This window comes from Helianthus annuus, chromosome 17, assembly GCF_002127325.2.
Source record: "Helianthus annuus cultivar XRQ/B chromosome 17, HanXRQr2.0-SUNRISE, whole genome shotgun sequence".
In the NCBI taxonomy this organism is placed as follows: Eukaryota; Viridiplantae; Streptophyta; class Magnoliopsida; order Asterales; family Asteraceae; genus Helianthus; species Helianthus annuus.
In genome coordinates this window covers 162,323,746-162,395,834 of record NC_035449.2, presented here as the reverse complement: position 1 = coordinate 162,395,834, position 72,089 = coordinate 162,323,746, and the positions used below count along the sequence as shown (strand labels likewise).

Genomic DNA, 72,089 nt, shown 5'->3' with positions numbered 1-72,089 from the left:
CTGGTAAGTCTGCTTTGTCTAAAATGACATGGGAGGAATTTATTGCTCTCATAAAAGAAAACTACTGCCCTCAGCACGAGGTTGAGAAGATTGAGGCAGATTTTGTCTCACTAGTGATGACAAACCTGGATTGTCAAGCATATCTGACAAGTTTTAACACTATGTCACGCCTGGTGCCATATCTTGTGACACCAGAACCGCGAAGGATTGCCCGTTTCATTGGGGGCTTAGAGCCGGCGATCAAGGCCAGTGTAAAGGCCTCTAGGCCGACGACCTTCAGGTCAGTTACTGACCTCTCCTTGTCTCTTACACTTGATGCTGTCCGTCTGAGGGCACAAAGGAGCAAGGAGGCTGAAAAGCGAAAACGTGAGGATGATACCTCACGTAAGTCTGGGAAAAAGCACCGTGGAAACGGTGAGGGCAAGAGAGGGTCGGAGGCAAAGAAGGAGGGGCAAGCTGATGGAAGACCTCACTGCAAGGTCTGCAAGAAACCACACTCCGGGAAGTGTAGGTTTGCGTCTGGTTCACAGTCGCAACAAAAGACTCCATCCTGTGGGCTATGCAAGTCCAAGGATCACAAGACCGTGGAGTGCAAAAAGATAAAGGATGCAACCTGCTATGGTTGTAACGAAAAGGGGCACATAAAGAGTAATTGCCCGAAGTATGCCAAGAAGGCGGAGGAGACTAAGAAATCAAATGCGAGAGTTTTTCGCATGGATGCAAAGGAAGCGGTTAAGGACGACACTGTGCTTACAGGTACTTTTCTCGTAAATAATATATTTGCAAGAGTACTATTCGATTCTGGCGCTGATAAATCCTTTGTAGACCAGAAATTTTGCCAACTACTAAATATGCCAATCAAAACCCTTGACGTGAAATACGAAGTAGAGTTAGCAGACGGCACGATCGAAACCGTCTCTACTGTTCTAGAAGGATGTGAAATGTCCATTAGGAACCATTCTTTTCCTTTATCTCTACTTCCTTTCAAATTAGCGGGTTTTGACATTGTGCTAGGCATGGACTGGTTATCCCGTAATCAGGCCCAAATCATTTGCGGCAAAAGGCAAATAGTTTTAAAGACTCCGAGTGGTGAACCTCTTACCATTCGAGGGGATACGCATTACGGATTGCCCGAAGACGTATCTATGCTAAAAGCTTCAAGATGTTTAAACAGAGGCTGTGTAATTTACATGGCTCAGGTGATAATTGAAGAACCGAAGCCGAAGATCGAGGATCTTCCTATCATTTCTGAATACCCCGAGGTTTTTCCTGAAGAACTACCTGGTTTGCCACCAGATAGACAAGTGGAGTTCAGAATTGACATCATTCCTGGAGCAGCTCCGATAGCCAGAGCACCTTACAGATTAGCGCCAACGGAAATGAAGGAACTGAGGACCCAGTTGGATGAACTGCTGGCGAAAGGTTTTATCAGACCTAGTTCATCTCCCTGGGGAGCTCCTGTCCTATTTGTAAAGAAGAAGGACGGATCAATGCGGTTGTGCATCGACTTTAGAGAACTAAATAAAGTTACCATAAAGAATAGATATCCTTTACCAAGGATCGACGATCTATTCGATCAGCTGCAAGGAGCAAGCTACTTTTCCAAGATCGACTTAAGGTCGGGTTATCATCAACTAAGGGTCAGAGATGAAGATGTACACAAGACTGCATTTAGGACTCGCTATGGTCATTACGAGTTCCTAGTGATGCCTTTTGGGCTCACAAATGCACCGGCTGCGTTCATGGATCTCATGAACCGCGTTTGCAAGCCATACTTGGACAAATTCGTCATAGTCTTCATAGACGATATCCTGATCTATTCTAAAAGCCAAGATGACCACGAGAAGCACCTCCGTTGCATTCTCGAATTACTACAGCGTGAGAAACTCTACGCCAAATTCTCGAAATGTGAATTCTGGCTACGAGAGGTCCAGTTTTTAGGACACGTTGTGAGCGAGCGTGGTATCCAAGTGGATCCCGCTAAGGTAGAGGCAGTCATGAACTGGCAAGAGCCAAAGACGCCTACCGAAATCCGTAGTTTCCTGGGGTTAGCAGGATACTACCGGAGATTTATTGAAAATTTTTCAAGGATTGCTGCGCCCTTGACTTCCTTGACCAAGAAGAAAGAAAAGTACATTTGGGGCCCGAAGCAGCAAGAGTCCTTTGAAATACTGAAGCAGAAGCTAAGCAACGCACCTGTGTTGACACTACCTGAGGGTACTGATGAATTCGTGGTTTACTGCGATGCATCACACACAGGCATGGGATGTGTTCTTATGCAGAAGGGCAAGGTGATTGCCTATGCTTCAAGGCAATTAAAGGTGCATGAAAAGAATTACACCGCCCACGACTTGGAGTTGGGTGCCGTTGTATTTGCACTGAAGTTGTGGAGGCACTACCTTTATGGTATTAAATTTGTGATTTATTCTGATCACAAAAGCCTCCAGCACCTGTTCAACCAGAAGGAGTTGAACATGAGGCAACGCCGTTGGATGGAAACCCTGAATGACTATGACTGTGAAATCAGGTACCATCCCGGCAAGGCGAATGTGGTCGCCGATGCCTTGAGCAGAAAGGAAAGGGTAAAACCTATCCGAATCAATGCCAAGAGCATTGAGGTTAAGAATAATTTGATGGAAAGGATATTAGCTGCGCAGCGTGAGGCTGTGTTGGAAGCGAATTATCCTAATGAAAAGCTGGGAGTAACTGAGGAGCAGTTGACTCTTAGCAAGGATGGAATTCTTAGACTGAACGGACGTATATGGGTTCCGATATATGGAGGGTTACGGGATGTTGTTCTCCAGGAAGCCCATAGTTCCAAATACTCAGTCCATCCTGGTGCTGATAAAATGTACCAAGACTTAAAGGCAAATTATTGGTGGATAGGCTTGAAAAAGTCTGTAGCCGCCCATGTAGCAAAGTGCTTGACTTGTGCTCAAGTCAAAGCCGAGCACCAAAAGCCGTCTGGCTTGCTACAACAGCCTGAGCTTCCCGAGTGGAAGTGGGAATGCGTAACTATGGACTTCATAACCAAGTTACCCAAAACCAGGAAAGGAAACGATACAATATGGGTCATAGTCGATAGGCTGACTAAATCAGCTCATTTTCTACCCATCAAGGAGACGTATAGCTCCGATATGTTAGCCCAACTTTATGTTGATAAGATTGTAGCCTTACACGGCATACCTGTGTCTATTATCTCCGACAGGGATACTAGATACACATCTCACTTTTGGAAAAGTTTCCAGCAATCTTTGGGCACGCGTTTAAACTTTAGTACGGCTTACCATCCACAGACGGACGGTCAAAGTGAGCGTACTATCCAAACGCTAGAAGACATGCTTCGTGCATGTGCGATCGATTTAGGTGGTAACTGGGATAAAAACCTACCCCTGATAGAATTCTCCTACAATAATAGCTACCACACCAGCATAAAGGTTGCGCCTTTTGAGGCATTATATGGTAGGAAATGCAGATCGCCTGTTTGTTGGGCGGAAGTAGGAGAGGTCCAATTATCGGGACCAGAGATTGTTTTCCAGACGACGGACAAGATTGTCCAGATCCGGGAACGTCTCAAGGCTGCCCGCGATAGGCAGAAAAGCTACGCTGATCCAAAGCGTAAAGACTTTCACTTCGAAGTGGGTGAAAAAGTATTACTTAAGGTATCACCCTGGAAGGGGGTGATGCGTTTCGGCAAGAAAGGCAAACTGAGTCCGAGATACATAGGACCTTTTGAGGTCATTGAACGGGTCGGATCAGTCGCCTGTAAGTTGAACTTGCCTGAAGAGCTCAATGGAATTCACAATGTGTTCCACATCTGCAATCTCAAAAAGTGCTTCGCCGACGAATCGTTGGTGATTCCACACACAGATGTGCATATAGATGAGAGCTTAAAGTTCATAGAAAAACCTTTGTCGATTGAAGATCGACAGGTGAAGAAGCTTCGCAGAAAGCACGTACCAATTGTAAAAGTCAAATGGGATGCTCGTAGAGGTCCTGAATATACATGGGAAGTCGAAGCTACAATGAAAGAAAAATACCCCTATTTATTTGAGTAAATCTCGGGTCGAGATTTATTTTAAGGGGGTGAGGATGTAACACCTCGAATTTTTGTGTCCAATGATGTGTTAACACGTGTCATTTGTTTACACGTGGCATCTATAATAAATAAAGGACTAATTTTGACAAACCTTGAAAGTATATAAATTCGAGGGTTATAAATATCAACAAGGGTAAATATACTGTATAGTATCCCTAAATAATGCTTAAACCTTCAAACGAATAAATTATAGATCGTACAAAAACAAAACGCGGAAGAAAGTGAGAGATTACAAACTACAGGGGTTAACTGTGTCAACATGTTTAATAATACCTCTGAGTGACCCTTTAACGTTCCAAAGACTTTTTAACGGTATTATACCCTCACTAAAATAATATATATGAATTTCGCGAAGTTTCGATATGAAACGAGAAAGTTACGATCGAATTCGTAGAAGAAGGGTTAAAAGCGTTAACAGTGAAAGTTAAGGCTTTCCAATATAATTAATAAATAAACCGGGGACTTAATAATGCGGGTAAATAACACGAGGCCCCTATCGGTAAATAACCGAGGGCCAAACCGCAAAGTTACCCCTTCAAAACCGAAAGGTCAGGTAAATCATTACGAAAGATTTCGTTATTAATTACCGGATTCTGATAATCATGACAAAAGATTTTAAAAATCTGAAAAACAGACTTCTCGCGACCCGCGTGAAGGTTAGGCTTAAGTGTAAGCGGGCCGCGAGCCTCCTAAATAACACGCCTAATATTTAAACTTTAGGCGACCCGCGTTAAAGTGCATGGGAACTCCCATGCGGGTCGCGTAAAGTGCCCAGATGCAGAATTGTTGTAACTACTTGGCCTTTGGACCATTTGAACGATCAAACCTCAATCAATGAGGCATGGGCACCCTACAATTGACCCATATCACTCAGGGGACACCTACCCATCATCATGATCAGTAGTAGCATGTTGTGTAATGATTTTAGGCCTTGTTCTTGGCTATAAATAGCACCATTGTGCTCACAACATTCATCACATTCAAAACTCACTCATCTGATCATTCCAAGAGCTCTAAAGCATTCCCCTGTGTTCTTAAGTCTTCTCTTAAGCTTCTGTAAGTAATTCAACCTTTGTGGTTCCACATTTGCTTAGTATTTAGCTAAAAACCAAACCGTCGTAACTACGGTTTGACTTTACAATAAATCAGTAATGGTTCAGTCTTATGACGAATCAAAAGTGGTTATGAGTTGGTATTTACATGGGTAATAAACCTCTAAAATGGTTCCCCCTGATCACCACTCTAACTATGTCAAATGTCGAGTCAAACGTGCGGTTAAAAAGTCAACAGAAAGCTATTTTAGCGATTTATGCATAATCTGTAATGTATATGTTATGGAACCTGTTTTGACAATCATAAAACATGATAATAAGTATATAAACCTGTTTGCGCTCGTTTGAATCGATCATTTACTATATTGAACCGGTTCGGAGCCGAAAGTCGCATAAGTTTGACTTTTGCTTTGACTTCAGTTCTGACCCGTTTTAGTGAGGTATAAATATACCTTAGGACTCTCTTAGGACCAGGTTACATGTTGGTATAAACCTCTGTGGTCGGTTCATGAGTTATCCGAGTCTTTTGCGCAATTCTGTCATTCGCCTAAAAGTTGACCGTAACGGCCTTTTAAAATTAAAACGAGTATTTCGGACTCGTGAACGGACCAAAACCTTGCTTGTTAAATTATAAGCATGTCCTTAAAGTTTCACGTCAATCCGAGGCCTGGAATGAGAGTTATGCTAAAAGGCGCACTTTTAAGAAAGTTTTGTAATTAACGGTGCAATTAGCATAACGCCCATCTAACCCAAGTTTTCGTCACCAAAACTTTTACCCACTGTGGTAAAATAATATTTTGGGAATTTTAAAGATTTTTAATAATTTTTACCTTGCTCATAACCTGCGGTTATGGCTACGGTTCGGTAAATACCGAATATGCCCTTTTTGGCCAAAACGGGAGTTCTACAAGGTCTTTTGACCCGATTCCAGTTGCCACTGATTTTAAATAATAAATAAAGTATTTTAAGCTTTATAAGCTGTTCGGGAAACTCAGATTTCCTGTAGAACTCGAAAAGTCCTTTTAAAGTCTTTAAAATGACCGAAAAGCCCCTACGGGGCATAATATTAACTTAAACTCGTTACGGGCATTACGGAAGGTATCCTACTGATACCAAAATACTTTTAAGGCATATTGACTTAGGAAATAAGCGTATGACACTTATGGTTAACCGTTTCGCCTGTTTGCGCACACGGTACGGCTCATGGAACTAGTTTTCGTGCACTAGCCGATACGGGTCAAATTATATTATTTGAACCCCAAAATCCAGAGTATGAACTATAAACCCATATAAAACGAGTCTCTGAACTTGTTGGGTCCAAATCATACTCCATTCTCGGTTTTCGCCTTTTCGTGCGAATTAACCATATCTATATATCGGAATCAACCGGTTTAAGCTACGGCTAATATAAGGACCGTTAGGATTCTAAGAGGTTAATTAAAACCTTCGTTCCAGATTAGGAGCCCCAGTAAAAGCTATCGGTGACTTGATCTTAATTAAGGATTTATACTTGCAAAGGTAAATACTTTAACTTATTTCCCCTATATGGGCTTGGGTTACGGTATATTAATACCGCTTGATTGAGCATTATATAATTCCATCGCTTAGGTGGTTAATTGATTAAATATGATCGGCTCATTTAAACAGTTTTGTTGCTTATAAGCCTTTGGGGGGTTTAATGACCGTTGTCCCGGATATCCTTGGCATCATTTTACGAAATGACCACGACCATCGACATCCCGGTGTAGGCGTACACCCGGTATAAAGTGTCGACATTAAAATTAAAAGACGTAGCCGTTGGTTTTTGTACTACGGTTTTACGCAAACGTGGTGTGTCTATAAATCTTTAACCCGGCACGACCCGGGCTACTGAACGCATAAAAGAACATGTAAAACGTTCACAAGATCATTATGAATTTTCCCAAGTTATAAAAGAGTTTGTGCCTTGTGCATTCAAATCAATTTTAATAAACATTTTCAAATGTGTCAGTTGAATGTATTTACCAGTGTAAACTGACGTATTTTCCCCAAAAAGATTAAGTGCGGGTACCTAAACGTAATTGGCTGGTATTAGCTCCCTAGCGTCGGGATAAGCCTCGCAAGCTTGATTGCAGTATCTAATGGAACAATACTTTACCTTTATTTACGATCCACTGTGGATATTCAACTTCTGTAATACATTGATATTATCACCAGAGGTTGAAATATATATATTTATCTTATGCTTCCGCTGTGCATTATATAATTGTGTGGTTTGACTATATTGTTGCCAACATCGTCACGGTAATCCCCCACCGGGCCCACCGGTGAGACACGTGGAAATCGGGGTGTGACAGTAAGCGACCTTCTACCCTTCCTTTCCTGGATTATGTTGTCGTTTCTGATACGCTATCTGGTTTAGGCGCAGGGGGTAAGCGTACTGAGCGTGACCCTGAGTACGATGAAACTTTGACAGAGGTTGTGAAGAAGATGAAGGTTCTTGAAGATAAGAAGAAAGAGCTTGACGAACAAGTTGCTGCTGCTCTTGCTGCCAAGAGAGTTAAACTTCAGAAGGAAACTCATCCTGCACCCTCAGAGTCTGAGATTGACATGGGTGTTTTTAGTGCGAAGCGTGGTAATCTCTTGGAGGAGATATATGTTGCTTCTGGTTCTCGAGGTAAAGACTTTTTCACTTGTAAGTCTTGTTAGATGCTTTTCGTTCTTGTTTTGACTGTCGTGGCTGTTTGGCGACATGTGTTAAATCGGGTAAAGCTTCCCGTAAGATTGATATTTCAAAGATTACTCCTCCTGTCTCTCCACCTTCTAGGACTTTCGACTTGTCCCCCCTCGTGATGATCTGGGTGAAAAGAAAAAACAAGATGATGTCGAGGTTGAACAAGTTGGTGAAGGTGGTGCTGCAGGTGGTGATGGTGATGCAGGTGGTGCTGGTGGTGATGGTCGTGGTAAAGGTGTTGAGACCGAGGCAGAGTCGAGTGAGACTACACCTCGCCATCCATCTATACCAGGCGTCCACCAGGTTTTGGAGGTGGTGCTACTTCGGGGGTACCCCGGAGTCCTGAGTTTGAAAATATTCAAGCTGGGTCTTGGGATACTCATAACCCAGCATGTGATGATCTGCCGCATGCTCCTCGGTGGGGATTGACACAGGGCTCTCGGATGAGTGATCATGATAACTGTCGAGAATTTTTCTCCTTGTCCCCCCCCTGCTGAGAGGTTATTTCAAAAAAGGCGCAACCGGTTTGATCTTCTGGACGACCATATTCATGCCGGGGTCAACTTTTTTGCTACCTCCCAGGAGATTGTTCAAGAGTGGTGGCTGATGGGGGAAGATACTCTTGAATTTGAAAATGCGAAGAAAGCATTTGCTGGAGAGAGGGAGAAGTTCAATGCTGAGAGAAAGGGTTTGTTATGGAGGGTGTCTGATGCTGAAGAAAAGCTTGCTAAGGAAAAACAAGTTAACGTTGACAAGAAGAAAGATTGGGAGTTTGCTTGTGAGCGGACAAATAAAGAGTTGCAAGCACAACATGAAGCCATTGTTAGGTTGTCTGGTGAGAAGAACAAAATCAGCGATGAAGCTGAGGAAGAGCGCGCTGCGCATCGAAAAAGAGAACAAGAGTATGTCGCGCGCATAGCCAAGTTGGAGAAGTTCCCTGAGGAAAAAATTGCCGAGAGAAAAGCTTCTGAGGTCTTGGTTGAAGAAGTCACTGCCGATTGTAAATGGCTACTTGTTGGATTATTGTTGCTTCCCATATGCGTGTATTATTTATGCAGATTTCGCAATGCATTGTTGGATCTGAAGAACTAGCCCGGTATATGTATGATCTTGGCGAGGCTGCGCGTGCTCTTGGTTGCAAGGAGGGTTATGCTGAGGGAAGGGCAGCTGCTGAGGCAAAGGAGCCATTGAAGGACTTTGAATTGTATAAGACTGACTGCGCTGCTCGCTATGCTGAGAAGCGACAGGAGTTTGAGTCTCTTGAGTTTGGTGTTGTCAAAGCTGCTGAGAAATTGTCTCGGAAACCTAATGGTGTTGCCCTGTTGAAGAAGGCTCTTGGTGATGAAGATCGTGAAGACGGAGACGCTGGCACTAGCCACCAGGACTGAAGATTTCCGGTCTGCGCCCCGTGTATGGGCTTGATAGCCTTGTAACCATCTGACAATTTCGTAAACAATTCCACTTAATGCTTTGTGAACAATTTGCTCGTGGTTGCCATATATGTTATCATTTTGTTACATTTGACATATTTTATGTTAGCGTTTAGCTTTGCTTCTTGTTTGTTGTGAATTTTGCTATCGTTATAATATGTGCATGTGTAATTACTTTGATTAGGTATCACGAATGAATGATGGCGCTGACAGGTTGTGCTGTGTTAGTTACAACGTTTATTCTGTCGTTTAAGCGCATAGGTTGATTCGTGTATACGAAGTGATCGAGTTACAGGTTATTGTGTTGACCCGGCTGTCTTCAGCTTTGGGGGTCTTTCAATGTTTATTTACCATGTTTTCGATTCTTTCGTCTTTATGTGGGCACGAAGTATTTATTTGGCGTTTTTTAGGCTTTGGTTGTGTTTTTGACCCGGCTGTGCACTTGGTTGTGACAAGCCTTGGAGGTCTACAACGTTTCCTAATTTTGAGCCATTGATGTTTTCGTGTATGCCCAAAGTAATATATGCAGTTGTGACAAAAATTCGCATGAGATAAGACAGCCAAACACTTCTTGTATTAGTGTTAAATGTGTTGGCGCGCAACCATTACAAGTACAGAGAAAAACTTCGATCGTTTACATGCAACATCTTCTTAATTGCTGAGCATTCCAGGTTCTTGGGACTTCTTTGTTTTCAAGTGTGCGTAGCTTATACGCGCCCTTTCTAAGAGCTTCATCTTTGACATAAGGCCCCTCCCACTTGGGAGCTAATTTACCCGGTTTTTCGGCGTTAGACACCTCATTGTCCCTTAGGACGTAGTCACCGGGGTTGAACGTGCAAATTCGGACCTTGCTGTTGTAATACTTTTCCAACTTGGTCTTGTATTTTGCCTCATTGATTGCCGCCATTTCCCTTCTCTCTTCTAGAAGGTCTAGATCCAACCTTTTTTCTTCTTCGTTGTTGACCATATTCATGGAGAGCATTCTTAGGGATGGCAGGCCAATCTCTGCCGGTATCACGGCTTCGGAACCATAGACTAAGCTGAATGGTGTTTCCCCATTACTTGTCTTTGGCATTGTCCTATGGGCCCATAGTATGCTGGGTAGCTCGTCAACCCAGCCTCTTCTTTGCGTTCCCAACCGTGCTTTGATGCCGTCTACAATGTTCTTATTCACGACTGCAACCTGACCATTCCCCTGCGGGTGCGCAACCGAAGAAAAGGTATGCTCTATGTGCAGCTCCTTTAACCAATTTTGGAGATCATCAACAGCGAAATTCATTCCGTTATCGGTGATGATTCTCAGGGGCAGCCTGAACCGACATATTATTTGTTCCCAGATAAACCTTCGCACTACTGTAGATGTGGTTGATGCCAGCGCCTTTGCCTCCACCCATTTTGTGAAATAGTTTATCGTGACTATAATGAACTTCACTGCTCCCGGGGCTTCTGGAAAAGGACCAACCATATTTATCCCCCATTGCTGAAACGGCCACGCCGTTGTTACGGGGACTAGTTCATTGGGGCGCATTGTTTTCGGAGCATTTCTCTGACACCCGCTGCATTTCCTCAAGACCTTTACTGCGTCTAGATGCATTCCAGGTCAGTAGTACCCGGTGTTCATCACTTTCGCTACTACCATTCTTGGGCCGGCATGAATGCCGCAGATTCCATCATGTACTTCTCGGATCAGGTAGTTTGCATCTTCTGGGTCGACGCATCTCAATAACGGCCTGAGGTATGATTTTCGGTACAGAATTCCATCGACCATCTGGTAGTGCGCGGACTTGTACTGCACTTTCCTTGCTTCGGCTTTGTTTTCCGGTAATATTCCAGACTGGAGATACATAATTATCGGAGTTATCCATGACGTCGTTCCCGGTTGAATAACGCTCACTTGCCTTAGCGGTACCGATGGATTGCTCAGAACTTCAATGCGCACATCCTTGGCTAGGTGCTGGAAACTGGTGGATGCGAGTTTACTTAATGCGTCTGCTGGTTTGTTCTCTCTTCGATTGATATGGTGCACCTTGTAGGAATTGAAGTTTTGTAGCAATGTTTTCGCCTGGTCTAAGTATAGCGCCATTACATCTCCTTTGGCATCGTATTGGCCATTGATTTGCCCCGCTACTAGCATGGAGTCCACATGCGCCTCGATGTGTTTGACTCCCATCTTGATTGCTAACCTCAAACCAACAAGAAAGGCTTCATATTCGGCTTCATTATTCATGCTCTTGAAGTCTAACCGGATGGCATACGTGAATTCGTGTTTCTCTGGACTTACCAGCCTTAGCCCTGCGCCTGCGCCATCTTCGTTAGACGCGCCATCTGTATACAGTAGCCATGGTTCTTCCGAATGTTGCTTTTCCGCTCTTTCCATTGTTTTGCACTCTCTATCCTTGTCATCTGGTACCTCTGTTAGGAAGTCGGCCAATACTTAACCCTTGATTGTTAGTCTTGGCCTGAAAACCACATTATGACCTCCTAGTTCTATGGCCCATTTTGCCAACCTTCCTGATATCTCTGGTCTTGCAAGGATGTTGCCAATATTGTAATTTGTTAAAACGTGAATGACGTGATTGGCAAAGTACCTGCGCAGTCGTCTCGATGCTGAATCAATGCCAGCACCAGTTTCTCCATTATAGCATACCTTGTTTCCGGATCATTCAGAGTGCGAGACACATAGTAGACTGGTGTCTGTATGCCTTGTCGGTCCACGAGTAGAACTGCTCCGACTGCTTTGTCTGATGCTGACAGGTACATCACTAGAGGTTCTCCTTTCACTGGTGATGTCAGTGTTGGAAATCTTATGAGGCAATCTTTCATTTCTCGAAACGCACTTTCGGCTTCCGGAGTCCACTGAAACTGACTTTTCTTCATGCAGTTGCAGAGTGTTTTGATAAATGGAAAAGACTTAGCTGTGTGATTGGCTAGGAAACGGTTGAGTGCTGCTAACCGTCCGGCCAATTTTTGCATTTCCTTGATCGTTGACGGTGAAGGCATCCGCTCGATCGCTTGCACCTTTTCAGGATTGACTTTAAACCCATCCTTTGTTACGATAAAACCCAGGAACTTTCCTTCTTCCATGCCAAAGGAACATTTCGCTGGATTTAGCTTGATACTCACTCCGCGCAGTGTGTCGAACGTTTTTTGAATATTTACCAGCATCATACTTTCTTCTTTGCTCATGATGACCAGGTCATCCATGTACACTTCAATGTATTTGCCGATAGCGTCGCTGAACGTTTCATTCATCAATCTCTGATAAGTTGCGCTTGCATTCTTTAAACCAAAGGGCATTTTTGTGTAGTAGTATAACCTTATTGGTGTGCGGAATGCAGTCTTGTCTTCATCTTGGATGGCAATCTGCACCTGTGGTATCCCTTATAGCAGTCAAGGAAACATTTCCATCTGAACGTTGCCAGCGAATCGATCTTCTCGTCAATATCTGGTAAAGCATAACAGTCGTGCGGGCATGCTTTATTTAGATCTTTGTAGTCCACACACATTCTCCAACTACCGTTTCCTTTTTGGACCATTACAGGGCTCGCCACCCAAGTTTGATATCGGACTTCTCTGATGATGCCAGCATTTAACAGCTCCATGACTTGTTCTTGCATAGCATCGTGCTTTATGTCTCCCAGATGACGTTTGGCATGTACCACAGGTTTGGCACTCTCAGAGACGTTTAGTCTGCGCTCTGCTATGTGTCGTGGAACACCCACCATGTCAGCTGGCGTCCAGGCGAACACATCCATGTTTTCAAACAACAACTTTTTTAGTGCCGTGCGCGTGAGATCAGACATCTCAAGGCCCAAGGTGACCGTTTGTTCTTGGTATTTGCTGTTCAGTACCCATTTTTCAGCTTCTGCGCGTGGTGCGGATTTGCTTGCTTTTGCTGGCCTGATTTCATCTGTTGCCAAGACTTCTTTACTTGCGTAAATTATTGCTACCCCTGTCTTTGTTGGGAACCCAACATCTGAGTGTGGTTCAGAGCAAATCATACTAAAATCTCCTTGGGATTCTCTTCCCAAAAGGATATCATGTCTTGAATGTGCGGGTAGCACCATGAACGTGACTTCCTCTGTTCTTGAATTTCTTCCATCTGAGAGCAGCACCGGGAACGATATCTGGCCGAGAGGAAAAACGGCTTCATTGCAGAAACTAGTTAGTGGGTAATGTCACACCCCAACCGATGGCGGAAACATCGGGATGAGACGAAGTGTGTATAGATTGCAAGAGACTTCATAACACTATGTGACAATATTTAATTAAATCCAAATTTCATTTCCAATACTAATGTCATACAAGATTCAAAATGGAAATAACAATATTGTTTCATAACATAACATAACAAACAAAAGATAGATTAATCTAGGTGTGTGTCTAGTTCACCCTAAACTTGTTTCATCAATCATCCATACTTCATAAATCAACCTGCAACATGTATTAAAATAGAGTTTCAATGCAAAGGCAATGAGCGAGTATACAAGTTTGTTTACATAGCATAATAGAATAAAAGGCTCAAATCCAACATGATTCATAATATGTGAATTACTAGTATGCAATTTTGGCGTACACTATGATTGTGACAACTCGAAATTTAGAACCTTCGATGTATCTTGATGTAACGTGTTTGAACATATATGGCTAATTGAATCGTTGAATTATATGATTTATGTGTATGCAATCTAAGTGACTATGTGCTATGTGTATACGTATGTGTGTATGCGACTCGAGAACACAAGGACCCGACTCGAGACCATGTGGTCTCGAGTGAACAGTAACCGGTTGGGCCATTTGGGCCGTAAACCCCTTGTAAACTAAACCCATTAGGGTGCACCTTGTGGAACTAGTATATATATCATACTTCTTGCCAACCTTGCCACTCTTTGGGCAACCACACTCACTTTCCTACACACACTCTCCTACTAAAAACCCTAAGAAACACAAACACACACATTATTCTCAGTTGGCACTAGGATTTTCGGATCAAGCTTGGAAATCGACATTTGGAGTTCACCTTTCCTATCTCTTAACCGGTTAGTAATTCTTGTTGTGTTTTGTGCTTTGATTGATGATTATGACATCATGTTTGCTTGCTAAGTTGTTTATACATGAAATGATTGTTTATGATAAAGGTGTTTGTTGATAGAAAATTGTTACTTGTTGTCAAAGATGATATCATATGTATGATAATGATGAATCGGTTAACATGTCTTGATTTTGGTTGATGATGTCTTGTGTTTAAATGAAGTTTGAACCACTAGTTTTGATGAGCATGAAATCGGTTGGTATTTGTCATGTAATCGGTTGTGTATAGGACCGAATTGTGGTATTGAGTTCAAGTGTTTTAATAGTTGTTCATGTTATGATTAGGATAGATGCGTAATGTGCTTGGATAAGGGTTGTTGGGATGATGAACAACATGAACATAATAATGAATGTGATTTGAATGTTTGAAGAACGTGATGAATATATGAAGAACTAGTTGAATGTGCTATAAAGGTGCTTGAATATTTGAATTCTGCTATGTTTGATCCATTTTAGCTAAATGATGGACAACAAAACATGTTTAAGTGGATAGTACACATTAGGGTGCATGAAATTGAAATTCTATTGGATAGTACAACTGTGCAGAATCAGCAACTGCTGGGGAGTCGAAACCTCTGGTTGCGACTCGAGACCACAGCCTTACAAGCCGAGACCACAGGTTGCGAGTCCTGTTGCGACTCGAAACCATAGCATGACCAGCCGAAACCATAGTTGCGACATAGGTTGCGACTAGCAACCATCTATGATCAGCACAAACAGTATGACTCGAAACCACGCTTGCGAGCCCGGTTGCGACTCGAGACCAACACGTGCATGACCCTAGACCTCCTTAGATTGCGACTCGAAACCGCAATTGTTGGGCTTGCTTAGTTACGGGCCTAAGTTAATGGGCCGGTCTTAGGGGCTCCTTGTGCTACTGTTCAATGCGTGTTTTGGGCTTGCACACCATTACGAGACCAACCGTTTGGGTCACCCTTAGACTGTTACGTGAATGTTAAACTTGTTGTGAACTATTGACGAACTGCCATGCTAGAACTTGTATGCCATGATTGTTACTTGTACGTGCACTGCTTGGTTTGAATCTGATATAAGTGGTATCTATGTTAGGACGTTGTTGACTACTTGCAACTTGATTGACCTTTCTGTGATTAACTGCCTAGCAAACCAAGGTGAGTTCACACCCTCTACAAAGCATGGGATTCCCTGGGTTGGGAACGGGGTTAAGGAACGTGGATTCCTCGTCCTTGGGTAGGACAGCAATGGTTCAGGAATGTGATTCCTCGTCCTTGTGGACGGATAACTCGTACTAGACCAAAACTCTATCACGAAGTCCCTCCTTTTTATATCGACTTAATCGCCGGGCCAATGGCGAGCGGGTCATTAGTTAGATAGCGCTATTTAGGTCTGACAAACCTCACACCGTGCCGCAGAGGACGGGCGTGAACTAATGGATCTGGGGCACGTCAATGATGATAGACATTGACAGTTTCAGGGCACATAAACATGACTACAGTCAGCAGTCGATATGGTAACGAGTCTAGTGTACGCACGGGGTAGCCCCCACGGCCGAAATGCCTGATAACTAACATGGGGTAGCCCCCACGGCTGGAATGCCAGAGTAACTGGGAATGAACAAGTCACGTTTTTAAACTATGGGGTAACCCCCACGGCAGGATGCCAGTTAAAGGGAACTGTTTTCGAAACAACTAAAACGAACACCCAACAGTGAACTCACTCAACTAGTTGTTGACTCGTTACTACATGCTTTGCAGGACCATAGGTACTCAGCTGGAGCTTGCATGGAGGAGAGTCGTTGTGGGACACGGATTGCTGCGTACCATGTTAAACTTGAAACAATTGAACTTATGTTTTACTTTTGAGACTTATGCTTCCGCTTGCAACTTAAACTTTGTTTGTTTGAAACACCAATCGTATTGGTTAAACTTTTATAACTATTCATATGCTTGTTCAGTATGATTGGTGGCTGGATCCTGGTCAGTCACGCCTCCAAGCGGTAGTACTCCGCGGGTGGGATTTTGGGGGTGTGACAGATTGGTATCAGAGCCATTGGTTATAGTGAACTAGGTTTTAATAAAGGAGAAATGTTTTTGTTAAAACCAGACTATAACCGGTTCAGTGCTCGACGGTCCACAACGACGCTTCACTCCACATGCAAGGCTCGACATTCTAGGTGATATGATATGTGTATATTGCCTACTTGTTAGATACATAGTACATTGCCCATGGTATGCTTGATTAGTATAATTACTGTTGCTAGAACGTGTGCGTGCTTACTCTATCCTACTATCGTACTTTCGCGAACCTCTCTCACTCGTATTACTCTTGTTATGAAGAATCATGTCTGGACGCGTTAACATGACACAAGCCCAGTTGACGGCTTTGATCAACGAACGAGTTGCCGCAGCACTCGCTGCTGCATACGCAGGAGGTATATCCTGCAGTCCGAACTTATCCTAGGATCTTTAGGATCCTACTCTCGTGAACCAACCTTTGTGTTAAACTCTGTCTTTCTTTCACCTACCTTAGGTCAACATGCTCAGGCACCGGTGTGCACTTTTAAGACCTTTATGGACTGTCGACCCACTACTTTTAGCGGAACTGAAGGAGCAGTAGGTCTCCTCCACTGGTTTGAGAAACTGGAATCTGTGTTCGAAATGTGTGAATGCCCTGAAGCGCGCAGGGTAAAGTATGCTACTGGTACTCTCGAGGGTTTGGCCCTCACGTGGTGGAATGCTCAAGTGCAAATGCTGGGGTTGGTTGCTGCCAACGCCACCCCATGGGAAACTTTCAAGGAAATGATCAGGGAGGAATACTGCAGTCGCGATGACATTCATAAGTTGGAAGACGAGTTCTACAACCTCAAGATGACGGGGTCAGAGATTGAGGCGTATACTAAGAGATCGCATGAGCTTGCCTTGTTGTGTCCTACTATGGTGGACCCTCCGTATAAGCGAATTGAACTCTATCTCAAGGGCTTGGTGCCAGAGATCCAAAGTCATGTGACTTCAGCAAACTTGGCCACTATCCAGCAGGTTGTTCAGTTGGCTCACCGTCTTACTGATCAGGCGGTGGAGCAGAACAAGCTACCAAAGCGCATAGGTGCTGCAACTACTTCTGGTACCTCTAGTGAGAACAAACGGAAATGGGATGGAACTTCAAGCAAGGGTTCAACTTCTGTGCAATCTCAGTCTCAGCAGAGAAAGACTGACGACCACAAGAGCCCCAGTCAGCAATCGTCTGGTGGTCAAAGTCATGGTGGGTACAAGGGAAGTCACCCCAAATGCAATCGTTGCAACCTACACCACAGTGGGCCATGCACCAGGGCAACTGTCATCGGTGCAACAAGCCTGGTCATGTTGCAAAGGATTGCAGGAGCGCATACCCCGCCAACCAGAATCGTCAGCAACCTCAACAGAACCAACGACAACAACAGGGTAACAACAAAGGGTGCTTTCAGTGTGGAGCTGAAGGCCACTTCAAGAAAGATTGTCCCCAACTGAACCAGAACAACAACAACAGCAATCAGGGGAATGGCAACAATGGGAACCACAACAACAACAATGGTGCCAGGGGGCGAGTGTTCGTGATTGGTCAAGGTGAAGCAAGGAATGATCCCAACGTGGTGACGGGTAAGTTCCTTCTCGACGACTTTTATGTTACAGTCTTATTTGATTCGGGTGCCGATACTAGCTATGTGTCACTAGAAGTTAGTCAAATGCTTAAGCGTATTCCAACACCCCTGAGCAACAAGCACACTGTAGAGCTAGCTAATGGTAAGAGTTTGGAGGCCTCACACGTAGTCAAAGGTTGCCAACTTATCCTCGCTAACCAGACCTTCTCTATTGACCTTATTCCTATCATCTTGGGTAGTTTCGACGTTGTCATTGGGATGGATTGGTTATCCCAACACCGAGCAGAGATTCTTTGCAACGAGAAGATCGTTCGTATTCCTGGTTCCGGTAATGAACCACTCATGATTCGTGGCGACAAGAGAAGTGCTGTTGAGAACATCATCTCTCTCCTTAAGGCCCAGAAGTGCTTACGAAAGGGCCACACTGCGATTTTGGCTCTAGTTACTGATACCTCGGAGAAGGAGAAGAAGCTAGAAGATTTTCCAGTTGTACGTGACTATCCTGAGGTATTCCCTGAGGAATTACCTGGTCTTCCGCCCCATCGCCAAGTCGAGTTTCAGATTGAACTAGCTCCTGGAGCTGCGCCTATAGCACGTGCACCTTATCGTTTAGCTCCATCGAAGTTGGAAGAGCTCTCTACGCAACTACAAGAACTCCTGGATAAGGGTTTTATTCGTCCTAGTTCATCGCCCTGGGGAGCTCCAGTACTATTGTGAAGAAGAAGGACGGTACCTTCAGAATGTGTATCGACTATCGTGAACTCAACAAGGTGACTGTGAAGAACCGTTATCCTCTACCGCGCATTGACGACTTGTTCGACCAGTTGCAGGGGTCGAGCTACTACTCAAAGATCGATCTGAGATCGGGATATCACCAGCTGAGAGTTCGAGAAGAGGACGTCTCCAAGACAGCCTTTAGAACTCGTTATGGGCACTATGAGTTTTTGGTCATGCCGTTTGGGCTGACAAACGCACCCGCAGTTTTCATGGACTTGATGAACCGAGTGTGCAAGCCTTATCTGGACAAGTTCATTATAGTCTTCATCGACGACATCCTGATCTATTCTAAGAGTCAGGAGGAGCACGAGCAGCATCTACGACTTATTTTGGAACTCCTTCGAACAGAACAGCTTTATGCAAAGTTCTCGAAATACGACTTCTGGCTTCGTGAGGTCCATTTCCTAGGCCACGTGGTAAACAAGGATGGGATTCACGTTGATCCATCCAAGGTAGACTCTATTAAGAACTGGCCTGCACCTCGCACACCAAAGGAGATTCGCCAATTCTTGGGATTGGCAGGTTACTACAGGAGATTCATCAAGGATTTTTCTAGGATCGCGCAGCCTCTCACCTCGCTAACGCAGAAAGGTGTTGCTTACCACTGGGGAAATGCACAGGAGTTAGCTTTTCAACATCTAAAGGATAGACTCTGTAGTGCACCTATTCTTTCACTGCCAGAGGGCACAGACGATTTTGTGGTTTACTGTGATGCATCAATTCAAGGTCTTGGTTGTGTATTGATGCAACGAGATAAAGTCATAGCCTACGCCTCACGATAACTCAAAGTTCACGAGAAGAACTACACTACACACGATTTAGAGTTGGGAGCTGTTGTTTTCGCACTTAAGTTATGGCGACACTACCTGTACGGAACCAAGTGCGCCATTTACACCGACCACAGGAGCCTAGAGCACATATTCAAGCAGAAGGAACTGAATATGCGGCAACGACGATGGGTTGAGCTGCTGAATGACTATGAGTGCTCCATCAGGTATCACCCGGGAAAGGCGAATGTTGTGGCCGACGCCCTAAGTCGAAAGGACACTGCGCCTAAGCGCGTAAGAGCTTTACAACTCACGATCCATTCTAGTCTACCTTCGCAAATACGAGCTGCTCAGATAGAAGCACTGAAACCAGAAAACGTCAGGGCCGAAGCCCTACGCGGGTCAAGGCAACGCTTAGAACAGAAGGAAGACGGTGCTTACTACGTAACAGGACGCATTTGGGTCCCATTCTATGGCAACTTACGAGAGCTTGTGATGGATGAAGCACACAAATCTCGCTACTCGGTACACCCTGGTTCGGATAAGATGTACCACGATATTAAAACTACGTATTGGTGGCCTAGCATGAAGGCCCACATAGCAACTTACGTCAGCAAGTGTTTGACTTGTGCGCGAGTCAAGACGGAATATCAGAAACCCTCAGGCTTACTCCAACAACCAGAGATACCACAATGGAAATGGGAGCAAATTTCCATGGATTTCGTTACTGGCCTACCTAGATCACAGCGCGGAAACGATACTATCTGGGTGATCGTGGATCGACTCACAAAATCCGCACACTTTTTGGCAATTAAGGAGACGAATAAGTTCTCCACTTTAGCGGAGATATACCTCAAGGAAGTTGTTTCGAGGCACGGGGTGCCCACCTCTATCATCTCTGATCGAGATGCACGTTTTACTTCGGAACTGTGGCAAGCAATGCACAAGTCTTTTGGCTCACGTCTAGATATGAGCACAGCGTATCACCCACAGACGGACGGGCAGTCCGAGCGCACTATTCAGACCTTAGAAGACATGCTTCGAGCATGTGTAATCGACTTTGGCAACAGCTGGGAAAAGCATCTGCCACTTGTGGAATTCTCGTACAATAACAGCTACCACACCAGCATTAAAGCTGCTCCGTTTGAGGCATTGTACGGACGTAAATGCCGGTCACCCCTTTGTTGGGCAGAGGTGGGGGATAGTCAAATCACTGGTCCGGAACATGTGGTAGACACTACTGAGCGGATTGCTCAAATACGACAACGCATGGCGGCCGCTCGTGACCGTCAGAAAGCCTACGCCGATAAGGGCAGGAAACCACTTGAGCTCCAGGTTGGGGAGCGGGTATTACTCAAAGTTTCACCCTGGAAGGGTGTGGTTCGTTTTGGTAAACGAGGCAAACTCAACCCACGATACGTTGGACCTTTCGAAATCATTGAGAAAATAGGCAAGGTGGCCTACAGACTGAACTTACCAGCAGAACTCGGTGCAGTTCACAACGTTTTTCATGTGTCGAATCTGAAGAAGTGTCTGTCAGATGAGACCCACGTAGTTCCTCTGAAGGAACTCACGATCGACGAACAGTTGAAATTCGTCGAGGAACCAGTCGAAATCACGGACCGGGATGTTAAGGTCCTCAAGAGCACTAGAATACCTCTCGTTCGAGTTCGTTGGAACTCACGTCGCGGCCCAGAGTTCACCTGGGAGCGCGAAGATCGGATGAAACAAAAGTATCCCCAACTGTTCGCAAACGGTACGACCACTACTGAGGCTGAAGCTACGGAATTTCGGGACGAAATTCCAGATCAACGGGGGGAGGATGTGACACCCCAGGAAAACCGGGAAAACCATGCAACTTAACTAGCTTCCTCAGTGAGTGCCATCAAATTTCGGGACGAAATTTCTTTCAACTTGGGGATGATGTGACAACTCGAAATTTAGAACCTTCGATGTATCTTGATGTAACGTGTTTGAACATATATGGCTAATTGAATCGTTGAATTATATGATTTATGTGTATGCAATCTAAGTGACTATGTGCTATGTGTATACGTATGTGTGTATGCGACTCGAGAACACAAGGACCCGACTCGAGACCATGTGGTCTCGAGTGAACAGTAACCGGTTGGGCCATTTGGGCCGTAAACCCCTTGTAAACTAAACCCATTAGGGTGCACCTTGTGGAACTAGTATATATATCATACTTCTTGCCAACCTTGCCACTCTTTGGGCAACCACACTCACTTTCCTACACACACTCTCCTACTAAAAACCCTAAGAAACACAAACACACACATTATTCTCGGTTGGCACTAGGATTTTCGGATCAAGCTTGGAAATCGACATTTGGAGTTCACCTTTCCTATCTCTTAACCGGTTAGTAATTCTTGTTGTGTTTTGTGCTTGGATTGATGATTATGACATCATGTTTGCTTGCTAAGTTGTTTATACATGAAATGATTGTTTATGATAAAGGTGTTTGTTGATAGAAAATTGTTACTTGTTGTCAAAGATGATATCATATGTATGATAATGATGAATCGGTTAACATGTCTTGATTTTGGTTGATGATGTCTTGTGTTTAAATGAAGTTTGAACCACTAATTTTGATGAGCATGAAATCGGTTGGTATTTGTCATGTAATCGGTTGTGTATAGGACCGAATTGTGGTATTGAGTTCAAGTGTTTTAATAGTTGTTCATGTTATGATTAGGATAGATGCGTAATGTGCTTGGATAAGGGTTGTTGGGATGATGAACAACATGAACATAATAATGAATGTGATTTGAATGTTTGAAGAACGTGATGAATATATGAAGAACTAGTTGAATGTGCTATAAAGGTGCTTGAATATTTGAATTCTGCTATGTTTGATCCATTTTAGCTAAATGATGGACAACAAAACATGTTTAAGTGGATAGTACACATTAGGGTGCATGAAATTGAAATTCTATTGGATAGTACAACTGTGCAGAATCAGCAACTGCTGGGGAGTCGAAACCTCTGGTTGCGACTCGAGACCACAGCCTTACAAGCCGAGACCACAGGTTGCGAGTCCTGTTGCGACTCGAAACCATAGCATGACCAGCCGAAACCATAGTTGCGACATAGGTTGCGACTCGCAACCATCTATGATCAGCACAAACAGTATGACTCGAAACCACGCTTGCGAGCCCGGTTGCGACTCGAGACCAACACGTGCATGACCCTAGACCTCCTTAGATTGCGACTCGAAACCGCAATTGTTGGGCTTGCTTAGTTACGGGCCTAAGTTAATGGGCCGGTCTTAGGGGCTCCTTGTGCTACTGTTCAATGCGTGTTTTGGGCTTGCACACCATTACGAGACCAACCGTTTGGGTCACCCTTAGACTGTTACGTGAATGTTAAACTTGTTGTGAACTATTGACGAACTGCCATGCTAGAACTTGTATGCCATGATTGTTACTTGTACGTGCACTGCTTGGTTTGAATCTGATATAAGTGGTATCTATGTTAGGACGTTGTTGACTACTTGCAACTTGATTGACCTTTCTGTGATTAACTGCCTAGCAAACCAAGGTGAGTTCACACCCTCTACAAAGCATGGGATTCCCTGGGTTGGGAACGGGGTTAAGGAACGTGGATTCCTCGTCCTTGGGTAGGACAGCAATGGTTCAGGAATGTGATTCCTCGTCCTTGTGGACGGATAACTCGTACTAGACCAAAACTCTATCACGAAGTCCCTCCTTTTTATATCGACTTAATCGCCGGGCCAATGGCGAGCGGGTCATTAGTTAGATAGCGCTATTTAGGTCTGACAAACCTCACACCGTGCCGCAGAGGACGGGCGTGAACTAATGGATCTGGGGCACGTCAATGATGATAGACATTGACAGTTTCAGGGCACATAAACATGACTACAGTCAGCAGTCGATATGGTAACGAGTCTAGTGTACGCACGGGGTAGCCCCCACGGCCGAAATGCCTGATAACTAACATGGGGTAGCCCCCACGGCTGGAATGCCAGAGTAACTGGGAATGAACAAGTCACGTTTTTAAACTATGGGGTAACCCCCACGGCAGGATGCCAGTTAAAGGGAACTGTTTTCGAAACAACTAAAACGAACACCCAACAGTGAACTCACTCAACTAGTTGTTGACTCGTTACTACATGCTTTGCAGGACCATAGGTACTCAGCTGTTGCTTGCATGGAGGAGAGTCGTTTTGGGACACGGATTGCTGCGTACCATGTTAAACTTGAAACAATTGAACTTATGTTTTACTTTTGAGACTTATGCTTCCGCTTGCAACTTAAACTTTGTTTGTTTGAAACACCAATCGTATTGGTTAAACTTTTATAACTATTCATATGCTTGTTCAGTATGATTGGTGGCTGGATTCTGGTCAGTCACGCCTCCAAGCGGTAGTACTCCGCGGGTGGGATTTTGGGGGTGTGACAATGATCAAACCCAAGAATCCAACGCATAAAATAGCCTTATCCCAATTAATAGCGGGATGGTAAATGTTTAACTTAACAATACCCCAAGTTTAACGGGTGGTGCGTAAATCCTATAGCGCTATAACTGTTAAGGTGGGCTAGCAAAGTTAATGAGCATATACGTTCCAAATCGTTCAAATAGAGCATACAGGAATCATAAGTAAAGCACATTAGTTTCATGTTTGTACAAGGATTGAGTATGTTTAGTTTAGTTTAAAGATGTTTGCATAGTTATACATGTTGCATCCCAAAGTGTAAAGGGGAAAAAGGGATCGAGTATACTCACGTAATTGCTAAGTCTTCCGATTATCCAAGTGTTGATGAGCGTAAGAGATTAGGAGGATGGAACACCGAGGTCACCCTATATAGGCAACGATGGTGCATGAGTAAACGGAATTTTGACGGAGTATTTGAAGTAGAATTTAAAGTAAAGCTAGACGATGGATAAGTATATATATATATATACATATATATTTTGTATAGTTTAAGTAAAGATTTTAATTTAGGTTTATCAAAAGTATTATAGTAGTGTTGTCAAAAACAAATATACATTTATATATATTTTATAGAAATTTACTAAATCCATTAGGCTCCGTTTTATAAAACTAATGCGTTTCGTTCCACGGAATTTTACGAAAAACGGGCAGAGTTTCCTCTGTTTTTGGACGATCCCGACAACACAAGTTGTCGATATACTTGTCAAAACTCCACAATCAATGAAACACCAAATATTTATATGAGTTACATAACGAAAATGAGCGTTTTTACACAAGTTTCCAAAGCACGATTAGTGAACAAATTCATGTAACGAATGGTTCGCGATTAAACAGTAACTATATATAAAATCAATAATAATAAAAGTAAATCTTTACCCAAAAAATAATAAAAGTAAATCGCGTTGTTTAAGATTTTACCAAGTCTTGGTTCGACAGTTGACCAGCAGTTGACCGGTTGACTTTCATTGACCGAGTTGACTGCTGTTGACTTGTGTTGATCGAACCCAAGCCGAGACCTAAAACAGAACCGGTGTGAGCTGAACCGAGAACCAAAACTGAGCCGTGAGTACGTGACTAACCCGAACCACAATCTGTTGAATCTGAAACCCGACCCACTGACATGAATCGAATTCATCCAAAATCTGACCCGAAACCACTGATGTGCTTGATGAATATTGCACAGTCCCGAGACGAGCCTGAACCGATTATCGAACGGAACCGAGACGGCCATGTAGACTGACCCGAGTAGGACGTGAACCGAACAAACGAATTTGAACCAAATATGCCCAAATCAAAACTGAGACTAAACTTTAGTCTGAAACATAACCTGAACCGGAATAGATGAAGACCGGAATGGACTGAAATCGAACGGGTCTCGAACCTGAGAATGGAAGCTGAACCGAAGCCAAATCAAGACTCGATCCCGAGGACGATTGACGCTGCTGCCGCAGACGACGGCACTGCCGTCGTCTCTCCTTCGCGACTCTCTCTCTCTCATTTTCGTCTTCACGCCACCGCTGAGCACCGCCTCCACTGGTGGTGCTTCTTGCTGCTGCCGTTGTTGTTTATCGGAGATGAGAACAGAGTATAGGAGGAGGAGGAGGGTGATGGTTGGGAGGTCGTCGGCCGAGCCACGCCGGAGAAGAAGGAGATCGAGTAGGTGAGGGCTGTGGATTTGTGTTGCAGGTGAGATTGAGAGAGGGAGATGAAGGTTAAGGTTAAAGATGAGGTGAAAGTTAAGGTTGTTTGTGTGATTGCACATATAAACGAGAGGGATTAGGGTTCAGCTTTTTAGTTTTAGAAAAAGAACCAATATAGTCCCTGTGAGTACAAGATTTAACAAAATAGTCACAATCCCTTAAATTTAACTAAGTTATATTGTTTTTAAAAGGAAACAAACTTTATAAATCAAACTAACTAGGTTAGTTTGTTATTTTACTAACTTTAAAAGCTAACGAGACTAACTTAGATTTATTATAAAAATAAACTTTTTAAATTGTAAAATCAATTAATTTAATTAATTAAACCATGAATAAATAACCATTTTCTTATCACGAATTAGATTAAAGATAAAGATTTTCGACGATGCAACGGATTATAATTTTGAAAGAGGCGAGCTTCTAAAAATAGATTTTAAAGACTCGATTTCTAAATTAGGAAAGTTACGAGAACGCGGAGCGTTACAGGTAATCTACTGGTTCCAAGCGCGCTTTGTCCTCTTGGTCAAATTGATTGAAGCATTGTTCGTAGATGATATCTGCGGTGCTCCCTGGATCGATGAAAATGTAGTCGGTTTGGTAGTGACCGATTACGCCAGATATGACTATAGGCCTTCTCTCTCTTGGACCTCCTCTCACTATGGGGAAAACAACTTGTCTTTCGCACCAAGAGTCATCTTGCGTGCGCTTGTTATAATTCTTTCGCGGTCTTCGTGGGCCCCCTTGGACCATGTGGGTTTCTAGCTTTCGAAGCTTTTTGTTTTCTGGACCTTCTTCCCTTCTTTGAATTTGGCGGTTATCGCGCTTTCCGCATTTCACCAGATGGGTGAGCCTTCCATCTCTTAGGGCTCTTTCTATCTCTTGCTTTAGGCTAAAGCAGTCGTCGGTTAAGTGACCGGTGTCTTTGTGGAATTCACAGAAAAGATTTGGGTCTTGGCCCCTCTTGTTTCGCATTTGTAGAGGTGGTTTGAACTGGTGGTTCTCAGGTGACAAGACCTCAGAAGGGGTCTTTGTTAGGGGTGTCCACTGTTTTTCCCTGTTTTCTCTTTTAACCTCTTTGCGATGAGCGATCTGGTTGATTGTATTGCGCGCGTCTTCTCTTACTGGACTTCTTTCTCTGCAGCCAGATGTTTTCCATGATTGGCCTTTGCCTTTCTTGTTGCGCAGATCATTGTGGTTGTAATTATATTGACGGTTGTCGTCAACGGTCAATTGTTTGTTAGTGCGCACAATTGTTTTTGTTGCCTCTATGAAGGTTTCCCAATCTTTGGGACCTCCATCTCTTCCTTTCAATCGTTTGATCAGGTCGTCACACTTTACTGCCCTCATAAAGTGCGCTCGCATCATCTTTTCGCCTACGTCTCCGATTTTCAGACATTCTTTGTTATATCTGGTGATGAAATCTTCTACGCTTTCATGATCTTTCCTCCATATATTCAGACAATCAGCTGGATCTCTAGTATGCCTGCGCTGTTGGGAGAAGTGCGCGAGGAACTTGTCTCGAAAATCGATCCATGACTTAATTTTTCCTGCCGGCAAGCTATCAAACCAGACGCGCGCCGCGCCGACAAAGGTTTGTGCGAAAAGATAACACCAGGTTGGTAAGTTCCATCCGCCTGTTACCCCTGCGCCGTTGAAGACTTGGAGGTGATCGTCAGGATCTGTTAAACCATTGTATTTGCCCACGTTGTGTGGTAATTTCGTCTTGTCGATGTCGGCTGTTGCAATCTCTCTGACGAACTTGGAATGTTCAGCCATGCCATCTGGGCGATAGCTTAGTGAGTAATCACGTTCTGCCTTCGGATTGTACCCCGCGCGCTTGTGGGGTCTGTATGCCTCGTGTTCTAGTGGTAATCTGTTGAATACCGTGCTTTCTCTCTTGTATGTCGGATCATCTTCCTCATTATAGCTATCCCATTCGTCGTTCATGTTGCGCGCGCCTAAATGACTTTGTACCGGCTTTCTCTGTTGGTCAGGGTATTGCATGTAGTTACTTTCCGTTTCACCGTAAGTATCGCGCGTATCGTGCGCGCTTTGCCTTCTGATGTTTGGCACTGGTGCTTTTTCAGGATTTAAGTTCCATGCATTGGCCTGCTGAGGCATGTGGGTGCTCAGAGACCTTTGCGGTGGAGTAACAAAGGCAGATTGATTAGCTTGTGCTTGGAGCAAGGCTTGATGTGCGCTGAGTTGCGCATAGACAAGGTTTAACGAGGCTGTTTGTTCGGCGTACCAGGAAGCCAGAGTTTTTCCTTCGGGTAGCCCTAAAAGTGCCGAGAAGTTCAACTGTGTTTGAACCGATGGGGTTGATGGGTCAGCCCCATGGTTTGGTGTGGGAACTTCCGGAGGTGTTTGATTAACTACCCTGGGTGGAGGTTGGAAAGTGGATCCATTTGTAGTTTGGTTAATGATTCTGGGTGGGGGTTGGAAAGTGGCTCCGTTTGTGGTTTGGCTAACAACTCTGGATGCGCTTCCAAAGATGTCAGGAAACTCATTGTTCATTCGCCCTTCTTGGATGGCCTCATTCCCCTGGACTCTTTGGACGTGCGCGGTGTCCGAAATGAGTTCAAAGGAAGAGACTTCTCCGTCCATTTGAGGAGAAGGGTTTGGTTCAGCCATTTCAGAGAGTTTTTCGAAGAAAAAGGAGATGAAGATGGTTTGCAAAAAATGCGGTGGGCGCCAATGATGAAACACTGGTATACACCGATGGTTAACTAGCTGGATTGTCTCTTCTGTGAGTTCAATCTCCTCCTTTACTCGTCAAATGACTAAGGTCCTGCAAAACAGCAACACCGTTAACTCGTTAAGAGGGGAATATGGGGGTTTTCCTCTTAACCAGGCTCCGGCGTGAGAATAAGTACTGTTCCGAGGAAGAAAACGGTGTGTGTTGAGTGTGAGAGTGTGGAGAATAGAGTAGTATTAACCTGAATGATGAAGGGTCCTATTTATAGCCGCCGGAGGGTGAAGGAGGGAGGAGCAACCTTGCCAGCTGCTCTAGGGCGCCAGCTGTCCGACCAAGGGGAATATCCTCTTGGTCCCTTCTGTTGTGGTCAGGATGGTGGTATACGTGGCGCGCCTATATTCGTCCATGCTGGAGACGTGTGCAGCCCTTGTCGGTCTGCTCCCAGGATCTATGGCGCTCGGTCATTGGTGACACGTGTCGTCCTTTCTATCAGAAGGAGCATCTTTGGCGCTACCTTGACGTCTTCCAGAAGCTTCTAGATTTATTTGCTGATGCAGGCGCCATGTATGTAAACGGAAAAGGTGGTGTGGTCCTTTTGCCTTTTGCCATGTAGATGTGATCGATTAGGGCTTCCCAATATCTTCAATTCGTAGTTTCATTCTTCCATTCGTCGATTTCGGCTTCCACGCCCTCCGCCCCCCTGACGTAAGTTTGTTTATTTTGTGGTTTGGCATCATAATTTACAGTGAAGGACTTTCATTAATTTCAAACCGATTAATTCTTCTTTGTTTTAGTTATTTTCACTGATTTTGTGTTTGATTTAGAACCGTCAAATTTAAATTAGTCAGTTAGGTTGCTTACATCACTCTGCCTGTTTTGTTACTATTTTGTTCTACTTGTTTATATAATATGAACATGATGATATGTACAGTAAGTAAGCAACTTGCAGAATCTACTCATTTTCCTGCTTGTTTGTTTTTTGTGTGGTATTTGTGATATTTCCTCTTATTTGTTTTTTTTTTTTTTTTCTGAATTCTTGTTGTTGTATGTATGTTCGATTGTGTTCACCTACATTCAGTGGCGCACCCAGAAGTTATTTGTTGGGGGTGCGGATGAGGTGTTTAACCATATTTTCAAGGGGTGCGGTCGGGATTTTTTGCCTAAAATATACACTAAATTTTTATTTTTAAGGGGTGCGGCCGCCCACCCTGGCCAAAGGGTAGGTCCGCCACTGCCTGCATTTGTTTATGATATTAACAAACTAACACGAACAAATTTCATTTTTAATGAACTAACACAAACAATATACTAACAATATATTTCATTCGTTTATGTGTTCTTGAATCATTGTGTTTGTCTGGTAAATTCTAAATCAACGAACACAAGCAAGGTCTCGTTTGTTTGATCCGGTTCCTTTACAGCTTTCAGTTTTACACATTTAGGCAAAATTGAGTTTCTGGCCAAATCCATATCTATATGCACACAAGCATTACGTGGTGTGTAAAGCACTTATACATGGCGTATTGATCATCTAGTAGGGGAGAAATAGTTAGCAGGGTGGGCTGGTTATGTAAACGCCTTATGTGTTACACTTAAAACTATAGGTATAAGCGTATGATACGGTTCTTGCAGTCTCAACATAAATCTTGGTTTCAAATGAATGCTCTTCTATATATATTTTTCAAGTTTAAAACACATAATATTTTAACTATTAACTTTACAACCAGAGCGTTATGCGTTTTAGCGTTCATTTCCCCCCTACTTTTTGTATTGGGCTATAGATTTAATGAGATTCAAATTTCTCATGAATTTTACTATATGTACTTTTCAATCTCAAACCCTAATTGCTTTTCTTTGCACGTAAGAATCTGATTAATCAGGTTTCTTCTTTCAGTTCTTATGTTAAAATACGAGCCTGTGTGTTGTTATTGATTAATCTGGTTGTCTTCTTTCAGTTATTGAATGTTTAGTGTTAAAATATCTGCACTTTCACACTTTTACTTTGAAACTAACATTGACTTTCACATGTTTTCATATCAAAAGCCATTAAGTGCTGTGAATATTTACAACCATTTGGATTGTGGTGAATTTCCATATATGAAATGTACTGGGAAGATTTTGAATTTACGGGTTTTGTTTCTCAGGTAAAAATTAAGAGCTAAACAATGAGTTCCACAATTGAGAACGTAGACGACATGCTTAGCATGTTGCCTGGAGAGGTTCTTTCACGCATTCTCTCTCTAATGCCTACAAAATACGCTGTGCGAACTAGCGTTCTATCCAAAAGATGGAGGTACACTTGGACATCTGTCACAAACCTGGACTTTGATTATACTCGCCGTCTCCGCTCCAATGAAAACATCATTACAAAATTCGTTGATGGGAATGAAAAAAACTTCATAAAATTTGTGGATCGGGCATTGAAGTTTTGCAAAACTTCTAATGTTGAATTGTTTCGACTACACGTTTCTAATTATCACCATGCTATAGGGTCAAGTGTATCAAATTGGATAGATAATGCCGTCAGGTTAAACGTCCGTGAGCTTGACATATGTGTTCTCCAATCTAGGTTGCCTTTAAGCGTGTTCACCTGCAAAACCCTCACAAACTTAAGATTGGAACTTAGTGTTTGTGATTACTGTGTGTGGGAGTTTCCGTCTTCAATCTATCTTCCTTGCCTGAAAACTCTTGAACTTGTTGGGTATTGCAATCCTTTCATAGAAGTATTTAATTTCATTCGTGGCTGCCCAGTGCTTGAAAGTTTATCTTTGGAAGTATCTTCCAATGATGAAGAAGATTACATATTCAACATCCCTACTTTGAAACGGCTGAAACTAATATATATTTCAGCTACCGACTGTTATGAAAACAAAATTGTTTTACATGTCCCTAAACTTGAATACTTGTTTGTTGGTGGAGTATTGTGCTCGTTTTTTGAAATGAAGGATGTGTCGTCTTTGGTTGGGGCATCTATTGCATGTTGGCAAAGTACGTCGGATTTCATGTGGGCTGATATACTAAACAAAATAACAGGAGTTCAAAATCTTTCAATAGAAATTGTAAGTTTGATTTTTCTTTAAATAATTTGAGTTAATTACTGTTTTCGTCCCTGTGGTTTGTCAAAAATCACTATTTCAGTCCATTAGTTTAAAAATTGCGCTTTCAGTCCCTGTGGTTTCACTTTCATAACCATTTCAGTCCCTGTGGTTTCACTTTCGTAACCATTTCAATCCATTTATTCTGTTAGTACAGGGACTAAAATGGTTACGAGGTGGACTGAAATTGTTACGAAAGTGAAACCACAGGAACTGAAATCGCAATTTGTAAACTAATGAACTGAAATAGTGATTTTTGACAAACCACAAGGACGAAAACAGTAATTAACTCAAATAATTTTATGCACATTCACTTTCTAACTGTAACCTTCTTGTTCATTGTTGAAGTTCCCATTCACTTCACCTCTTCCCATCTTTTCGAACATGAAGCAGTTGGAGTTGAAGGGTACATGGGAATCTGGACAAATCATTCAATTTCTTGAAAGTTGTCCCGAATTGAAAATTTTGTCTATTGATTTTGTAGATTGGAGGGATTTCAAGGTTTGACCTGATTTTTCTTCTTAGCTTGTTTAAAATTTGTTAATCCTTATATTAATATTGAAAATAACTTTTTTGTTTTGTTTGGGTAAGAAACAAAAGCCTGAAGAACCAAAGTTGGTTCCTGCTTGTATGCTAACAAACCTTACAGCCATCAAGTTTTCAAACTGCATCGGAGATACATGTGATATAAAGTTTCTGCAATACATGTTGGGGAATGCATAGGTTTTGAAGGCGGTAACAGTATTCGCTCAGGAAAACTTACTTATAGAAGAAAACTTGTGTTTCTGTGAACAGGTGCTTAAGATTCCCAGGGCTTCTCCGCATTGTGAAATTCGTTTTCGAACATGGAAATCGCCTCCGCCTCAGGTAGGTAGTTAGCTTTTGTTAATGGTTATATCGTTAACACCATAAATTTAGTTTTTTTGGTTTAGTTTCTGGATTACAGTTTCGTTTATCTAGATCATGATTCACATTGTCATTAGTGGTAATCTAACAAGTCAACATTGTTTATCTGTCAATATGTGAATGAATAATGGATATAATGGGAATTTTGGTAACTTATAGATGATAACTGTATGAAGGATACATGAAATTATAGCAAGAAGTATAATTTGGATCTTTGTTTGGTAGGAATTTGAAGACGACGACCCTTATGAAGGATTTGCATTTTGATTGCTTGAACCAGTAGCCTTCGTTGAACTCGTTTTCACATCAGTAAGTTTGATGCAAATATGTTCGGGTGAGCTATGGAAGATAAAGAATCCAGTAGCTGTTCAAGATGCAATTTGTTTTCATCTCTGGTAACTCTTGATTCAAACTTTGCATTTTAAAATGCATCTACTTGATTTCTTTTGGACTTTTGATGTAGATTTCAGTTACATGGTATGCATCTAGTTTTGTGCTTGCGGTTTTGGGGCTGAATTGACCAACAGAAAGTTGTTATTTTACTTTACTCCAGCTTCACTGTCTTTGAGAGTTTGTTCTCGTGAGACAGTTGACGGCTTGTTTGCACTGCAATTAATCACTCGTTTAGAGTACTCCTGACCACAGTATATAGTGTATCATTAACAGCCCGTTCAGAGTACTGTACTGCTGAACTCGGTTCTAAATCTTACCGTTATTTGATCTCTCCAACTTATTAGTTTTTTTTAACGGCAAATTTGGATCACTGACGGACCACTGGAGTATCATCGTGCAACCAACGGAACCACCCGATCATATCCATCTCCATCAGGCATAATGCCTAAACATCAATTCAGGAGGAAACCCAATAAATATGGGAAAAACTCCCTTTGTGGGAATCGAACCCAGGATCTATTGGTCTCAAAAACTTATCCCACCCCCAAGATGTCACTAGGTTATAAAGCCATGGACTCTCCAATTTATTAGTTAAATGCTTAATCTTTGTTTGACTTTGACTTTACTGAAAACCTTTCACATCCTTGAGTTGCTCGCCATGTTCTTCAGCAACCGAGGCATTCAAAGGCTTTGGTTTGAAAAGTATAGGAACCTGCAAACCTTGTAGCTCGAATAAATGGTCCGAGAAGACAATGAGAGAATCCGAGATGCTTAGAAAATGAGATTAGTCCGAAATGTGACTTAAATGAGAAATGGTTGACAATTTATAGTGTTTCGGATTGGGGTTGAGATCAATGGGCCAGCCCCAACTCGGAACACTGGTCCGAGTTACATTCGAGAACAATGGGCCCGATCTGATTCGTTTTATCCGAATTAGTGGGCCCCAATCCGAAACAGTGGGCCAGACTATTACTTTTAGTGTTTTGTTTTTTCAAGACAGAAAACATCTTTCTCAAAATCAACGATCCAACCAATCGAGCAACCTTTTTGAACATAGAAATAAGAAAACTAATAATAACAAAATAAAATAATAATAGAATAATAATTAAGAGAATAATCGCCCCAAGAAAACACGGTAGTAGCGATGACTTATCGCCGCTAAACATACTGATCAGCGCCGCTAAAGGCAATAGCGGCTACATGTCGTCGCCGCTATTGTTTAGACACTACTGACCCTGATGTCGCAGCTAAAGGTGTATGTCGCCGCTATTGTTGTAACACCTTTAGGGGCGACACTTCGTCGCTAATAAGGCGTCACTAAAGAGTTTCGTCTCTATTACTTGATGACCATTAGCGGTGATAATGTCGTCGCTAAAAGTCATTTATTTTTGTTTTTTTTTTTTTTGCAACTTTTACAATATTTTCCTGTAAAAGGTTTTTACGAATACATAAAACCTGCCGATTTCAAGGCTTTTGGTGACGAAACAACTAAATGGATATGAATTGACAATTCTTTCCAATTAGTATTAATTTTCATCAGTTCAGAATCGAGAATGGGAAGGGTTTAACATAGGATGCATCAGGACTGATGACAATGAGTTTGTGGTTGGCTTATAAGGCGGTTATGTTGGCATTGCTACAGAAGAAGTGGTAAACACACACTTCAAGTTTATAGAAACAAATAAGGTAGCTTTTAGAGTTGCGTCTCTTACAATGTATGCATACTTAGGTCAGTATTGTACTGTGTAATATAGATTAATAAATGATTTATATTTTGTAAATTTCGGTTGTGTCCAGGTGAAGGGGTATGGTCCCAAAAAGCCGCGCAAACCTCCGTGTGGTTGCGCTTGAGACCATACTCCTTATTTTAATAAACCTCTTACTGAGAGCCTCGCGCGACATGCTCCACGTTTCGATCTGTGTCGCGCGAGGCCTGGCCCTCAAGAAGCTCAGATAACAGCACTTAGCATAAAATAAAGGAACACATGGGCATACTAACCCCGCGCGGGTTAGTTACATGCCAAACAAGAACCACACAAGGGGAAGCGCGAGGCTACCTCCAGTGGTACACAAGGTACAAGTGGCAGTGAAAAGAGCCAATGAACGTCCAGCAGGGTCTGGTCAATTGTGCGCCACGATCGCCTGACGATAAGTACATAAGGACGCCTACGTGGCACCAATCAGGGGACGGAGACAACTGTCCCACGATCTCCACTTGTCTGCTGATGGCAGAAAGACAGCAGGGCCGACAACAATGACACGTGGCTCCAATCAAGGTGCGCCAGCACCAAAGAACTTCTAGAAGCCACTAAACGGTCGACACCAGCAAGGCAAGGAGCATATCCGCTATGCTGTCCATTTCCAGCCCAAGGCCCATCAGCCCATATCCTCTTACACCTCTCCGGCTATAAATAGAGACCTCATTCCACAGGTTAAACATTCCATTCCCTCTACTCTCACTCTTAACACTTAATTACTCTCAAAACAGTCGCTTATTCTCACGCCGGAGCCTGGTTAAGAGGGAAACCCCCACATTCCCCTCTTAACGAGTAACGGTTTTCTGTTTTGCAGGATTGATCCATCCAGTCGGAGCTCAAATATTCATTAGAAGATTAATCATCATGATAGAAACATAAACTAAACTGATTAGTACCTTAATCAGTTCAGTGTTTCTTCATTGACGCCCACCGGTTTTTTCTATAACCACCTTCATCTTCTTTTATTTGAGCCTTTGACATCTTTTCTTCCTTCGACCATGGCTGGTTAAGGAACCATTCCAGAGTTCGGCTTCGGAGCCAACTCTAACGCAGCGTTGGGTGAAGAAATCCAAAACTTCCAAGCCCAACAAATCGAAGAAATTGGTGAGTTCGACGGAACCAATACTGGGGGCCCGCGCGGGAGCATCACCCGCATCACTCAAGTGGTCACCCCAGGGAACAACGGAGAAGGACCTTCGAACACAGCGCCAGCTCAGAATGTTTCGGCATTATTAGGCTTACCAGAAGGCGAAACCCCAGCCTCGTGGAATGCCAAAAACATCGCCACTATCAATGCAGCGTACCAGTCGCTGATTGCGCAACAAGCAGTTTTGACGGCAGAACCGTCCTTAGTAACTCCCCCAAGTCAAGGAGCGCGCCAGATGCCTCCACCGCCAAATCTCCAAGGCAGAATAAACAGGCCTCCCCCTACCAGACGTTTGAGCGTACACGACACGCGCGATACAAGAGGGGAAACGGATAGTTATTACGACTATCCGTCAACCCTTCAACGAGGCCCTGTTCACAGCCGGCTCACGCCGCGCAACATGAACAACGAATGGGAAGAGACAGATCCGAACGATCCTACTTGGGTAGATGACGAGGGTTCGTCAGTCTTTAACCGATTGCCAAAAAACCACGAGTACTTCAAGCCGAGACAGCACATCGGGTACACAGAAGAAGCTGAAAGCGATTTCCGCCTGGCGTACCGACCAGCGGAAGCTGCGGAACACTCTAAGTTAATCCCGAAAATTGAACTCGCGCCGCTTTCACGAGAGAAACTACCCCCGACTGTCGGGAAATTCGACGGATTGACTGATGCAGATGATCACGTCAGAACATTCACAAGTGTAGGCTGCATGGGAGGTTGGAACATGCCCATGTGGTGTCACTTGTTTATTCAAACTCTTACCGTGGCGGCTCGCGCCTGGTTTGATAGCCTTACGCCTGGGAAGATTAAATCGTGGGTAGATTTCAAGACACAGTTTTTGAGCTACTTCAGCCAACAACGTCGCTACCAGCGCGACACAGCCGAAGTAGAAGATATTTGGCGAAAAGATGGTGAAGGTCTGGAGGACTTCATCACCCGTTTTAATAAGGAATGTTTGGAGATAGGCGGCGTCAGTGAACAACTCATGCGTTGTCACTTTAAGAAGGCCATCCGCTGTGATAGTCTCATTAGAACTATCACAGGTAAAGATGGAATGCCAAAGGAGTGGGATAAACTCATGAAGGCTGCAAAAATCGTCGCGCAAACCGAGGAGTCACTCGCTGGTAGCAAGAGTTATTACTCTGAAGATCGATTCTCTAGAGAAAACACGCGCGACAACAACAAACGCAACAAATACAAGAGTAACGACTGGAAGTCTGGGAGATCAAGAGCCCACGACGACAGGCCGCGCTACAGGGAAGACGCGCGTGAAACGATTGAACGAATCGGTTACAAGAAAGCGGTCAAAGACGACAATCGTGACAAGCACTGGACTCCGCTCACAAAAACGCCAAAAGAAGTATTGATGACGGAGAATCACGATTTCAAGGCTCCCAGGCCTATGACAAACAAGAAGGGGCAAGACCCCAACTTGTACTGCGACTTTCATAAAGACTCAGGGCACTTGACTGATGACTGTTATAGTTTGCGCCAATAAATCGAGAGAGCACTTAAAAGCGGTAAACTAAGCCATCTGGTGAAGAACGTGCGCAAAGAAACTCGTCAGCTCCAGCGCCATGATGAAGGGAACCACAAGAAAGTCCGACGTCTAGAAACTCACATGGTCAACGGACCTAGGTATAGCGCAAAAGAGAAAGGCAAGCGTCCATACGAGCCTTCATGGCAAGAGCAACAGGTCATTTTCCCGATAGTGCGCGGCGGTCCTCGTGCCACACGACCCGTCGTCATTACCGGTATCATCGGCCATTATGAAACGGAATACATATTCATTGATCCGGGAAGTACAGCAGACATCACTTACGAGCAGTGTTTCAACCAATTTGATGAAGAGGACAAGGCGAGACTCGAGCCAGTCGATTATCCCTTATCCGGATTTTGCAACGAGATGGTCTTCCCACTCGGTCAGATCAGTTTCCCCGTCACACTTTCTGACGGAAAACATTCAAGAACAACAAATGTGAACTTCATGGTGATGCCAGTGAAATCGAGACATGATGTGCTAATTCGGAGGGAGACCCAGGGTGAGCTGAACATGGTAACTTCAACGCCCCACTCTGCGATAGGGTTCCCAACCAAGACAGGAGTAGCAATCATCTATGCCAAACAGGAAGTGATGTCAACTGAAGAAATGCGCCCAGCGAAAGCGGCGAAGGTTTCTACGACCGAGCCCGAAAAATGGGTCTTAAACCGCAAATACACAGAGCAAACAGTGACAATTGGCCACGCCATTTCATCACACATCCGTACGCGATTGAAGCAATTATTGTTCCGAAATATGGATATATTTGCCTGGACCCCGGCAGACATGACTGGTGTCCCGCGCAACATAACCGAACATTGCTTAAACACTTACCCCTCTGTTGAACCAAAGGTCCAAAGAAAGCGCAGCTTGGGAGCAGACAAAACGAAAGCAATGAATGAGCAAGTATGCGAGTTGCTCAAAGCTGAGATCTTGCGGGAGGTACGATATCAGAGTTGGGTTGCGAACCCGGTGATGGTTGAAAAGTCAAACGGCGGATGGCGAATGTGTGTAGACTATACTGATCTCAACAAGGCATGCCCAAAGGATTGCTATTCCTTACCTGAGATCGACAAAAAGATAGATTCGCTCGCGCCATATAGATGGAAGTGTTTTTTGGATTGTTACAAAGGGTATCATCAAGTTCAGATAAAACTCGAAGATGAATACAAGACAGCCTTCAGAACTGATCTTGGAATCTTCTGCTACACAAAGATGCCTTTTGGCCTAAAAAATGCTGGCGCAACATATCAACGATTGATGGACAAGACCTTCGCAGGAGACATCGGAAAGCATATCGAAGTTTACATCGATGATCTAGTGGTCAAAAGTCTCGAAGAGGACCAAATGTTGAAAGACATCAAAAAAACGTTCAATTCATTGCGCAGTGTAAATATGAAGCTGAATCCAGCCAAGTGCTCTTTTGGCATGGAAGAAGGGAAGTTTCTAGGCTTCATTGTCACAAACGGCGGTTTCAAAGTGAACCCAGAGAAAGTACAGGCTATAGAGCGAATGCCCTCACCGCGAACCATCAAAGAGATGCAACGACTGGCCGGTCGACTGGCCGCACTTAATCGTTTTCTTTCCAATCACGCCGCGAAGTCGTACCCCTTCATTTGCACGTTGCGCAATTGTGTGAAGAAGCAGGAGTTCAAGTGGACACCCGAGGCCGAGACAGCTTTTCAACAAATGAAAGCGTGTCTGATCGAACTCCCTACCCTGACTGCACCGTTCGAAAAAGAACCACTAGTACTGTACTTGTCCTCTTCAGACAGGGCAGTGGGGTCGGTACTGCTAGTGGAGAGAAACGGAGTCCAAACTCCAATTTATTACGTCAGCAGGGTACTCACCGACCCAGAAACAAGATATTCCACAATGGAAAAATTAGTTCTCGCGCTGCTACACGCGTCTCGAAGGCTGCGCAGATATTTCACAGGCCATGTGATAACCGTGCTCACCAACTTCCACATCGGCACAATATTGCAAAAGCCTGAGACATCAGGTAGATTGGCAAAATGGGCCATTGAGCTGGGAGGCCATAACATCTTGTACAGGCCACGTCCAGCCATTAAGGGTCAGGTCCTAGCCGACTTCATCACAGAAGTGCCGGCCGATAAAATCAAAGAATGCGAGCTGATAGAGACTCCTGGGAAAGACGTGACTGATGAGACTTGGATGCTTTATACTGATGGAGCATCAAATGAAGATGGCGCAGGAGCAGGATTGCGCCTGGTGAGCCCCGAGAATCATGAATTTACTTACGCCATCAAGTTGGACTTTAAAAACACCAACAACGAGGCGGAGTATGAAGCATTTCTGGCAGGCTTACGCCTCGCCATCAAAATGGGAGCCAAAAGCTTACGAGCACATGTCGACTCACTCCTGATAGCCAGCCAAGTCAATGGCATATACGATGCAAAGGGCGAAGTCATGGCTCTATATCTGAAACAGGCAAAAGAATTGCTTCAACAATTCAAATCTCACAAGGTTATCCACATCAATCGCTCGGAAAACAAGCCAGCTTATGCTTTAAGCAAGCTTGCTTCGACTTCTTTTCAGCACCTTGCAAAAGACGTAAGAATAGAAGTACTCAAAAATCCATCAGTACTGTTGCGTCAAGTGAACGTGATTGAGATGGGACAACCATCCTGGATGACCCCCATAATCCAGTATTTATAAGAAGGGATACTCCCCGAAAACAAGGCAGAGGCAAGGAAGATTCAAAACAAGGCCCTGCAATACGAAATGAATGGCGGTATTCTGTACCGAAAATCCTTCTTGGGACCACTACTGCGCTGTGTTGACCCCCAAGATGCGAACTACTTGATCAGGGAGATCCATGAAGGGATCTGCGGCATCCATGCAGGACCGCGCATGGTTGTCGCAAAGATCATGAGCGCCGGATATTACTGGCCAGGGATGCATGTCGATGCCCTGAAAGAGATCCGCAAATGCGACTCCTGTCAGCGACACTCTCCAAAAACCCTGCGCCCCAAGAATGACCTTATCCCTGTATCTACTGCATGGCATTTACAGCAGTGGGGAATCGACATGGTAGGACCCTTCCCAGAGGCTCCTGGCGCCGTCAAATTCATAATAGTAGCCGTCGATTACTTCACGAAATGGGTGGAAGCCAAAGCCCTCGCGTCAACTACAGCTATGATGGTGCGCAAGTTCATTTGGGAGCACATCATATACAGATTTGGCCTCCCGCTCAAGATTGTAACCGATAATGGCACCAACTTTGCGTCAGAAAACCTCCAGAAGTGGATGAAGGAGATGAAAATCGAACACACTTTCACATCCGTTGCGCATCCTCAAGGCAACGGACAGGTGGAAAGCGTGAACAAGTGCATTGTCGAAGGGATAAAGGCCCGACTGGGCACAAGGCGAATAGGTTGGGTAGATGAGCTCCCGAGCATCTTGTGGGCTCATCGAACCATGCCAAACACTAGTACCGATGAAACCCCTTTTAGCTTAGTATATGGCTCAGAGGCGGTTATCCCGGCAGAATTCGGCCTACCCTCCCCGCGCTTGACAGCGGTCAACGCAATCGACAATGAAGCGGAGAGACGTCTTGACTTGGACTTTTTGGAAGAAAGGCGCGAAATCGCGCGAATCAGGGAGGCCAAGTACAAGACCCAACTGGAAAGGTACTACAACACAAGAGTCCGCATTTGTACCTTCACTTCAGGAGAATACGTCTTCCGAGATAATGAAGCGTCAAATGCGGAACGTCCAGGAAAGTTAGCACCCAAATGGGAAGGCCCATATCTGATCCACGAAGTGCTAGGCAAAGGGGCTTACAAGTTACGCACCCTAAATGGCTACATCCTACCGCGAACATGGAATGCGCAACAACTGCGCAAATGCTATATGTAACTTACTTCGGCCATGCGCCTTTTTACGTTTCTATGTTGGCTATACGCCGTTTGCAATTAATGTATGTTGGCCTAAGCGCCCGTTTCCGAATTAATGAAAGCATACGACATGTTTTCTATTACTTCTTTCGTTACAAATGCATGTTAAACTTCTGATTAGCGCGAAAACACTACAGCGACTTAGAGATTATCAAACGAGAACCGCCCCCAAGGTCCTCCGCGAACAAAGCGCGAGACCGGGCAATTCCACTTTACCTAAAGAGACTTCCATTTATTCGAGCTAATTTAACCTAAGTTTTTGACAACAATGCAATAATTGTAACGGGAAAACACAAATACAATTCATGTAATATAAAACATGCGCAACAGCGCAACGTTGTACAGTCAAAATACAAATTACAAGGCACAAAGCCTATCGACAAAGCCTATTCTAGTTCATCATGTTGTTCACCATCATCATCGCCATCATCATCGTTCCCGCCATCATCATCGCCATTTCCACCATCATCGCCAGCCGTTTCCTCCTCATCCAATAACTCCACAGTCACTGGTGGATCAAGAATGGCCTTAAGACGCTGACACCAGTCGTCTTTCTTCAAAGCTTCCATGACGAAATCCATCGCAGGCAAAGTAAGGTTATCATAAGCATCCTCAGCACGCGTAAGCGCAGCATTAGCCTAGTCGGTCACCGAGCAATTGCTCACATCAAACTCTTGTCCTAGCATCTCCTCAACGTGTTGGGCACATTCCAGATAGCCCCCTCGATGACCCACTGCGCGAGCAGAATCTGTAAGAGCAGCTACAGCGCGATCCAGCTCGCCAGCATTGAGGATAGAGTTGGCAACCTATAACGAGAACCGCATATTAGGACCAGCTAGCAAATCAGGCATGCAAAACTATGCAAGTACAAACTTACCAGCACTACTCCACGAGTGCGCATCCATTCAGCCTCAGACACAAGCGTGTCAACGATGTCTTGGGCCTCTGAGTAGTTGGTCTGAGCCACATTAAGAGCGGCAGCGCTGATAGCACGCGCCTCTTCAGCAGTGGCAGCCTTAACCCTCTCTGCCTCGAGGTCGATCTCCAAGGACTCGCATCTGTCAATCTGATCATTCAGACGGCGTTTAAGCTCAGCGATTTCGACATCCTTGGCCAGGAGATCCTTATCCTTGCTGGATAATTGCACCTTTGTTTCAGCCAACTCAGCCTGAAAAGCGACAAGATTTAAGCTATTTTGTAAACGACATAGCAAGGGAAAGTAAAGTGGTAAACTAACCTCCATCTGCTGCTTGGCAGCCTTCTCAGCCTGCGCATCTTCAACTTTCGCGGTCAGCTCAACAACTTTTGCTTCAAGATCAACAATCTTGCTTCGAGCCGCAAAGGCGCGCTCATTATCCCTCTCACATATACGCTTGAACTCGGCCTTCTCCTTGGCCAATTGCTGTTCAGCAGTATGGAGTTTATTTTTAAGGCCCTCCCGCCCCCATTACTCGGCTTTCTTGTCTGCATCAAACTTGACCTTCTCCTCATCAAAGGTGGCCTTGACCTTCTCAAAATCAGCGATACGCTTTAGCATACGCTCGCGATAACCCTCCCAGTCTGCCTGCTCCCTAACCATCGTTCGCCACTCGCGAACTATCTGATGGTTGGCGGCGCGAGCATTAGCTTCTCCAAGCACGAAAGTTCGATACAACATTTCATGGGTCTTCGCTCTCTGCCGGTTAACCTCTACAGGAGTAAACGAGTTCAAGAACCAATCTAGGCAGGGCCCGAATTCCTGAAATGTGTCCTTTTACTTCAAACTCCAGGGAGCTTGGTGAGGAGCTTCACCGCGTTCTTCCTCGGTATAACTCTTATAATATATATCACCAACGGTGTCCTTCGCCCCAATGACGTTTGGGTTATAGCCCCCAGCTCCACCAGAACTCGCACCACTAGAGGTATACCGACTCGACCCCTTGGAAGTATGTATCTTTGAACGGTCATGGGCCTCAGCATGCGCGAGGTGGGTAGGTTTGACGACTTCAGACCCTTGCCTCCTCTCAGAACCCCTAACGACCTCAGACTCTTGAACATTGACAGGTTTGTCCATAGCCTTCTTTTGTTCTTGCTCCCTCTCCAACTCGAAGGCTCTCTTCTCCTCCTCAACCTTCTTTCTCTTCTCCTCCTCAGCATTCTTCCTCTTCTCCTCTTCAACCTTCTTTTTCTCTTCCTCAGTTTTTTTCTTCTTATCCTCCTCAGCTTTCTTTTTTTTCTCTTCCTCCTTCTTACGACGTTCCTCAGCTTTCCGCTGCGCGTCAACAGCCTTCGCCACGTCTTGTTCAGCAATATGCTTCTCTTTAGCAGACTCATCACCAGCAGTCTGAGAAGACTTGATCGTAATTTTCGGCCTCTTCGGCTCTGGCTCAGTAAACGTGACACCCTTCTCAGGGGTCTTCTTCTTGATCTCTGCGGGAAATAAAACAAATAATTAAGCAAGGAAGATAACTAAAGGGAGAGAAATCAGGAGCTTACCAGGAGAGAACTTGTACAGAGAGCGCAGTTTGCTCGTCTTCCCAACCAAGGGAAGCACGTCAACAATCGGCGCAGAGCCCACACCAGCTGTGGTCTCACTCCTAACTCTTTTTCTACCAACCAACTGGGCAGCAGCATCTTCTTCTTCTTCAGTTTCCTCTTCATGTACCGAAGGGGTCGCGGCAGGATTAGGGTTACGAGAACCCGCGCTTCCAGAACTCTTTGAGCTACCCGCTCCAGTCTTTACATCAGCTGTGCGTGATAAGCCTTCAAGTGAGTCACTTATTATCACATAATCGTTTAAGTCACTCTGTCGAAGGCGAAGAGTACCTTTAACAGCGGCAGCGGTTGCGCGACTACTACCAGCCCCCTTGTTGGTCACCTCCGGACCCGCTTTAACTGTTTTCTTCTTCTTCAGGGGTTTTTTCTTCTTCTCTTCCGGGTCAATCCCCAGGTCGCGCAACACACCTGCAAATATATTAGACCACGAACTTAGCTCGCCGCTGGAAGACCCTACAGACTCCTCGCTGGAAAGATAGACAACCTCTTTCCCAGCAGAAGTCACAGAGCGCAAAAGACGAGGTTTAGGAAGTTGCGCACCTTCAGTCGTGGTAGGCGGCGTGGTAAAGGCATCAGCAACAGGGTACATAAAATTGCCTCTGATTTGTTCGTACCAGCTCTCCTCATCCTCGCGCAATGGGCGCACGCCCATAGATCCACCAAATGTAGCGAAGGCCGCTTGATATAGTTGCGCCTCTACACGTCCAAATAACATAAGTAATAATAAAATAAACACTTGAAACAAAGAAAAGGAAGAGAATCACTGACCCTGATCGCCGATCTTCAAGACAGGCACCTCTTTACTTTCTGGTGACCACTGGTCACTCATCCGCGCGGCCAACAGCACATTTTCCCCAAATACCCGATTCGGGGTAGGGGTTAACTGTTGATACCACAAGGCTTGCTTGGGGATCGGAAGATCTTCCTTCAACACTGCTTCAGTCCAGTCCCTGAAGGGCATGGCAATCGGAAGTACCTCTTCCCGAATAAAGAAGAACTTGGGTTTCCAGTCGTGGAAGCTCTTTGGAGGGTTTAACAAGATCTTCTTTCCAGCACCACGGCTGGCAAAGGAGAAGAAACCCATCGTCCTTTGCAGTTGGTAGAAAGCCCGTAATTTCTCCACAGTCGGCTCGATGCCATGAGATCGGCATAAAAACTCAAAGTGACGAACCCTAACCATCCCAGGAGGGCTCATCTGAGAAAGATGGAAGTTGTAATGGTGTAGTATACTCCCCATAAAGTTCGTCGCCGGTAACCTAAAGTTACCTTGAAGAAAGAAGTCTTCATACAAGGTGATGTAACCCGGCGGTGCATCGGCCGCAGTCTGGCCTTGAGCCGGATACCGTGCATCCCACTCCGGTGGAAACCGGAAACTCCGAACAATCTGTTCGAATAGCCCAAGATCCCACTTGAGAACGGGAACAGGACCCTCCTCGGAAGAAACAACCTCCTAGTGTTCCTCAGTCATGGTAATGCAAGTTGTAAGTTTCTGAAAAATCTTGAAGATTTGAAGAAAATCTTGAAGATTTGAAGAAAATCTTGAAGATGTGAAGAAAATCTTGAAGATTCAAAGAGATAAAAACGAGAGAAAATGGGAAAGCAACGAAGAGAAGTGAGAACCTCTCACATCTCTTCGGATATATATACCCATCGCATTTAATGCGATGGGTAAACGTGCCGCTTTCGCCGCTAGGCTAACCAATGAGAGATTGCCACGTCAAGCGGAAAAGCAGGGGTGACGGTTACCACGCGCGCGTGGGCCTCACTCTCCTGACACGAAGTGCAACCGTCGCAGTCGACATGATGACATCCGTGCCAGGGGTCAACTCAAACGTCGCACTCAACGACTTATCCTACCAACTTGCCAGAGTTCAAATTTCGAAGTTTCCCGCCATAAAATTACAAGTAACTTCAGGCAAAAGTTACCAGGGCCGCGCAAGCTAACACCGCCTCAGCAACACCTCGCGCCCGATCAGATACCCAATGAACCACTTGGAACCTGCCTGGATAAGCTGCGCAGTTGAAACAACAATTTTACAACGCGCCACACCAACCAAAATCAAGAAAACATTCCCCTTCTACTTTTATTTTTTCTAAGTCCAGAGCTCCAACCACTTGCGTTGCGCATGGTGCAGCACTGGACTGAGGGGACTTGAAGGGGTATGGTCCCAAAAAGCCGCGCAAACCTCCGTGTGGTTGCGCTTGAGACCATACTCCTTATTTTAATAAACCTCTTACTGAGAGCCTCGCGCGACATGCTCCACGTTTCGATCTGTGTCGCGCGAGGCCTGGCCCTCAAGAAGCTCAGATAACGGCACTTAGCATAAAATAAAGGAACACATGGACATACTAACCCCGCGCGGGTTAGTTACATGCCAAACAAGAACCACACAAGAGGGAAGCGCGAGGCTACCTCCAGTGGTACACAAGGTACAAGTGGCAGTGAAAAGAGCCAATGAACGTCCAGCAGGGTCTGGTCAATCGTGCGCCACGATCGCCTGACGATAAGTACATAAGGACGCCAACGTGGCACCAATCAGGGGACGGAGACAACTGTCCCACGATCTCCACTTGTCTGCTGATGGCAGAAAGACAGCAGGGCCGACAACAATGACACGTGGCTCCTATCAAGGTGCGCCAGCACCAAAGAACTTCTAGAAGCCACTAAACGGTCGACACCAGCAAGGCAAGGAGCATATCCGCTATGCTGTCCATTTCCGGCCCAAGGCCCATCAGCCCATATCCTCTTACACCTCTCCGGCTATAAATAGAGACCTCATTCCACAGGTTAAACATTCCATTCCCTTTACTCTCACTCTTAACACTTAATTACTCTCAAAACAGTCGCTTATTCTCACGCCGGAGCCTGGTTAAGAGGGAAACCCCCACATTCCCCTCTTAACGAGTAACGGTTTTCTGTTTTGCAGGATTGATCCATCCAGTCGGAGCTCAAATATTCATTAGAAGATTAACCATCATGATAGAAACATAAACTAAACTGATTAGTACCTTAATCAGTTCAGTGTTTCTTCACCAGGTCTACCAGCAATCTATTTCAGCAGCCTGCATCCAAGACTTGCCTACCAGCAATCTATTTTAGCAGCCCGCATCTAAGACTTGCCTCGAGAAAGGATGCTTAGTCTTGTACAGATGTTAGATGATTCGTGTTACAACTATTCAGGTGTAACAACCCTCACTAAAAAAAAAAAAATTAATATTTAGTATGATAATTATGCACTAAGGAAACCCTAATTAAGTTTAGTATGATTAATTAATCAGTTAATCAATATTAATTAAGCTAACAAGATTAATTAAGCTAAGTAAGGTCTATTAAAAATAGATATATATGAGGTCGTATAAGAACGTTTAATATTAATAATAAAATATATTATTTTTTTTCCTTACTCCGTTTTTAATGAAACTTAGGTTAAAACGTAGATAAAAATATGCTCGTTCTAAAGACATATTCGTCGTTTTATAAAACGTTATATTTTAAAAGTTATACAAGAAAAACGAGTTAAGCAGCTGAAATAAAATAACTAAGCTAGCTAGCTAGCACGTCAAGCTAGCTAGCAAGCACGTCACTTAGTCCCACATCGACGAAATTATGTTGAGGTGCCTGCCTGCCTGCTTACTATAAATAGGAAGCTTAGGATTCATTTTTCTTTGCTCAATTCTCTTCTTCTTCTCTCTATACGTTGGTGTTCTAACCAATAATCACTCGATCGCTATTACGATTAAGTTTCCAAGCGATCAATATATCCAAAGAATGTTTAAGTGCCGCCCACATTGGGTTATGCTTTATCTATCGTCGGTAATCCGATGACTGAGCCGAAGCATTGTACTTTATCGTTGTCGATAATTCGATAATGAGCCGAAGTATTATACTTTATCGTTTGTCATTATTGATAAATGAGCTGAAGTATCGCACTTAGACATTCATTAGAAATTGAACTCGGGAAATTATCGTAACTGCTGTATTGATCATTAACCCGGTTTTTATGAAATTCGTTAAGGTTCGAATCTCATGACTACCGTTAAGGTTTGATTTGGGTTTTTACACCAATACGTATTCTATTCTGTTAAACTACCAAAAATACTCCCAACTACACCCTTACAATCAAACAAACTATAAAATCATCAGAAGATCCGGAATAATAAAGTGCATGCCTAATTATCGGAAGAAGTAGAATCAGGAAGTTTGTTAATTAAATCCTGCATGTTGATTTGTGAGTTATTCTTCTTTTATAAACTCTTTTCTCACAGTTTGTGAGTTGTTAACTATTTTACAATACTCCAAATTATTTTCAGAATTATAACTTACAGTGATTAAGTTTATGTGAATCACCAAGTTACAGCCGGTATGTGGGGTATTGTGCACATTACTTGATAATCGTCACCATTGGGGCAGCCATTGGGTGATATGACCATAATCACAGATACCATTGGACGTATGGGCCAATGGATCGAGTGGTAAAGTACTGTGGGTAGTTGGTTGATATCAGGATACATTGTAAAAGATCTTATCACTGTGAATTATAACAAATGTGTCGTTTTCAGTAAAATGAATAATTCACTCAGTATTTCCCGCTGACAAAATCTTTTTAAAACGCGTTTCAGGTAATTACAGTAGATTGGAGTAATGATTGGATCCGGCACTAAAAGACTTCAAGAAGTGGCTTATTTTATTAATTAAATCGAATTAAGAAATATTGTTTTTATTAAAAGCTACCTTTGTAAAACATGGAATTTATTCCATCTTTTTAAATAAAATCCGGTGCTTCTAAACTCTGATATTTTTCCTAACTCACGGTCCTGATGAAATTTCCGCTGCAATGTTTTTCAAAATAATCACCGGTACCACTGAACTGCTCACGGCACCGATTCCGGCTAGATGGGGTCGGGGGTCGTGACAGAAGGTGGTATCAGAGCTAAGCCACTACTTTAAGCCTATAAGTGTTGTGATAACAATACTTAAGCTTAAATATAAGAGTTAGGAAATTGCTATTAACTTAACTGGTAGCACATCTGATAGTATTTAGACTTGAACATAAGAAAAGATGCTTTGGTATAAGCTAAGCCACTTGTTTACGCAAATAGGTGTTATAATAATACCTAAGCTTAAACGGAAAGTTAGAAACTTAATATTATTTGATAGCACTCTGAATGATATTTAGACTCGAACTTAAGAATTTTGTCTTAATATAAGCTTCAAGATAAAATTACTTATATGAGTATAAATAAGTATAATTGGTATTCAATAAGAATAACGACTAGCAGGCAATAGCATTTAATTGCTATTTATTCTTGTTTATTGATATTACTTGGTTAAGAATAAAGATATATTATGGAAATATAAATTTCCTTAATTCTGGATAAAAGCCCTAATAAAAGAGGCACTTTTGAAAAGATACTATTTATGGGAAATAGGAAATTTTCTCCGGCAAAACTGGGTATAGAGTAGCAGACTCTCCAGCTTGTCCGGATATACTGAAATTACCGCTCCGGCGCGAACCGGATAAGACGGGATAAATGGTATGTCAAACCAGTAACAAGATTTCCCTAAATAGTATCATGACCAAATATCTAACTGGTTTTTGGGAATATGAATCTATTATATACATTTTGAAAGGTATGTATATTACAACATATGAAATATATAATATAGACATGTATATCTATAAGGAATTCCAAAAGTCAATTAAGAATAAAGCACAAGCATATGTATATAGATTTCTTTATCAGGAATCTTTCGCATATATCTTTAATTTTGATGTCAAACATTCTTTCGTTTGATCATCTACCTCGTAACTCGTGCAACAAAATAATACTGGAAACCCATTAAGTTGGGACACCATCAAAAATATAAGAATTTCCAATACGTTACCATAAACTACTAACGCCAGTAAGAAGCTGGTAAAGTTAATGCACAAGAAAACATATGAACCTTAAATTATACATCCATAGATGTCGAAGTTTATCACACACGACTTCCAAAGGCAAGATCTTTGAAAAATATAAATTAGGCACGATGATACCTACACTAATTCCATCAGTAAAAGAACTCCTAAATTAAAAAAAAATCGGCACTTTGCCACATGATCTTACAAACGATCAAAATGTCGCTGAGGTACGTTGGAACAATATTTCACAAACATCGGTGCATAGTCTAACCTGAGTCATAATTATTAGCACTACAAAAGAAGTCATATATTTTTACAAATCCCTGATTTCATTTCACTTCATTCGACATTCTCTGATAATGTTATTTAACAAATAGTTATCATACAAAATTTCAGATAAGAAGTTCTTATATTTCTTTCGTTGCAATTCTAACTTCTGCCTATAATAAGTTGACTTTCATGTTCTTTTAATGGTCATCATACCATAAAGAATTTTTTTCATAATAGCAAATATTGATCCATTTCGTTTCTTGTGTAAATCCACACGATACACATGCACTATTTGTTGCGCATGTGGTTCATTTGAGTTATAAGACCCTAGGAAGGCATCCTTTCAATTTGTTGTTTTATCAAAAGTTCAAATATCGTTCCACTATACTTGATCTTTGCATTGTAAACCGCGTTTTACAAAGCAATGACTCTTTAATATCGAATCAATGAATTTCTTGAAAAACTCGATTTTCTTTTTGAAGGGTATACATGGTTTCTGTTGTGATCATGTCCGAACTTCCTTATTAAAACTCGTTTTATCCAAACCCAGTTAACTTGCTCGCAATACGTACTCAATTCAAAGTCCCATATGATGGATTGAAACCATCATATTCAAAATAATCCTAACAAGCACTTCAATTCTCTTAAAACCATAATATGCTTGTTTAGTCTTCTAATTCATCAAATCATCTTTTTGATCACGATCACTTTATGATGACATTTTCACAAAATTAAAGATTACGCTAATCTAAGATTTAATTATTTATTTATATTGGATCCGCTTTATTGATTTATTTTATAAAAACAATCTTAACACAATTATGTGCTAAAATAATGATCCACCATTTCATGTCCTAATTCCGTAGTCCTTACAACCAATCGAGCCTTTCATGATATTTCTTACCTTTCATTAATCGAAAAACATTGTATAAACTTAATTGATTATATATAGAAACTTACAATATAGTATTTCTGTAATTAAAAAAATTTGTTAAAACCATTAAGGTAAAGAAATTATATTTTTACGTATAAAATTTTGTTTAAAGTATATTCTCATTTAAGTTTATGCATTTATTATTGGTAATTAATATTAGTTTTATTATTAATAATAATATATTAATAATAATAGTGTTAGTATTATTTTCAGATACTAAAGTTATTATCAGGGGCATGTATTGAATAGCCTAGCCTTAGTTAGGCATGGACTGGCCACCTATGCTTAAACAAGGCAGCACTAACCAATATCCGCCGTGATAATGACTAGTTAATTAAGTCATCATACTTATTTAGTAAATTTTAATTATAAAAATATTTTACTTTGTACTAAAAAGAAAAGACATATTTTTTTAAAACAATACCAGAATTAGAGGGACGAATAAAAAATATACAAATAATTATGTATCACATATTTTGTGATAACTATGTACTATAACACTCTAGCAAGAAAATAACCATGTAAGAATAATATAGTAGTCAGCGACTACATTGGGTTAGAAGAACATTGTAATACATAAAGAATCGTCACCATAACATTTGTAACTACATTTTACAACGCTATATGGTTTCAAAATAAAAATAAGTAATCACATAGAATTGACCTAGTGTTATATAAAATATTTTACAAATACTTTTACCCCTTTTATTCACAACTTTCATTTAAAAGTTATAAATAATAGTAATTCTTTTACAAAATCATAATACTAAAATATTTTGTGAATGTAATAACTCCATTACAGTATTTTGTAACCTATATTACATAGTTATTTTACATAATATAATAAGGATACTAAAATATTTATTTGAACCATTTATATATAGTAAAAATGCGAAACAAATAATATATATTACATTGGCTTTACAAAATATAATATAATGGTTAGTCATGTCAAAACAACTTATTTTTATTGTATTTCCATCTCTAGGACATAGCATGAAAAAAATATAGTCACTAATAGTGTACTATCACATTATTTCACAATTTAAAACAACTTGGAACTCTAAATAATAATACACTAACTCTATTGCCCTTTGGTGTATCTTTGCAATTCACTCATCTCAACACATAGAATTTTTCATATCATAATTTACTATTTGAAAAAAAAAAAAAAAAAAAATCATTTTTCATGCTCTTATTTTTGAACCCGTCAATTCTCAGTCTTTCTCAGTTGTCAATCAAGTAAGATTTCTTTTGATAAGGAATTTTAGTAATTCCAAAAATCCTACACATTTATTTTAAAATCTATTTATCATATATCTTTTGGCTTAAACCCAATTACCTTGAAAAACTATACCATTTCATCTCATTCGTTTAAACATTTCATCTTTTGAAATATCTAGATTCGCTTCCTTGAAACTCACAATTTCGAAAACGGTGAATTTATTCGGTCATCATTATTGAATTCTTTCAATCACTACAAACGCTTTGTAGCATCCGAATAGAGCTGTAGCCTGTGTTAAACCCTATTCATAAGTCATTCGTTTGATTTGTCATATTCTTGGTACAATTATGTACTTAGATTACAATACACTAAATCCTGTTGTCCATTACCATTTAAGTAAACAATACTGATTTTCGGATAATCATTAACAAATTATTTTCCATACTCCCATTTACCAATAGATATTTATCGAATCAGAATCTCCCTCAATTGATTAAAGTAAGTTCATTTTGAATATTAAATCCAACTGTTTCTATAAATTATTTTTATTTTTAAAATGTTCATACCCCTCAAAATATCTTTTGACTCCATTCCACGATACATTGCTTCTCCTAATTAAAAAAACAAAATTCCAAGAAAATGTCATCGTCCAAATCTCGAGGACGAGATTTTTATTAAGGTGGGGAGGATGTAACAACCCTCACTAAAAAAAAAAAAAAAATTAATATTTAGTATGATAATTATGCACTAAGGAAACCCTAATTAAGTTTAGTATGATTAATTAATCAGTTAATCAATATTAATTAAGCTAACAAGATTAATTAAGCTAAGTAAGGTCTATTAAAAATAGATATATATGAGGTCGTATAAGAACGTTTAATATTAATAATAAAATATATTATTTTTTTTCCTTACTCCGTTTTTAATGAAACTTAGGTTAAAACGTAGATAAAAATATGCTCGTTCTAAAGACATATTCGTCGTTTTATAAAACGTTATATTTTAAAAGTTATACAAGAAAAACGAGTTAAGCAGCTGAAATAAAATAACTAAGCTAGCTAGCTAGCACGTCAAGCTAGCTAGCAAGCACGTCACTTAGTCCCACATCGACGAAATTATGTTGAGGTGCCTGCCTGCCTGCTTACTATAAATAGGAAGCTTAGGATTCATTTTTCTTTGCTCAATTCTCTTCTTCTTCTCTCTATACGTTGGTGTTCTAACCAATAATCACTCGATCGCTATTACGATTAAGTTTCCAAGCGATCAATATATCCAAAGAATGTTTAAGTGCCGCCCACATTGGGTTATGCTTTATCTATCGTCGGTAATCCGATGACTGAGCCGAAGCATTGTACTTTATCGTTGTCGATAATTCGATAATGAGCCGAAGTATTATACTTTATCGTTTGTCATTATTGATAAATGAGCCGAAGTATCGCACTTAGACATTCATTAGAAATTGAACTCGGGAAATTATCGTAACTGCTGTATTGATCATTAACCCGGTTTTTATGAAATTCGTTAAGGTTCGAATCTCATGACTACCGTTAAGGTTTGATTTGGGTTTTTACACCAATACGTATTCTATTCTGTTAAACTACCAAAAATACTCCCAACTACACCCTTACAATCAAACAAACTATAAAATCATCAGAAGATCCGGAATAATAAAGTGCATGCCTAATTATCGGAAGAAGTAGAATCAGGAAGTTTGTTAATTAAATCCTGCATGTTGATTTGTGAGTTATTCTTCTTTTATAAACTCTTTTCTCACAGTTTGTGAGTTGTTAACTATTTTACAATACTCCAAATTATTTTCAGAATTATAACTTACAGTGATTAAGTTTATGTGAATCACCAAGTTACAGCCGGTATGTGGGGTATTGTGCACATTACTTGATAATCGTCACCATTGGGGCAGCCATTGGGTGATATGACCATAATCACAGATACCATTGGACGTATGGGCCAATGGATCGAGTGGTAAAGTACTGTGGGTAGTTGGTTGATATCAGGATACATTGTAAAAGATCTTATCACTGTGAATTATAACAAATGTGTCGTTTTCAGTAAAATGAATAATTCACTCAGTATTTCCCGCTGACAAAATCTTTTTAAAACGCGTTTCAGGTAATTACAGTAGATTGGAGTAATGATTGGATCCGGCACTAAAAGACTTCAAGAAGTGGCTTATTTTATTAATTAAATCGAATTAAGAAATATTGTTTTTATTAAAAGCTACCTTTGTAAAACATGGAATTTATTCCATCTTTTTAAATAAAATCCGGTGCTTCTAAACTCTGATATTTTTCCTAACTCACGGTCCTGATGAAATTTCCGCTGCAATGTTTTTCAAAATAATCACCGGTACCACTGAACTGCTCACGGCACCGATTCCGGCTAGATGGGGTCGGGGGTCGTGACATCAGGCCCTTATCAAGGCAGAATGATTTCAAATTTTAGACTATCTCTTAGCTTATTGTTCTAATCAATTATGTAGTTTCTTTGAAATCAAACATTTTATGGTGTTATCTGTTACAACTAGGCTTATATTGGTGATAAGGGCTTTGTTTGATGGCTTGAGATCCCATAGTGAAACTAAACGGGTAATCTTGATGTGTATCTTTTTTTTCGTCACATATCGTTGGCTCCGCCGCAACGCGCGGGTTTCCCACTAGTATATTGTTATGTATAACACCCGTCTCTTTTTAAACGTGAATATAATCATATAATACGCATTTTTACACGGAAATGAGACTCTACAAAACTTTGTTAACATTCATACATGTTAGAAACCTATCAATTTATAATTCTAAATGTTTACAATATTCACCATTTGCTAAAACAAAATAAGATCATCGCGGAAGCTTTAAATGACACGTGTTCGGTTCTTTTTTGGCGCTTGATCTTCATCCTGGACTCTTGATAATAACCTACGTTCAAAGCCAACTTAAAAGTTAGTTTTGATAATTAATAATGAGTTCAAACAAGTTATATGGGTCAAACAAACAAAACGAAACATAATGCCAGCTTTGTGTGCTCTCGCGGGGCGCGACAGGTGAGGGGCCTGTCTCTCGCGGGCTGCGACGCACGTCGCGTCACGCAACGGTGACTTCCATTCGTTGTCGCATAGCGCGACCACCCATTTTCGACAGCAGGTTTGTTTTTGCTGCTGCATTTCTTGCCCAGCTATGATTTCTAACCATATTCTAACCTTAAATCATCATAACTTTCGTTCTACTTACCCGTTTTATGTAATTCTTTTTCCTACGTGTCTATAATTTAATTACGGACTCACTTATCCATTTTGTTTGGGTTGAAATCCGGTTTATAGGCATATGACTCATAATTCCTTATTATACGAATAATTGACCCGTTTAGTCTTACATCGCACAACATATTGTGCATCAATAGTTATTTCTAAACATATTTACCCATATCCCGGGCTTATCAATATTGGCGTTTCGCGTCCATTCCATGGCTTGCGTACGCTATAACTTAGTGCTTGTTTTTTTTTTAAGTTTCAAACATGCTAAATCATGCATTTTCTACAAGTTAAATTTTTGGACTTTTGACCCAATATCAAAGGTTCGTTAAATCAAACTTAGTGTATCCATTACATAGTTTACGCACTCTATCAGCAACACATTATGTGACTTCAAGTCGCTTCATACCTTGTGATCCCCTCACTTAGGTGATCACTAGTTTGAGCTTGGTTTTCGATTTGATCTCGATTTGCCTCCTTGATTTGGCCAATTTATGCAAGTTAGGGTTTGAGCAAAGAACCTTCTTTGGCTCCTGTGGGATTCACGACCAGAACACACACTTAGGTGTGTGTTTTGGTGTTTTATTTTGATTAAATTAAAAACCTTTTTCACTTTTGCCAACTTTAGCCCTTTAACTATTCAACTTTTATAAAAGGGTGTTTTAACCAAGTTTTTCTTATTACTTCAAGACTTATGACTAACTAGATTATTTATTCCTAGTTATTTTATCTTGGCTATTACCGATAATTTAATTTATATATAAAATCTATATTTTTGGGGTGTTACATTATGCATAAAGGAGTTGTACTAGAGTCTTAGAGAGTTTTCAAAATAAATTTGATATTATACTTTTAACTAAAAAGTATTTGTTTTTTTTTTTTTTTTACTTTTAATCCAACAATATTCATCTTTTGCAAATTTAATCTCACAACTTTTTTACTTTCAACTTTGGACTTCTACTTTTCATGTTTCGCTAATTTTTTGTTTTTGTTTCGCTCGAAATGTTGCGAGTTCACACGGTGCAACGTGCGTATATGGTTCAACGTTTTTACGTTTTCTTCTAAATTTTGCGATTTAACACGACGCAACGGGCGTGTGTGATTCAACGTTTTTACGTCGTCTATTGTTTCCTGTTTGACAAGTTCGTCGTAATGCGCGGATTCTAAATTGACTTAGTTATTACTTTACATACTTTACGTTTCGGTCTACTTTTTTCACATTAACACGCCGCAACTTCAGTTTTATTGGTCGCTGTTGGTGGTGTGACATTGGTGCTATTTTTCACGGGGACATCCCCACCACAACGTGGGGGTTAATACTAGTTATCCTATCTCTATAGGGGGCTCGCTCCGGGCAGGTTCGGATCACTTTCATTCCTCAATTGAAGACGTTAGGTATATTTGATTCTAAAGCTTTACACTAAAAGGCAAGTGGAGGAGTTGGTTGATGTCATGGTGCTAAATATCTTTGTCTCTGGTTCGATACCTTTTGCTTGCACATACCTTTTTTATTTTCTTTTTTCTTTCTTTTTTCTTTTCTTATAATTGTTTCTACTAAATTAGTTTTCTGAAATATTATGCTGAACCGATCTGTCACAAATTCATACATTTTTTTCTTTTAATCGTATCCACCGTCGCAATGTGCGGGTACCGTGAAAAATAAGATCGACACCGACTAATAAACATCGGTTCCATTACATAATTGTCTTTTATTATGTATACGCCGCAACGTTAATTTTATACGTCCTTTTGTGCTTGCCCACGTTAGTGTCACCGCCTCAATTGTTAAGTTTAAAGTATGTTTCACGCTGCGAAGTGCGGGCTACGTTTGGTACTTTTCTTTTTTACCCCAACGTTGGTAGTTTCCGTTTGACCCCCTAACTTTGTGAAATCTTATTTTCATCCCCCCCCCCCCAAGCCCTTAAGTTTAGGAAGGTAATTTTCAACCCCTTAACTTTTATGAACTTTGTAAACAGTCACTTTGACCCCTTCAAAATTATATATAATCTAATTATTCTATAATACCTTCATTCGCTAACTTAAAAAAAAAAATCAATCTATTGCGTGCTTTTTTATATACGTGTTGGTATAAATTCGAGTTTATCTACGTTTCGATGTAAATTTTGTTTGCAAACGAATCAAGTCAATTATAATAGGTCTTCGTGCTTACATTTTATGTACGTTTCGGCGCAGATTTTGTTTTCATTTATAATACTTTTCATGCTTACTTTTTATGTACGTCTCGGTGTAATTTTTTTTTTTTTTGAAACGAGTCGGGTCAAAAATTCAGTTGGTCCACATTTTAACGTAAATGGTCGATAATAAATTATACATAGTCATGCTACATAATCGGTACAATATTCGAGTTTGGGCTGTTTGGCAACTTTTGAATGGTTAAGTGCTGAACCAGTAAGAGGTCAGGTCTGAACCATTAAGTGCTGAACCAATAAGAGGTCTGAACCATTAAGAGCCAGTATAATGCTTAACCGTTTAGAGGCAAATGTTTGACCAATTCAGATTAGAGGTCTTAACCATTCATACTTGGTATAATGCTTAACCATTCAGAGGCAAATGCCTGAATCATTCAGACAACTGCTTGCGAAACAAACAATCTGAACCATTAAGTGCTGAACCAGTAAGAGGTCTAAACCATTAAGAGGCTCATTAAGAGGTAAAAAAACAGCCCCTTTGTCAACATTTCGACATAAAATTGGTATACTTTTTCTTATAAATTTGAGTTTCTCTATGTTTTGATGGAAATTTGATGTACACTTTCATGCTTTATTTGGTATACGGATCGCATATAATAAATTTTGACTTTACGGTATAAATTCGAGTTAGTCTGGTCGCATATAATATGTTTTGTTTGTATGGTATAAATTCGATTTAATCTACGTTTGATCCAATCGCAATGATTATATAGGTTACATTGAGTTCAACCGGATACGTCGAAACGTTCGTTTTCATATGATTAACGCATCACATAACGTTTGGACTAATCCATTCGATTTTTGCGATGAACCCACGCCACAACGCGCGTGGGCATTATTATCCATATTAACATTCACAAGTGGCTGACGTCACCCGGGAATAGTGTTGTAAAGTGGTTGGTCACTTTGGCGGCCACTTTTAACTTTGTTTTTTTTTTATATATAATAGTTATTTATAGGTGATGTCAAATTACAATTTTATCCCAGGTGTAAAATTATGATTTCACCCTCGATTCAAAATAAAATTTTGTTTTTGCCCCTTGCTTAAATTTACGATTTTGCCGTCGGTTAAAAAATACAATTTTGCCCCCAGTTCAAAATAAAAATATGTTTTTGCCCTCAGCTAGAGTCCTGTCAAATTACGATTTGGTTCCCAGTTTAAAATTACGATTTTGCTCCCAGCTAAAAATTACGATATTGCCCGCAGCTAAAATATTACCATTTTTCCCCCATTTCAAAATAAAAAAAATGGTTTTGCCCTCAGTTCAAAATATTATTTTGCCTCCATTTTAAAATTACGATTTTACCTCCGCTAAAAATTGCAATCTTGCCATGGTTTTTTTTCTTTGAAAAAACCATGGTAGTGTTTTATTTTACTTTGTTGACTTAATTTTGTTTTTATTCATGCCAAATAGTTGTCTAGCACTCGCTAATTGGTCCAGACAAGTAATTGTTTTGCCCCCCAACTCTAAATTACACGCTTGTCATCGTTTTAGTTACTTTTTTTTAATTATAACTATGGTACTGTTTTCCTTTAATTGGTTAACTTGATGTATTTTTTTTATATCGTGTTATAGGTAGCATGTATAACTAACCGACATAAAGGCGTACATGTTATTAACCTAAGAAATACTCGGTTTAGCGCCGCGCCCCGCAACGCGGGCGGCGCATAACTCTAGCTGCCTAACACTGGCTCATTAGTCCTGAAAAATTACAGTTTTGCCCTGAGCACAAAATTACGGTCTTATTATCGTTTTTTTTTTTTCATTGCAAAATTATAGTAGTCTTTTTTTTAATTGATTGAGAATTATTCGGCATCGCCCCGCAACGCGGGCAGGGCATCTACTAGTTACTAGTATATACTTAAAACAAAAAATCGGTGGCAAGGCCACCGACATTCCACCGACCAAAATTACTATTCTGCCCTTCGTCCAACTTCCGGCTAAATTACAATAATGCCATACGACTGTGGGTGCTGTGTGTGTTGATTGTGCATGGTTTGACTGTTTCTGTTACGAACAAGAACCCAGGTCTACCATCATGCTCCCAACGCCATCATCACCGACTTTCGCAACCCCTTAGGGCTGTTAGATGGGATTCTCCGGGACGCGTCAGCACCGGAACGCCGTCAACACCTATCTACCTTAGAGTCGCCGGAACGCCGGATGGCAGGGGCGGACCTACCATAGTGGGAGGGGTAGCCCCGCTACCCTTCAACTTTCTGCCAGAAGTGTAAATTTTATATATTTTTGACGTTTTTTGGATTCCGATACCCGTGAAAAATAATTATGCTACCCCTCCTCAATTAAAAATAAAAAACGTGAAGTAAAGATGCTAAAAAAAATTTCCGGCAGCGGTGCTACGACTCTCCGACGAAGGTCGGCTGGTGGTCACTGTTCAGGGAAGCGTGAAGAAGAGAAAGACAAGCTGAATAGTATCTGCTAAACGTATTTAAACCAACACTATATTGGGTTAATATAGGCCTATTTAACAAGCCCAAATTATTATGAATATTTTATTGTTTTCTATAACCTACGGCGCCTGCGGTTTTGACAGTCTACAGAGAGATGATAAAGACAAGTCTTATGCTCTGTGAGTCTGTGACTGTCAACATGTTCTCTTCGTCATCTTTTAATACTCAAAAGTGAAAAACAATATGTAGTAAAATTTATTGAAGTCACTTGCTTTTAATTTTGATTTTCAGTTGCTAGAACTAATATTATATGTGCACAAACTTGTACAACTTAAAAAGACTAGGTCGGTGGGTTTTTCACCGGCTTTGCCTCCCAGTTTTCGTACTTTCACGATTTTGCAATTTTAGCCCCTTGACATCTACCTCATCTTTCAAACGTTGCCAGCACCAACCCTCTACTTTGCTTTTCCACCATTACCCTCTTAGCTCTTACACAGTTACGCCACCAACCCTCTTCTTTTACATTTCCACTAACACCCCTTCATCTTTTATGTATTTTCGCCGCCACCCCTATACTTTTACACTTTGTCTTTTTTAGACTTTGTTTTTTTACCCCTTGCATTATTATTCTATTTTTACAACCGTCCAACTTAAGAAAACTACAATTGTAACCCCTAGACTACAACTTGTTTACCTTTTTGCCCTTTGATTTTGTGGTACTATCCTTTATATCCCTAACTTTGTTATAGTTTCTTTTTAACCCCCAACTTTGTCAAATCTCATTCTTACTCCCTCTTAGCCCTTAAGTTTAATGAATGTAATTTTTAACCCCATAACTTTTTATGAATTTTGTAAAATGTCACTTTGACCCCTCGAGAGTTTTGACTTGACGGTATAAATTCAATTTAGTCGGGTCACATATAATATATTATGATTTTACGGTATAAATTCGATTTGCGTTATGTTTTGATCCAATCGCAATGCGGCTATATGTTACGTTGAGTTCAACCGGATACGTCGAAACGCGTGTTTTCATAAGGTTAGCGCATCACATAACGCTTTGACTAATCCGTTTGATTTTTGCAATGTACACGCACCGTAACGCACGCGGATCTTATTACTAGTTGATATCAACTTCGAACTTTAGCACATAAACAAATCGACAGACGCTCCATCTCTCTCTCTATTGATCGACGCTCTGGTCTGATAATTTCTCTTAAAATCAGGGTGGGTTCTTCTTCTTCTCTGGCTAGGGTTTCTCCTTCTTCCTGAATTATCGTTTATTCTTCTTCTCACTCAGGTTAGGGCTCTTGAAATGTGATACTGATTCATTAGGTTAAAATTCTTGTATATTTCTATTGAAAAGATTGACATAATATGGTTCGCGTTACTGTGAATCTTATAAATTCAAAAGTTAGGGTTTTTGTGCTTGTTAATTCACGATTTCATTCTGCATTGAATTCACCCCAAAATGTATGTATTTGTTTCCTGATTATTATTAAGTTATTCACCCCAAAATGTATGTATTTGTTTCCTGATTATTATTAAGTTTTTTTTTTTTTTTTTTTTTTTTTTTTTTTTAATTTTGAAGGGTGATGACTTGTTCATTAGACTCAAGTTATGATTACTGGTATTCAACATTTACTCAATACGATTACAAACTAATGGCAGGTAGACGAGCTGCGCCGCTACCCCTTTCTGAATAGCAAACCCTACCCTGCTACCCCTTTATTAAGTTATATTATTATTAACCAACTATATTAGGTTTGTTTATTGTCATTAGCACCACTTATGTGCAATACTTTTAACGAGCAAAGATCCTGTACAAAGCATCTTATCGTACAAAACGTCAATTTTCGTAATTATTTTAATCGTAATTACCCTACAAAGATCAAAATTACCTTATAAGATCATTCCTAAAGTAATTTTGATAATTACCCTACGAGTAAAATAATTATGAAAATGGCACCGTGTTTTTTTTTTTTTTTTTTTTTTTTGCTTTTCCACTCCATTTGTACGTTTTGTATGGTAAGATACTATGTATTTGATCTTTTGTCTACTTTTAATAGGACATCTGAAATTGCTGCATTATTATTTTGTTTTCCAAACATCATGCTGGTTTATTGTCATTATCACTTGTAACACTCATGTCACCAAGCATATGATGTCTTCAGATTATTTGATTAATGCATGTCGATTGATAGAGATGACTTCTGATTGTATTTTGCTTTGCCCATTTCAGGATTATCCAAATGTCTGACAACATACCATTCGAAATCCAAGTGGAAATCCTCAAAAGGCTTCCTGTCAAGTTGTTGATTCAATTCCGGTCCGTCTCCAAGACATGGAGGTCTTTGATCGATGGCTCTAGTTTTATTGCTGAATATGCCCGCCAACACACAGAGACACAACATATACTTTTACGGTATCGAGATTATCAACCTAATTACGAACTAAGGTATGTTTCCATTGTTGATGACGAAACCTTCCCTGGAAATAAAGTTTCCCTTACTCATCCCGTATTGCGTCAAATGTGCAAACATTATAGCATAATTGGCTATTCTCACGGCTTGTTTTGTTTCTACCATGAGGCTCAAGTGGTCTGTAATGGCCACAGTTTTGGAACGGGCAGGGTTGTTCTTTGGAATCCGTCTATTAGAAAATCGGTTGATGCTGTTGTGTCTAATGTGGCAGATGGGGTCACATATGAGACCGTATTAAATTTTGGGGTTTGTCGTGAGACTAATGACCCTAAGATTGTCAAGATCACACATCTTATTTGGTGGGGCAATATAGAAAGTGCAAGTCACATCCCTTGGCAAGTTGAGGTCTATACATTAAGCACAGGGGCTTGGAGAAGTCTAAGTGGCAATCTCCCTCGTAAACGGATTCACTTTGATTTTTCTCCAGAATTTGATAATTGTTACTCGGTAGACATGGGTGGGGTTCTTTATTGGTTAGCTGTTGATTGGGATAGCATGGATGGCGAGTCTTGTAATCTGATTATTTCATTTGATATGACAAGTGAAGAATTTGGAGAAGTAAACCTCCCAAACGGGTTAGCACACTCCCCAGATGGACATTGTTTGCGTGTGTCTAAACTAGGGGAATCTCTTGTTGTGTTTGAAGAGGCCGACCAAATGGTGTACAATGTATGGATGATGGAGGGTGATGTTTCAAAATCATTTACAAAGCGATTCACTTTGAATGTTAACGCATTACATCACCCACAAGCGATCCTGGGATTTAGAAAGAGTGGTGAACCTATAATTGAAATGTTAGAAAATGAAAATGATTTTGAACCAGGACGAGTTGCTGTTTATGAGCCCCACTCCAAGCACATGTATAATCTTGGGTTTGATGGAATGTCGTCGACATTTTTTGTGTATCCCTACATGGAAACACTATTATTGCTTGATCAGCCGAATCTTACAATTCACAATGAACCGGAAACTCTTAACGTTCAGGATGATTTGGTCGCGTAAGGTACATCACTTCATATAGTTTCCTTGATTTGTTTTAGATTGACTTCATCTCTTGTGACTGTCTCAATCTTCATCGGAAATGACATCACTGTAATCAATCATTTGTATACATCATAAGGATTGTTTTTTTCTCAGATCCTGCAAAGTGAGAAGTTATATGCAGATAAGCTACAACAACGACAAAGTTTGAATATATGGTCAACCTTGACCTGGCGGAAGTCAAAGGCTATTTCTTTTGTGATATGGGTCAGCTAGCTACATTGTGTAGTTTCATAAAAAATGTTGGGACATGCTCGCTCTGATACTGTAATTTCGAGCCCTATTTATTATGGGGTTTCTGGTAATTTGGATGAGACTATGACTGCAGTTGTTTTTTTTTTTTTTTTTTTGAAAGGTGGAGAGTCTACTTTGGTTGTGAGAGCAACTCCCACACCCCACAAACCGGGGGGCCCTAGCCAAGTCTGCCCAGACTACTGAGCCCGCGCTGGTAATCAGACTTGGTTACGGCTTTCCCCCGGAAACCGTTCTGCCTCCACACGAGAAGCCTCGTTAGAGTAACAGCCGGATGAAAACCGGGGGCGGGCTCAGGCTCAGGCCCACGGTCCTTTGTGTCCACGGGACTCCTCGCCCTCATTGCCCTTACCCCCAAATGCAACAGGTGGGGATCGAACCCGGGTCTCTAAGGAAACCCAAAGTTCTTTCCACCACTCCACTACAAGTGGGGGATTCTAACACGGGACTGCAGTTGTTACTGATATTGATTCTAACACTCATTTTAAGGGGCATAACGACCATATTTTGGCTGCGGTTGCTAATTTCATTAATAGTAATTCTCTTGATAATTAATGTTAGATTTCTGATGGCGACATGAACCCACCTGGTAGTGATCTGCATATGGTTGATGGTACCAGAAATCGGCTTGTAATATTGTATTTCGTTGAAATTTAAAACTTATTTTGTGTCGTTGAACTTGATTTTGGCTTGTAATGTATTAAGTGGAACTTACTTTGGATGTGTTTTTTGAACTATTGAAATATATTTTAGATTACTGAATTTTTACAGCTATGTATTAACTTTTCTTTTTAAAATCGAGCCAAACCAAGGTGAGTTAGATGATTGGTGACGTAACGTCTCGGCCGATTTGACAAGAGCAAATGGGATATCCTAGCATTCGTTTAAATGAGTTTGTTAAATGTGAAGTTATTTGTAAAAACTCAAAATTCATAACGGTTTAACAAATTATGAAATGGTTTAAAAGCTTTCGTTGTATATGTTATATGTTATATGTAAATCCGACGAAAGTGACACACCCTGATTTTGGAGTTTTAGAAGTTAGTATTAGATCCGTTAAGGGCAGGGATGAGCTTGGTACTGGTATGTGAGAGTAAAATTCGGTAAAATACTGGTACTGTACGAGCCGGTACCGAACCGAAAGCACTGGTACTAAAAACGTCAAAAAGTGGGTACCGATTCGGTACCAAAAATCGGTACGGGAAATGAAGTATCGGTACCAAATACCAATTGCTCATCCCTAGTTAAGGGGTTTTGGTTATTTAATAATCAAACATAAACGAGAATCCTTGGGACATGTGAATAGGATGTCCACTGGGAATGTTAAATGAGACAGATGCTAAGGGGATAGATATATTTGGATTATTTGTATAGTTATGTATTATTTTTGTTTGTTTTATATGTGTGTGGAATGAGGACTCACAATAATAAGATATATGATTATGGTGTCGTTTGTTTTTCGGGGTTTACTATAATTGATAGGCTGGGTGGTGTGAGACATCATTGCTTATTCATCTAAGCTAATTTCTTATCAATAGCGTCCTCCCAACCATACCATAGGCGCTATTCAAGGGACACTATTGATTGCTCGTGGTCGTAATGGCGGAGGATAACGAGATGATGGTGGTGAGGCCCGTGTTTTCAACCAATCATAACTTTTTGTTTTATTGTTTCTCTTTTTTCTTCTTTTTTAATAAGAGAGTTTTATTCCATTGCACGAGTGTTATTCACAAAAGAAGGCAATGAAGCCCCCTTGTCTATATGACACGTATGTGGCGCAATGAATCCTCTAGAGGCTCCATTCTATATCATCTAGCCTTGGTGCACAAAGTGTTGTTTACGTTAAAATTCGAGAAACTTAAAAGCTTAATTACCTTTCCTCAATAAAATACGTGTAGGATGGTTATCATTTAAATCAAAATTTCATAATAATTGATAATAAAATGTAATATTCAATTGAAGTTTGGTAATTTATAATAATAAATACAACGTATATATTGCATGCCAGGTTTGTGTATAGTACAAATAACCCAATAGTTGTTTGGATGTTCATTCACATTCACACACATATATGTATATATATTTAACAAAACATATGTTTGGCCAACATGATATCCAAAACACTCGATAAAAGTGATGTATTAAAAAATGGATACCTTACTTTGCCGGATAAAGGCGTTGAAAAAGATATAATTCCAATTATAGGTGATAACAATATGCCTGTTGAAGTTGTTTTGGTGAATGACAAAGATGGAAGAATTTTCAAACTGGTTTTAAACAAAGATGAGCTTCAAAAGTTCTATGAAGTTGTTGAAGCTTGTGAGTTAAATGCGGGTGATTTTGTTGAGTTCGATCCTTGGGAATTTTTCGATGGAAAACTACGTGTTCGATTTAAGTTCTACAAATTACGTTCTAGTATTGCATCATGAGTAAAATGATGGTGTCAAAGTGGCTACTATATTGAGATCAAGTCTAGTAAGATGTAAATTATTTATTTGATAAAGTGTTTTATGTTTGAATAAATATTGTTATTTCTGTTTGCTGTCACACCTTGCCAAGAGGGACTACTGTTATTTCTGTTGCTGTCACACATGTTTCACTAGAGTTATAATATGATTAATCCTTGGGACACTACTACACACATGTTTCACTGGAGGCTTGAAATTTTGTTCAGGGGGTATTTGTTTTAAGAAAAAAGGGTATTGATTTGAGATGGAATGGGGTAAAATTTTTCATGACTTTCATTTTTATTTATAGACACAATTGGGTTGCAAGTTGTAAATGCTTGTAGAGTTTTTTTGTCGAATACCAAATTTACAAGAAATAATACTTGTAGAGAGTATTTATTAAATAAATCTCATCCATTCAATTGCATTTCATCTTGAAATATTCTTTCTTGCAAGTATATATTTATTTATATTATTAGATTTTAACTTATTATTGTTCATAGCATTATTATTATTGTTGTTGTAAATTCATAACATACCAATTAATACACTTATAGCCTTTTAACTTTTCAAAAACTTTGCAATATGTCATTTTTGTAAGAACCGTTCGCGTAACTTAAATAAAATAAAACAAAATTTATAAAATAATTACAATATAGAAATGAGAAAGTCTAACCAACTAGTACAATTACAACTGAAAATAACCAAAGTACAAGAAATGTAGAAGAAGAAAGACTGAGGCACGTGTACACACGCTTCCCTTAAAACAAATTCCGAGTCTCCCAAGAGTACTTGTTTTATTTCCCAGGGTACAACAGCCGAAGCAGCGGTACTGCCGGAGTTCACCTACAACCTGAAGGTTACCTTGAAGAGATCAGAATGAAGATCAGTAGTAGAGAGAGAGTAGTTTGCATAAACTGTTGTGTTGCTGGGTTTTCATGGTGTCCTCTGCAGCAAAGTATGGAGCTGTATTTATACAGCTCCCGATTTGAAACAGGCAAAAACGAATTAAATGAGAGGTTTAAATTGCATTAAACGTCTTCAATGCAATTTAATACGTCATTTAATTCTCAGTCATAACCGTCTGACTTGGCAGTTTCGTTGCTGAAGTGTAACTGCATTTCTATTGAATGCTGGAAGCTTCTGCGCGCGCGCAAGAGACACTGGTGCGCACGCGTCCTTGAGCGCGCAGGTCTGCACGCTCATGCGCGGTGCGTCCAACTGGCTCACTGCCATGCGCGCATGCGCCACCCTGACTTAGGACCATGCGCGCGTGCGCCACGTCACCTGTGAGCCTCTACGAGCACGCCACACAGTCGCGCCGTATTGGCTCACTATGGTGCGCTGCGCACGCACAACAGGACCCATGCACCATGCGCAACCGCGCGCCTTCGTGCCACTTGTACTCGCGCGCGGACTGCCACGTCACGCGCTTTGAACCTGCACGCCACTTCACCACTTGGTCCTTGCAGCCTCTGTGATCCACCACACGCACGTGGTCAAAAATACAAAGGCGGCTCTCAAGCGTGCGAAGTGCAAAGTGCGCCATCAAAGCGCCACATTGCGCCTCCTCGCCCACGCCACGCGCGAGTGCTGGTCAGGGTGCTCTGCACCCTTCGCGAGGACACTTAGTGTGTGCTTCCATGAAACAATAAGGATTGAGAGTTCCACCTTAAATACCCATTTAAGTTCCATATCTCCTCCAATGTGGGACAAGGTGCTACTTTCCCTTTTGTTTCAGCATTCAATGTTTCAAACACCCAACTTTGAGCATCGACATCTTATTCATCTTAGCTCCGTTTTGGACGTGGTTTAGTTCGTTGCGAAGGTCTTCCAACATAGAACACAAACCCACAAATAAATACATAAAACCCGCTCATTTTATGATATTTATTTCTAGTCCAACATAGGAAAAAATCATTTTCCTATATGGCTATATTTGTGAAAAATGTTATTTTCACCTATTTTTCCAACAATTTTTACTCCTTAGAGTCTAACATGTTTTCTTTTTTGTATGTGTTGGTTTAAATACAAACTGGTTTACGTTTTTCGACGTAGATTTTTTTCCAGAGTTCCGTCAGGTCAAATACACTATGTTTTCGTTCTTATTTTTATGTACATTTTCAGTTGATCACTTGGTGTTATAAATTCGTGTATTTGTTTTATGTTTTCCTAGGTTTTGGTCATCGTTCAGTTAGCATGGTTTTACGCCTCGACCCACAACGCGGGGGCTTAAGACTATTATTATTATTATTTTGGCATTTATTGAAAAGAATTATTACCCAAATAAAATAAAAAATGTACGTAAATTTTGGGTTATTTCACTTTTTGATTTTTTTAATAAAAGAGTTATGTATAACTTAATGACCCGTTGATAGGAATAGCAATGTGCCAGGTTTGGGCTGGGTATTGGTAATCGTATACCCATACCCGATTATAAAATCGTGTCTCATACCTGACCTAATACTTGTTAGATATTTGTCGGGTAATTACTTGCCGGGTATCAGGCATACCCGCAGATATCGGGTATACCCGTTAATGTATAATTTTCATTTATATAAAAATTATTATAAATTAAAATATGATACATTACAAAAATATAATTTTGTCATAAATAAATAACAACATTACAATTTTTATAGGGTTTTATGTATATACTTAGCAACATACAAAATATAAATGTTATTATCTAATACGTATTCCTAAAGCAAAATTATATTTTCACATAATGAACCTACTAAAATAAAGCACTAATACACAAAAGGTTAAGGGAATATCTATACTCTATAATAAAAGAAAACAATAAAGGGACACGTGTCATTCATTTGAGCGTTCTCTCTTATTTAATTATAAATATTTATTTTCTAAGATTTATAATTAAAAGTAGTCATTATATCACATAATTAGTGATAAGATAGAGGAAATAACAAATTTAAAACATTAATATTGATTAAAGTATTAGATTCGTAGATTTTGAAACAAACCATAACAATCTTATAGATAATTTTTTTGAATTAATTATGTTTGTTGATAAACATTGCCACGTAATTAAAAGAATGTATGCAATAAATAAATAATCTTCCTATACTAATAAATAAAAATCTTTTTTGACACGTGTCACTTTCTCATGCTTTCTCACCTTATTTTTTTTATTTATCTATGTTAAATAACAATAATAATTTTAAACTAAAAATTAGATAAGAATAAATATATTTTTTTCTATAAATAATTTTAAACAAAAATTTAGATAAGGATACACCTTTTTTATAAAAGATTATATAAAAGAGAATTATATTTCAACTATAGTTTATCAAATCAATCGAGCCGACTTAAAAAAATACTAATATTTGTTTTTCTATAAATAATTTTAAACAAAAATTTAGATATGGATACACCTTTTTTATAAAAGATTATATAAAAGAGAATTATATTTCAACTATAGTTTATCAAATCCATCGAGCCGACTTAAAAAATACTAGCCATTACCATTTTAGTTATTCATAAAAAAATGTAAAAAATACTACCGAATTATATGCACATTTAATACGATTAAAAATTATAGTTTATTTTCTTTAACTATAAGGTAAGTTATTATCTTATAAATATTCAAAAAATACTTATGATGCACGAATTAAAATTAGTTTAAGGACCGAAGAAATTTATATAGGTCAAAGAGAATTTATTTCTTACGGTATAACTCATAAAAAATGATGAAATTAATAAAAATGTAGAGATCGATCTCCACCTTTTTGTACCATAAACTCTCTTGAATATAAAATTGAGATGAATGTTTTATCTATCGAAATAAACAAACAAGTATGAAGGTCCTTAAAACTAACTAAAATAATTGTATCTCATAATTTGAATGCATCATGAAAATATTATTCAACCCATGTAATACATCTGTTTTTAACTAATAGTAACTATAAAAAAACAAAGTAAAATGTTATATTAAGTAAATAGTATATCAACGTTCATTTTTGAAAGATAAATCATGAGGACTGTATGTATTAATATATGATATTATATTTTGTTCAATACACGGGTTTTTTTTAAAGATAGATCGTTTTTATTATTTATTATATAAATTTACACTTATACAACCCGTGTAATACACGGGGTTTTAACCTAGTAAAATTATAAATAAAAAACATCAGGTATATGCTTTGGGTGTATAGTGCAGATAAACTGTGATTTCTGGTAATCGAGTCGGGTATCTCCTATACCCGTCCCATACCCACGAAAATTTCTAAAAGTAGTCTCATACCCGGCCCATACTCATCCGGTTTCGAGTTTACCCGGTCCATACTCATCAGGCTTCGGGTATACCCGTCCCATATTTTTTGGGTTTTGGGTATACCTGTCAGACTCGGGTTTTCTTTTGTCATCCCTACTCGTTACTCATTGGAGCATTTGTAAATTTTAATTTGATGTAATGAGCTATTTGGTGAACCCGCAGTAATTGTCTTTATTGTTCTGGTTGAGTCGTATTAACTAACCGTTGTAATAAATCGAACATGTGTACGTATTGTTTGGATCATATTACAATTTTATTTTAGGTTTCTCTTTTAGTTGCTAAAGCGTGTGTTGGTACCATAATGAAACGAACTTATTTTTGGGGTTTTCTCTTTTGGTTGTTATACCGTTGCTGGTGCCAAATATTATATATATATGCATGCGCACACATATATTGCTAACAATCGAATTAAAATTTATTTAAGAGCTCAACCGGTTTTATATCATACCGGATTGGGCTTAAAAAGCGGTTTAATCGGGTGTGGCAGGCGGTTTAACCGGGTGTACTGGGTGTTTTCACCGGTTCTATCGGACAGCTCAACCGATACCACCGACCGGTTTGAATTGGTTTTTAAAACACTGATTGGAAGAGATTTTCATTTGAAGATATATTAATAGTCTAAGGTGTCAATCTTTTTATATTTCGGTTTATATACACACTCTCATGCACTCATGTATCTTATTATAAACGTTAACAAACATTTGATAGTCTAAGGTGTCAATCTTGTCGTATCTTATTAAACGTTAACAAACATTTAATAGTCTAAGGTGTCAATTTTGCCAAGTTGATAAGTAGACGAGTTTTAGGCGATGATTTGAATTAACTCGAACACAATAGGGGGGGGGGGGGTTGGGGCTTTGATATATGTGCACGATAATGGCTTTTTGATATGGCTTGAATTAGGGACGAGCGTGGTATCAGCACCAAATTTTTCGATATCAAGATGTTCGGTACGGTACCGGTATTTAAATATAAAATTCGATAAAATATCATTATCGTACCCGTATCGAAAATGCCAACAAGTGAGCACCGATAAGTCAACCCATTTATTTACGCATACATAAACCTTGTAAAAATCTAGTCTTTTACAATCATTGGGACTGGTGGGTTTTAGGATAAAGCAAGTAACCACATTCCCCTATCCTTTGCCTCCCAATTTCAACACAGAGATGAGTTCTTCAATTTGCACACCCAATTCTCTCCTTTCTTACACCCAATTGAAATCCATTCCCGATTCTCTTCACTCTCAGCCTCTAAAACGTTCTTCTTCTCTCATTACCAGAGCTTCTCTTTCCACCCCTAAAGAAACAGTCTTGAAATCTTTCAATGAAAGAAGAGCTCTCAAGGTTCTCCATTTCTGTGATTTTTAACAATTTCTAACAATTTAGCTGATGGGTTTTGAAATTTGAACGAAGTTGATTGGTTTTGCAGATCATTTCAGGCTTGCAGAATTTCAACAAAGATAATGTTGCTTCTGTTGTCACTGCTGCTGATAAGGTACCCTCTTCTTGGCCTGTTTTACCATTTTCATTTTTTAATATATTTAGTTTCCTACTCATAGTTAGACCATGTGTAGTGGAAGACACCCCACCCTTGGGCATTTTTTGAGGTTTTTTGAGATCTGAGGCTCTGAGGC

The 72,089-nt window shown here is 40.8% G+C and overlaps 3 protein-coding genes and 1 long non-coding RNA gene across 9 annotated transcripts in view; all 4 read left to right on the top strand.

Annotated features, from left to right (window-relative positions):
- The first annotated feature begins 28,828 nt into the window (after positions 1-28,828).
- LOC110920808 (F-box/LRR-repeat protein At3g59200) lies at positions 28,829-46,768 on the top strand. 5 transcript variants are annotated; one of them, XR_004885775.1, is made up of 6 exons: positions 28,833-29,122; positions 30,562-31,476; positions 31,861-32,013; positions 32,308-32,379; positions 32,644-32,813; positions 46,751-46,768. XR_004885775.1 is itself a non-coding variant. In XM_022165008.2 (5 exons), the coding sequence occupies exons 2-5, from the start codon at positions 30,583-30,585 to the stop codon at positions 32,683-32,685; spliced, it is 1,161 nt and encodes a 386-aa protein (XP_022020700.1). In that variant the 5' UTR covers positions 28,833-29,122; positions 30,562-30,582; the 3' UTR covers positions 32,686-33,050. The 5 variants fall into 5 exon arrangements, 1 of the variants encoding a protein (XP_022020700.1); XR_004885774.1 differs by lacking the exon at positions 46,751-46,768 and adding an exon at positions 32,882-33,050; XR_002581927.2 differs by lacking the exon at positions 46,751-46,768 and having other exon boundaries at positions 28,829-29,122; positions 32,113-32,379; positions 32,644-33,050.
- Positions 46,769-46,850: 82 nt separating this feature from the next.
- LOC118489011 lies at positions 46,851-54,667 on the top strand. The gene is made up of 2 exons (XR_004885776.1): positions 46,851-46,894; positions 54,475-54,667. It is a non-coding gene; the product is annotated as an uncharacterized LOC118489011 (long non-coding RNA).
- A 6,389-nt stretch (positions 54,668-61,056) lies between these two features.
- LOC110922340 (F-box protein At2g21930) lies at positions 61,057-64,269 on the top strand. Of its 2 annotated transcripts, none has more exons than XM_022166661.2 (3): positions 61,057-61,134; positions 62,176-63,419; positions 63,554-64,269. In XM_022166661.2, the coding sequence occupies exon 2, from the start codon at positions 62,186-62,188 to the stop codon at positions 63,416-63,418; it is 1,233 nt and encodes a 410-aa protein (XP_022022353.1). In that variant the 5' UTR covers positions 61,057-61,134; positions 62,176-62,185; the 3' UTR covers position 63,419; positions 63,554-64,269. The 2 variants fall into 2 exon arrangements, with proteins under 2 accessions (XP_022022353.1, XP_022022352.1); XM_022166660.2 differs by having other exon boundaries at positions 61,079-61,233.
- A 7,272-nt stretch (positions 64,270-71,541) lies between these two features.
- LOC110921260 (uncharacterized protein ycf23) overlaps positions 71,542-72,089 on the top strand; it is a 2,582-nt gene continuing 2,034 nt past the window's right edge. The window contains exons 1-2 of the mRNA XM_022165551.2: positions 71,542-71,799; positions 71,885-71,950. Of these exons, the coding sequence (XP_022021243.1) occupies positions 71,623-71,799; positions 71,885-71,950 (243 nt within the window). The 5' untranslated portion in view covers positions 71,542-71,622. The remainder of the gene's footprint in view (positions 71,800-71,884; positions 71,951-72,089) is intronic.

Bases quoted from the DNA above. Each gene is read 5' to 3' on its own strand.
- LOC110920808 (XM_022165008.2), top strand. From the start codon at position 30,583: ATGAGTTCCACAATTGAGAACGTAGACGACATGCTTAGCATGTTGCCT. The intron at 31,477-31,860 runs GTAAGTTTGATT...TCATTGTTGAAG, and splicing joins AAAATCTTTCAATAGAAATT to TTCCCATTCACTTCACCTCT. The intron at 32,380-32,643 runs GTAGGTAGTTAG...TTTGTTTGGTAG, and splicing joins GGAAATCGCCTCCGCCTCAG to GAATTTGAAGACGACGACCC.
- LOC110922340 (XM_022166661.2), top strand. From the start codon at position 62,186: ATGTCTGACAACATACCATTCGAAATCCAAGTGGAAATCCTCAAAAGG.